This window comes from Schistocerca nitens, chromosome 2 (assembly GCF_023898315.1).
Source record: "Schistocerca nitens isolate TAMUIC-IGC-003100 chromosome 2, iqSchNite1.1, whole genome shotgun sequence".
Classification (NCBI taxonomy): domain Eukaryota; kingdom Metazoa; phylum Arthropoda; class Insecta; order Orthoptera; family Acrididae; genus Schistocerca; species Schistocerca nitens.
The window spans coordinates 1135166727-1135238815 of NC_064615.1; the positions used below are offsets into that span (position 1 = coordinate 1135166727).

Here is a 72089-nt window from a genome sequence, read left to right on the forward strand (position 1 = left end):
CTGGAAGCAGCGTGGGCTTCCTACTAGCAAAAAGCTTGCGAGCAGCCGAGGTGGACACTTTCTCTTCGACCCGAATTTCCTGTATACAACGTTCATCCTTGTAGATAGGACAGTCGCGAGAGGACGCTGCATGGTCACCCTGACAGTTCACGCAGCCAGGAGACGCAGGCGGACAGTCACCCTCAAGGTCGTCCCTGCCACAAGTGACGCATTTAGCCACATTAGAACAAGACTGGCGGGTGTGGTTAAAACGCTGACACTGGTAGCAGCACGTAGGTGTCGGGACATAGGGGCCCACAGAAATAGCCTCATAGCTCGCTTTGATGAGCGCCGGCAGCTGAACACTATGAAAGGTCAAGGAAAGTGTCCGGGTCAGTACAAGGTCATTGCCAACACTTTTCATGGTCCTATGGACGGCCGTCACGCCCTGCTCAGCGAGGAAAGACAATTTCATCCTCAGTCAATACGTCTAGTGATTAGTAAATACCACACCACGCCACGAATTCGGAGTGAAGTGACCCTTCACCTGGACAGGAATGTGGCCCGAAGGAGTTTATGCCCGAAAGGCGCTCTCAGTTTTCAACAACAAGGTACCGTTACACATCCTGGTGAAAGACTTGACAGGTCGGGTTATGGCATCTATGCCCTTCTGAATAACGAAAGGGTTGACAGATTAATCATCCTTTCCGTCCTCAGATCAAGAAACTATGAGGGACTTTTGGGCAGGTGGTAGTACTTTTGTCACTGGTGGCTGGTCAAGTTTCCGCTTTTGGTCAGAAGTCGAGAGAGAAGAAGAAATCCATTGTGGATGAATCCCCCATGATTGCCAGCGTCTCCGATGGCGCGCTCTTTCCTTGTGGGGACCCTCTCAGAGGGCGCTCCCACCTTAGGTGAATGTTTACACCTCAGGTCACACCTCCCGAGAAACGGATGGAGGGACCAATCGGCATGGTCAGAAGGTGTCAGCTCGGGCAATCACCCCTCCCCGGGCCTGGCCTTCACCAGGGCGTACGCACAGGCCCTACTTGTCTACCCAGGGTGGGGAATTACACTTTACCCTGTCACCGGCTACGCTTGCAAACGCGTGGGTCAGCCTTCAGGCACGCACAGGTAGGAAAGCAGAACAGGAAAAGAAAGTGAGAGAGGGAGAGAAAGGACAGACTGTCTCAAAAGCGGAGGCTAGGAAGCAAGGAAAAAAGTAAGGAAGACAGTGAGAGGGAGAAGGACAAAAAGTAAAGGTACGAAGAAACCAGACTAAGCGAAACATCAAAATGTCCACAAATTTAAGTCGTTGAACCGTCCGTCTCCAGAAGCAGGCGCTAACTACCCCCTTGAGGGGGAGGGACTCCTTTTAGTCGCCTCTTACGAACGGCAGGAATACCTCGGGCCTATTCTTACCCCAGACCCGCAGGTGGCCAGGAGGTGCAGGGTGGAAGGAGCAGCCGAACAATAAACTTTACAACCATAGTCCAAGTGAGACAGCACTAAAGCCCGATAAAGCTGCAGAAGAGTGGAACGATCTGCACCCCAAGAGGTGTGGGCAAGGAAGTGAAAGACATCGAGTTTACGGAAACTTCCTATCTTCATAAGTCTGATATGAGGCAGCCATGTGAGTTTGTTGTCGAAAAGAAGACCCATGGAATGAAACTATAGGACCACAGTTAATTATCTTCCATTGAGGTATAGCTCTGGATCGGGTTGGACCATAGTACAGCGACAGAAGTGGACCATCCGCGATTTTGAAGGAGAGAATTGAAACCTGTGTGAGAGGGTCCATGCAGAGGCACGTTGTATAGCACCCTGGAGCTGCCGCTCTGCAGAGGCCATCGAACTAACCCAATAAAGGAATCGTCCACATACAGAGCAGGTGTGAAAGGACCAACGGAGGCCGCAAGTCCATCTATAGCAATGAGGAAGAGATGTACTCAATACAGAACCCTGTGTGATGCTATTCTCCTGGGTCTGTGGAGAATTAAAGAGTACCAACCCAAACCCTGAACAACCGAACGAACAGGAACTGGCGGATAAAAATCGGGATTGGGCCCCATTCATGACGTGTAAGATATGATGGCGCCAAGCTGTATCATACGCCTAGCAAAAGTCCAGAAATACTGCAACCAAATGGCGACGCTGTGAACAAGCCTGCCAAATGGCGGATTCCAGTCGAAATAAATGATGGATCGGAGAATGTCCCTCTCGGAAGCCACACTGGTAAGGGGACAATACATCCAGAGAGGACCCAATTGAGCCGACAGGCTACCATCCATTCCAGTAACCTGCACACAACGTTTGTCAGACTAATTGACCGATAGCTTTCGACGAAGAGGGGGGTCTTACCAGGCTTAACAACAGGAACCACGATGCTATCCCTCCACTGAGAAGGGAAGTCACCCCGGAGCCAGGTACGGTTAAACACCCAGAGAAGATGTGGCCGTTGTGGAGCACTGAGATGTTGAAGCAGTTGGTTATGAATGGAGTCTGGGCCAGGCGCCGTATCATGACAAGAAGAAAGTGCGGTAAGAAATTCCCACTCAGTAAAAGGTTCGTTGTAAGATTCTGACTGACATGGGATAAAACGTAAGGCGGAAGCTGTGGCCCAATGTTTCTGGTGAAGGAAAGCAGCCGCATAGGTTTATGCTGGTGCTGTTGCAAAATGTTCTGCAAGAATCAATGGGTCCGTGCGAAGGCCATCAGGGAGGGCAAGACCCGAGAGGGTAGATTGCCGATGGCAACCTTGGAGATAGCGAAGTGTAGCTTATACCAGTGACATAGGGACAGTAGAACCGAGGGAAGAAACAAAGCTTTCCTAATACACCCGTTTGCTCCGTTTAAGTAACGGGCTTTGGCGAAGGCGTTTAAAGGTAATAAGATTGACAGTAGATGGGTGCCTCTTTAAGTGCTGCGAAGCTCGATGGCGATCACAGATAGCAATGGCAATGGCAGTACTCCACGGAACTTGCCGGCGGCGAAATGGTCCAGATGAGCGTGGGATAGCAAGGCTAGCAGCGCGAGCTATCTCAAACACGTCATGTAAGACGTCGTCAATACAACCCGACAAAGAGGGAGAAAACCGACCTGTGCAGTATATATAGGCCAATCGGCACGTTGGAATGACCAACGAGGTAACTTTTTCATCGAGGAGCGGGAAGCAAAGGTCGTCGTGAGGCGACCAGTGTAAGGGAGGAACGGAGGAGCGGGAGGGAGGGAGGGAGAAAGATCAGTGGCACAGAAGGTACCTTGACTGGCACTGAAATGGGTAGGGGAGCCATCATTAGAAAGGCACAAGTCGTGGTCTGCAAGAAACTTGTCTATGAGAAGATCCAAACTAGATGGAAATGCACTGCCCCACAAGGGATGATTAGCATTAAAGTCCCCGAGGAGGAGGAACGGAGGAGGAAGTTGCTGAAGAAGGGCAGTTATGGGAGCAGGTGTAGGAGTCCTGTCAGGATGTAGATAAAGATTGCAAACTGTGATCGCAGAGTCCAGGTGGGCCCTAACAGACACCACTTCCAGTGTCCGAAAGAACAGGTATGGCACACCGGCCATTTGACCTGTGCTGATGCACAAACAGTGCCCGAACTCCTACAGGAATCGGCAGTAAAGCCGCATGTAATGAGTAAAATGGGCAGAGGCACTACGAATATAGTGCGGGACAACAAGTTGCGAATGTGGGTCTCATGGGAGGCGTGCCGAAGATAGGTCCCTGCAGTCGCACTATCCTCTGTCCTCGGTGGCTCAGATTGATGCTTGCACTGTACCTCAGCGTGTTCGGTCGGAGGGTTAGCTGCCCTCTAATAAAAAAAATTGAGTTAATGGATTAACGACGAACTGAAACAAGTGTTTTGCGACGTCCGCCACGAGCAGAGGCAATGAACGAAAACAAAAGATTTAAAAATGGATGGAGCATCAGATCCCGGGTTAGAGTCTCGGTCGGGGCACATTTTTCAACTGTTCCCGTTGACATATCAACGCCTGTAAAGCAGTTTCTCATGCGGAGAAACCTCACAAAATTCCTGTCACCAAATTTCTTCTCTGAATGCGAAAATATTGGTTGTCGCCGATCTACATATGGAGAAACTATGACCATGATGAGGTAAGGGAAATCAGAGCTAGAGATACAGGTGTTCGTTCTTTCCGCGCGCTGTACAAGATTGGAATTTGAGAGAATTGTGAATGTCGTTCGATGAACCCTCTGCCAGGCACTTAAATGTGATTTGTAGGATATACGTGTAGATGTAGATAGATGTTCCTACTTACATTAGGTATTTCACTTCCTAATTTCAAGTGCATATACTTACAGAAAAATTACGCGAACTATCAACAAATTTGCACTGAATTTGCTGCTGTACTGTATATAGCGTAGAGGGACTAGAGATGTCCCATAAGGTTCGTTCGAGCGAACACGTTCAGCAGTAGACACACGCAACATATACACATTAACAGTAACAGATTTCTAAGCTATGTCTCATGCAGAAGGCTTGTAGGCCTGTGAACCCTTATATCTACAAATAATTTGCAATCACCGTTACTACTTCGTCCTTCATTTTGTAAAATACTTTCACATTGTTTCTATAGAATTGAGTCGTCTTTCCCATTATGTGAAGTTACGACCTAACCAGCACGTGAAAGACTGAACGAGGGTGTACTTTCAGACCAGATACAAAACATCTGCTCCAGAGAATCACTTCTTGAAGGAAAAACAGCTACTTCAGAACTTTCATACTAGTTCGAAGCACTGACAATTCAAGGAACCTCAATAGAGGCCTACTAATGTTAGTGAATTGGGACATTAACAGTGGTATTGTTGGCAATTAAAATACCGGTTCGTGCATGAAGTACGAAAAATCACTCCATGACAAGTTAAGTATCTTCTGTGGCGATAAAGTAATGTCTTATTATGCAATCGTGGCTTATGAAAGATGCTCTACATAGTACTCTTCATGTGATTATAAATCTTAATACAAACTAATGAACATGTTGCTGACTCATTTCCAGCCTAGGCATTTTAATCCATTTTTCCAAGAACTTTTGCTTCATGGAAACTATCAAAAAATCATTCCACCGATCTGTTTTGACCAGTGGCGTTACTGTGTTGTCTGGGGCCCACAAGAAATGCGTGCCCAGCAATGAGCTTGTGACGTCACTAATCGCCCAGCGAGGTCTAGAAGAAAGACGCGTTAACACTTAGCTAGGTTTGTACGTTCGAACGGAAATCGCATCTTCCTTCTACGGGAATCGCACCTTCCATCTACGGGAATCGCACCTTCCATCTACGGGAATCGCACCTTCCATCTACGGGAATCGCACCTTCCATCTACGGGAATCGCACCTTCCATCTACGGGAATCGCACCTTCCATCTACGGGAATCGCACCTTCCATCTACGGGAATCGCACCTTCCATCTACGGGAATCGCACCTTCCATCTACGGGAATCGCACCTTCCATCTACGGGAATCGCACCTTCCATCTACGGGAATCGCACCTTCCATCTACGGGAATCGCACCTTCCATCTACGGGAATCGCACCTTCCATCTACGGGAATCGCACCTTCCATCTACGGGAATCGCATCTTATACGGGAATCGCATCTTATACGGGAATCGCATCTTATACGGGAATCGCATCTTATACGGGAATCGCATCTTATACGGGAATCGCATCTTATACGGGAATCGCATCTTATACGGGAATCGCATCTTATACGGGAATCGCATCTTATACGGGAATCGCATCTTATACGGGAATCGCATCTTATACGGGAATCGCATCTTATACGGGAATCGCATCTTATACGGGAATCGCATCTTATACGGGAATCGCATCTTATACGGGAATCGCATCTTATACGGGAATCGCATCTTATACGGGAATCGCATCTTATACGGGAATCGCATCTTATACGGGAATCGCATCTTATACGGGAATCGCATCTTATACGGGAATCGCATCTTATACGGGAATCGCATCTTCTACGGGAATCGCATCTTCTACGGGAATCGCATCTTCTACGGGAATCGCATCTTCTACGGGAATCGCATCTTCTACGGGAATCCGGTATTATGGAGGCTTACTGTTAGTCCTACAATGATCGGAAGTCAGCAGGCCCACTTACGATTTATTACGTCTGTACTAGGATTATAAAAATTAAAATCATGCCAAAATGATTATCAGTTGCATATTGCACCACTTCCTGTTTGAAACGAGGACTTAAGCAGATGAGACAATGCTATAAACAAGCTGTTATAACATTTATATCGAGTATTTATCTTAAATTTCGTTTTACTTTTATTCAGTAAGACTTCATAATAGGAGATCCCAGTAGAAAATGCAATTCCCGTTAGTACGTACACGTCCAGCTATGAGTTAACTGGTTTAGAAACTTTTCTGCTGAACAGAGCTAGCGAGTTAAGGCCTGCCTTCATGAAGAAAGCGCCGCTGCCTGTTTTTCTCGTGGGCCTCGTGCCTTGCCCACGTAACATTCCAACGCTTGGCTACGCGCGAAGCCCACAGGCAATCGATGCCAGTGGAAAGGTACTTGCTGAAGGTCTTAACTTCGTCGTGTTCTAACGAGCTGTGCATTTTAACGCCGCAGTTAATATTTACTGAAATTACCTGGAACGGACTCGCTCCCCACAGGAGACAGCCGCCAGCACTAACACTTCCCACGTGTTTTGAAGTAGGCCTACACCATAGGGTCCGTTTATCACGTTGGTGCCGGTATAGTTCCATGGTGTCACAAATGTTTACATCTGGTCATGGTTATGGGTGTAGTGTTTCATTTGGTGGCACACTTGTTAGCTGTGTGTGTTTGGAAATTTTTCGTTATCTTTGTGAGTCATTTGATGACGCTACCTCAGTGGGCGAGGTTCGCTTTCATTTTGCATATTGTTGGTTATGAATTTGTTCTTTTGTCTGGTATTATTCGAGGCGTGTATTTCTTGTGGTTTGGAAGTTGCTTTCCTTTTTCTCAGTAATAGATAACTCTGTAAGAAGCTCATGGGCTGATGCAATGGGTGATGATATGGTGCTTACGATCATGATCTTTCCTTCATGGACAAGTCAGACATTTTGCCATTTCAAAATTCACTTTACAATGGCTACATAGCCAAAAGCAATTGTGTGCAATAAACTAACAATTAACATACAAACGGCGGAAATTTACTTCGAAAACTTGGCTTCCGATCATGTCCCTGCAGTTGATTTGGTTGACTGCGGACAACTTGCTTTTCACTGTGCGCGTGCGTCAAATTAGATTTGTTTGTCCGTGACTGGTTGGTATATTCTTTCTTGGTTTGTTTTTAATCCATTAAGTATGGTTTGACTTTAGCATTTTAGTCCGTGTGTTTTTATTTGATTATGTGAAAATTGAGGTATTGGGTTTTTGAGTGGTACGTGGATTCCTTGTTATCGAGGGCCTCGTTTGGGCCATAGGTCAAGTGAAGATTTCGATTCCTATGGCTATCTTTTTAGCGTTTATGAATCTTTTGCATTTTTATGTGACATTGTCGTTATTTTAGATGCGGTATGGTGTTATTGGTATTACGTTTCTGCTTGTCCCCACTCTGAAGCCAGTACTTCCTGCACTTTGTCCATCCGCTTTCATTTTGTAACTGTAGTAGTGTTTATCTTTGTTCGTGGGTCCGTTTCGTGGAGTTGCGATAACTGTACTGCATATGCTGGAAATAGGAGTGTAGGCCATCTTTACGTCATTGGTCGAACCAGATAGGTGGAAACTTAAATTTCGGAATGCTCAGGATTCAGAGAAGTACGTTCTAGATTGCTTCCCATCTGAAGCACATTGCAGGTAATACTTCCAACTGAGCAAGTGTTGCTAACACCAAATATAATACGAAGTTTATTAACACTGCCATAATGAAGAGCAATGTAGAAAAATGAAAGTCTGCTACGCATGTGTGCCTTGCACGTGTCTTAAATCCTGTACATTCTTTAAAATTCTTTGCGCAGTGTGAAGTACAAGGATCGGCTAAAAAGTGAGGTCGTGGTTTCAGAAATAGTCTACACTCAGACAAGGCAGTTTAAAAAAGGACTAATCGAGAAGTTACCTCCATAAAGGACGACAACTGGTCAGTTTTTAAGGCGCTGGATGATAGCCATGAAGGACAGACTTTTTTTTTTTTTTTGTGGTTTTAGGGCGCAAAACTGCTATGGTCATTAGCGCCCGGTCCGTGACTGAGGAAAGAATAAAAACCGAAAATAGAAAACAGCAAAAATGGGAACGAAACTCAAAGAATTGGAGACACTAAAAGCAGAAACAAGGCTTAAAAGTCCACTACAGAGAGGGCTTGATGGACCCCCAGATAAAACTTCAAATGACTGACGTCATTTCACTGTCACTAATAAACTGGAGAACGCGGTCGGCTGAGCGCGTGTCATCTGCTAAAATCAACGATAGATCAGGCGATAGCTGTAGACGGGAGCGTAACGGATTAAAATAGGGGCTTTCAATTAAAAGGTGTCTGACCGTCCACAGCTGAGAGCAGTGGGGACAGAGTGGGGGAGGATCGCCGCTTAAAAGATGTCGATGGCTAAAAAGACAGTGCCCTATCCGGAGTCTAGCTAAAATTACCTCCTCCCGACGACGCGTTCGGGAGGAAGAGGTCCAAGCGCAAGGAAGGGCTTTCACTTCCCGCAATTTATTGCGGCGAAGTGTTGACCAATGCGCATGCCATAAATGAGCAACTTTGCGACATAAACCGCTCCGTAGATCGGTGAAGGGAAGCGACTGAATAGCTGGCCGAGGAAGAGAAACTGCAGCCTTGGCTGCTATATCAGCCTCCTCATTCCCACAGATACCAGCGTGTCCCGGGAGCCACAGGAACGCCACCGAGACGCCCCCCAGGTGGAGCAAGCGCAGACAGTCCTGAATCCGGTGGACCAGAGGGTGCACAGGGTAAAGAGCTTGGAGACTGAGGAGAGAGCTGAGAGAATCGGAGCAGATTACGTACTGTATCTGCTGATGGCGGCGGATGTAGTGGACAGCCTGGAGAACAGCGAAAAGCTCCGCAGTATAAACCGAACACTGGTCGGGAAGCCGAAAGTGATTTGGGGCGTCGCCAACAATATAGGCACTCCCTACACCCAACGATGTTTTCGAGCCGTCGGTGTAAATAAAGGTGGCGTCCGTCATTTGTGCATATAGAGCAGCAAATGCCCGACGGTAAACAAGTGAAGGTGTACCATCCTTGGGAAATTGACAAAGATCACGGAGCAGACAGATCCGGGGACGGAGCCAAGGCGGTGCTGTACCCCAAGTTGTCAAGAAGGTTTTAGGAAAGCGGAAGGAAAGAGAATGGAGCAGTTGACGGAAGCGGACTCCCGGGGGTAGTAGGGAGGAGGAGCGGCCTGCATACCCTACATCAAAGGAGGCGTCGAAAAAAGGGTCATGGGCTGGATTAGCAGGCATGGAAGACAGATGGCTAGCATAACGGCTCAGAAGGACCGCTCGCCGATTGGACAGCGGAGGTTCAGCAGTCTCAGCATAAAGGCTGTCCACAGGGCTAGTGTAAAAAGCTCCAGACGCTAAACGTAATCCACGGTGGTGGATAGAGTCGAGACGCCGAAGAATAGACGGCCGAGCAGAGGAGTAGACTATGCTTCCATAGTCCAATTTCGAGCGCACTAAGGCGCGATAGAGGCGGAGAAGGACCACTCGGTCCGCTCCCCAGGAGGTACCATTCAGGACACGGAGGGTGTTGAGCGTTCGCAGACAGCGAGCCGAAAGATAGGAAACGTGGGAGGACCAGCACAGTTTTCTGTCAAACATAAGACCCAAGAATTTAGTGACGTCTGAAAACGGAAGGTTGACAGGACCTAGATGTAAGGAGGGCGGAAGAAACTCCTTACGTCGCCAAAAATTAATACAAACGGTCTTACTGGGAGAAAAACGGAAGCCGGTTTCGAGGCTCCAAGAGTGGAGGCGATCGAGACATCCTTGAAGACGTCGTTCAAGAAGGCTGGTCCGTTGAGAGCTGTAGTAGATCGCAAAATCGTCCACAAAGAGGGAGCCCGAGACGTCAGGAAGGAGACAATCCATAATTGGATTAATAGCGATGGCAAACAGGACAACACTCAGCACGGAGCCCTGGGGTACCCCGTTTTCTTGAGAGAAAGTACGGGAGAGAGTAGTGTTCACCCGCACCCTACATGTTCGCTCTGCCATAAATTCGCGAAGAAAAAGGGGCAGCCGGCCTCGACAGCCCCAAGAGAACAGTGTTCGGAGGATGCCTGTCCTCCAACAGGTATCGTATGCTCTCTCCAGATCAAAAAATATTGCTACCGTTTGGCGTTTCCGGAGAAAATTGTTCATGATATAAGTGGAGAGAGCAACAAGATGGTCAACTGCAGAGCGATGCTTTCGGAATCCGCATTGGGCAGGTGTTAAAAGATCACGTGATTCCAGCCACCAAGCTAAACGGTAATTCACCATACGCTCGAAAATCTTACAGACACTACTCGTAAGAGAAATGGGGCGATAGCTAGAGGGGAGATGTTTGTCCTTTCCAGGTTTCGGAATGGGAACGACGATAGCTTCCCGCCATCGTCTGGGAAAAGTACTGTCGGTCCAAATTCGATTATAAAGGCGAAGGAGGTAACGCAGACTATGGGTTGATAAATGCATCAACATTTGGACATGGATACCATCCGATCCTGGGGCGGAGGAGCGAGAAGAAGAAAGGGCATGTTGGAGTTCCCGCATGGAGAAAACAGCATTGTAGCTTTCGTGATTTTGAGATGAGAAAGCAAGATGTCGCACTTCCGCTGCACGTTTCTTCGGGAGAAACGCTGGCGGGTAATTTGAAGAGCTCGAGACCTCAGCAAAGTGCTGACCCAATGAGTTGGAAATTGCGACGGGGTCCACTAAGGTATCATGCGCGACAGTGAGCCCAGAGACCGGGGAGAAACTAGGCGCACCTGAGAACCGTCGAAGCCGACTCCAAACTTCCGAGGAGGGAGTGAAGGTGTTAAAGGAGCTAATAAAGAATTGCCAGCTTGCCTTCTTGCTATCGCGGATGACGCGACGGCATCGCGCACGGAGCTGCTTATAGCGGATACAGTTTGCCAAAGTAGGATGGTGACGGAAAATGCGAAGAGCACGTCGCCGCTCACGTATTGCTTCACGGCATGCCTCGTTCCACCAAGGAACTGGGGGGCGCCGGGGCAATTCGGAGGTGCGTGGTATGGAACGTTCCGCAGCTGTAAGAATAACGTCGGTAATATGTGTGACCTCATCGTCGACGCTGGGAAAGCGACGGTCATCGAATGTCGCTAGAGACGAAAAAAGTGTCCAATCGGCTTGGGCAAACTTCCAGCGTCGCGGGCGCAGATATGGCAGTGGAGGCTGCAGCCTAAGGACACATGGAAAGTGGTCACTCGAGTGTGTATCATCAAGGGCGAACCATTCGAAGCGCCGAGCTAGCGGAACAGTACCGATCGCAAGGTCCAAATGAGATAAATTTGTCGTGGAGGCAGACAAAAACGTGGGGACCCCAGTGTTGAGGCAAACTAGATCCGCTTGGTGGAAGACGTCTAGCAATAGGGAGCCACGTGGACAAGGATGTGGAGATCCCCAAAGCGGGTGGTGGGCATTGAAGTCCCCAACCAGCAAATAGGGGGGTGGAAGCTGACCAAGAAGATGAAGGAGATCAGCTCGCGCCATTGGTGTGGACGATGGAATGTAGACAGTACAAAGAGAGAATGTGTATCCAGAAAGGGAAAGACGGACGGCGACAGCTTGGAAGGAACTGTCTATGGGGATTGGATGATAATGGAGAGTATCATGGAGAAGTATCATGAGTCCCCCATGGGCTGGAGTGCCTTCCACAGAGGGGAGGTCATATCGGACGGACTGAAATTGAGGGAGAACAAAGCGGTCATTAGGACGCAGCTTTGTTTCCTGAAGACAGAAGATGACTGGCGAGTAGGATCGTAAGAGGATCGACAATTCATCCCGATTGGCTCGAATGCCGCGGATATTCCAGTGGATAATGGACATAGGGTGAACAGAAAATGGAGGAATGTGACCAAGGGTGCTGTCAACTCAACGACTGCTCAGAGCTTGCGACCGACAGCATGGAATGGCATTCAGCCGAAGGCGGAAGATCCTGATCCATAGGTTGGTCAGGAGCAGCTCCTGCCACCAGCGATCGGCCGGTTGACCGGCCACCAGCAGTGCGCCTCGGCGACACAGAAGACGGCCGAGGGCGATTTCCGCCAGGTGGCGCTGTGGATGGGACACGCCTTGGCGGAGAAGGAGAGGAACTGGGTTTCTTTGTAGCCTTCTTGGAAGTATGAGGTTTAGAGGAAGGAGGAACCGATGGTGGTGAAGTTGCCGTACGTAAAAACTCTTCACGAGTATGCTCTTTCTTCGAAGACTTGGTGTCGGACTTGTGGGCTCGAGATTTAGCAGAACCCGACGAAGGGTGAGCCAAAGAGTGGGCAGGCGAAAGTGGTGAAGTTGAACGGGCGATCTTTGCGCTGGCCGATCGGACGACCGTGGCACTAAAGGTGAGGTCGCAAGTCTGCGTGGCCGCCTCCTTTGTTGGCCGAGGAGAAGCAAGGACAGTGCTGTATTTGCCTGTCTGAGGCACGGTGGGTTGTCGACTGGCGAATAATTTCCGAGCAGCAAAGGTCGACACCTTTTCCTTCACTCTTATTTCCTGGATGAGCTTTTCGTCCTTAAAAACGGGGCAATCTCGAGAGGAAGCAGCGTGGTCACCCATACAGTTGATGCAGCGAGGGGATGGAGGTGGACAAGCACCCTCATGGGCATCCCTGCCACACGTAACACATTTGGCCGGATTAGAACAGGACTGGCTGGTGTGATTGAAGCGCTGGCACCGATAGCAACGCGTAGGGTTTGGGACGTAAGGACGAACGGAAATTATCTCATAGCCTGCTTTGATTTTCGATGGGAGTTGCACTTTGTCAAATGTCAAAAAGACAGTGCGGGTTGGAATGATCTTCGTGTCAACCCTTTTCATAACCCTATGAACAGCCGTTACGCCCTGGTCTGACAGGTAGTGCTGAATTTCTTCGTCAGACAGTCCATCGAGGGAGCGTGTATAAACGACTCCACGCGAAGAATTTAAGGTACGGTGCGGTTCCACCCGGACAGGGAAAGTGTGTAGTAGTGAGGTACGCAGCAATTTTTGTGCCTGGAGGGCACTGTGTGTTTCTAACAACAGGGTGCCATTCCGTAATCTGGAACAAGACTTTACAGGACCTGCAATTGCGTCGACACCTTTCTGAATAATGAAGGGGTTGAGTGTGGAGAAGTCGTGACCTTCGTCAGACCGAGAAACAACAAGGAACTGTGGCAACGATGGAAGAACTGACTGTGGTTGAGACTCAGTGAACTTACGTTTGTGAGCAGACATAGTGGAAGATGAGGAAACCATTGCGGAAGAATCCCCCATGATTACCGGCGTCTCCGATGGCGCGCTCCTCCCTTGTGGGGGCCCTCTCTGAGGGCACTCCCGCCTTAGGTGATTGTTCACACCTCAGGTCACACCTCCCGACAAACGGACGGAGGGACCAATCGGCACTTTCGGAAGGTATCAGCTCGGGTAATCACCCCTCCCTGGGCCTGGCCGTTACCAGGGGGTACGTACGTGTCCTACCTGTCTACCCGGGGCGGGGAATTACGCGTTACCCCGTCACCGGCTACGCATGGAAGTGCGTGGGTCGGCCTTCAGACACGCACAGGGAGGAAGAAAGAAAGGGAAAGGAAAGGAGAGGTCTCAAACGCCGCAGCGGAGAAAAGGGTAGAGAGAAGAGGTAAGGAAAAGAGAAGGACAAAGGAAGGACGAAGACTTACAAGTAAGGAAGGCGAAGAATGTGGTACATTTACAACCGTCCGTCTCCGGACGTAGGCACAAACCATTCCCCCAGAGGGGGAGAAAAGGAAGGAAGGAGCCAGAGGTGAGGGGGGGTGGCGAAGATGGGGGATGGGGAAGGATGCGGAAAGGGAAGGTATGCAGCCCGGAAAGGAAGGAAGGCCACATCAGCTCGGGGTCCCGTGCTCGCTACGCACGTATCCACAAAAGAGTTGTGGATCCCCTGGGGGGAAGGACAGACTTGCAAGCGGAGAAAGCAAAGAATTTGTTACAGTTTCGAGCGTCGGTCTCCGGACATAGGCACAAACCATACTCCCAGAGGGGGAGAAAGGGAAGGAAAGAGCCAGAGGTGGGGGGGGGGGGGGGCGAAGATGGGGAAGGATGCGGAAAGGGAAGGTATGCAGCCCGGAAAGGAAGGAGGGCCACATTAGCTCGGGGTCCCGTGCTCGCTATGCACGTATCCACAAAAGAGTTGTGGACCCCTGGGGGGAGTTCTCAGAGCTGAAGAACTAATAAGTTAACCACACATTAAACAGAGTCAAGGGTATGTGACTACACATGCAGTGCGCTCATTTATCTTTGTCCCAGTACAATAATTGTGAATTATTTACAGTAGCAGGAAATATGAGAACCTATAGACAGGTATTACTTTTAGTTCGAGGCATCACGCACTTAGTTTCCAAGTTTCAACTATGGTCTCCAAAGGGTTGCCAACATTTTTAGTGGTTCAAGTGTCTAATCACGTGGAGTTTTTCATACTATGTTACGTTTTGGTTATATATAACCTTAAGTGGGTCCAACCGAAACCTGTCAGCGCGGATCTGTGACCTAGGCAAGTGTTGCACAGATTGCATGCTATGTAATCTGATAGCCGGTAGCCGTAGTTCGCTAAGTATCGCACTACTCAACCAAACTATCGCTGGAATCAGTTCCCTTTTTGACTCAGCTTCAGATGCAACCATCGTTTACTCCGCACGTGTTCACTGTCGCCAAGTAAACGTCAGCGCAATTCCCGCCGCAGTGACGTGTGCACAGCTCACCACCTGTGCTGCCACACGGCAGAGAACACCAACCTGGTCATTCCACAGCAACGAGCACTAAATTTGCGTACCACTTTCTATAGAATCTGGGGAGTCGTGTTTTCAGAAGAATTCCTTGACTAATCACAAAGCTTCGTGCAGTGTCTGCAAAACCATTAGAGCTGAGTTTTAACCTATTGTGTCATGACTAGCTATAAAACAAGAACCTATTTTCTATCGAAAAATTACATGTCCACACACACAAAAAAGTGAAAATATTAAGTCCGGCTGAACAAAAATTGTTTATAAATCTGAAAGCATAGTACTAGTACAGAGATAGCAGAAAAATTTAGAACTTCTTTATTTAAAAACTAATTGTGTGGGAGCACTTCCGTATTTGCATCAAAGTTGATTTTTTGGTAAAGGTAGTCACGTTATAATCGCCCAGAGCTCCACAGCCAGTATGTTACGAGAGCTTTATGGGTGTAGTACCGCGTCATATTCTAAATTACTTTCGCTCATGAAACCAACGTTTCGGCCACGGTTTTAGTGGCCGCCTCCTGGGTGTACTTATTGCTGCCCATAACTAACATGGGCTCTGATTATCCGCGTGCTGCGCCGCAGTGTTTCTCACAACTAATCAGTTTTGAAAGGTGCGAAGTATGTTCTCCGATAGTTACAACCCCCCAAACATCTGCAGAGCCATGGTAACGAATGAAAGAACCCGAGGCAGGCAGGACAGGGACGAACTGCAGCCAGCAGGGCGCTTACCTCGTGTGGAGAGCGTCACTGGCCGGAATGGTGAACACCTTCGCCTCGTTGGTACGCTGTCAGTCTTCTACAGCACCCTGAAGATGGATGTGCTACGCTCCAGCAAGGATGAGATACATGCTGTGCACACGGGCGGCGTATACCAGTTGTCAGTGTGTTGTTGTTGTTGTGGTCTTCAGTCCTGAGACTGGTTTGATGCAGCTCTCCATGCTAATCAAACAGTAAAGCTGCATGTCCTCGGGAAAAATTACGGCTGTAGTTTCCCCTTGCTTTCAGCCGTTCGCGGTACCAGCACATCAAGGCCGTGTCAGTGTGTAGACATCTGTATTGAATACGCCAGTAGACGCTGGGCATACGGGAGCACGAGCGTTACATCCGCATTGGGCAGTACAACAGACCTAGAGAGCAGGAAACTACAAATACTGCGGCAGTGCAATTAAATGCAGCAACACCTAAGAGGGCGAAATGCAAGATAAGAGAATCCACCAAAATGCTCGACACTATTCGCCGATGATTACCAATTATGAACTGCAGCGTATCACTACTCCCTCCACCAGCCAACCCATTACAAAGAGCTTTGCCACTGATACTAGCAAACAGAACCTATTTATTGCAGTTTGACGTCATAGTCAGCAAAGCCATAATGGCAACGTAAGTGATTCAGTACGAAAAAACAACACCGGTAGACCCATAAGGAGGCCACTGCAACCGTAGCCCGAGAAATGGTTTCATCAGTGATGCTATTTGACTCGCTACCATACCAACGAAACTCCTGTGACTGAAGTTAAAGGCCTTCCACATATTGTCAATTGTCTGACAAAAGTATTCTTAGTTTGAATACAGTTTCACACCGTCCGCAGTTGGCTTCAGCGTGTTGCGCGTTTTAAGGGCACTACCCAACCGAGCTATTGCTGAGTGACCGACAAATTGGACGTATGTTGGCGTTTTGACCGACCGACACTCCTTTTTCGGATGTCGAGCAAGTAGGCCGCACATCACCCAACAAACTATGCCCTGTGTAGCGCTGTCGTGCTAACCTTCCGAGGAAAGCTGGTCTTGTCACTGTCCGCGGGATTCAATACTGTTCTAATACACATGACAGGGTGCGAGGCGGTCGAAACCTTGACACTTTGTGGAGAAATTCAAAACTGCAAATCACCTTGGGACACATCATGCGAATATAGCAATATAGATGCACGAAATGAAACACTATTTTTAACTAGTCCGTAAGGGTTCCGCGTGGCTCAGAGTGAAAGTCCGTCGAATTTGTGTTTTTAGACGCTGTTTCCAATATTTATGGGAAATTTAATATAAAAACTGGAATATCGACGTATAGTGGTCGTTAATTCGTAAGACATCCACGTAAAGGACCGTGTTTTTATCGCCTCCCCCCCTCCTCCCCTGCAAATGCGTGACATTCTTAAGGGTCAGACATCTTGTCGTTCAAGCTGCAAGTTCGATAATGAGACACCAGCTGCTTCGTGTGTGGCAGGAAATGAGCTGCCATTCTGGGATTTATCGTGTAACACATTATGCTCTCATTTAACGCATAGAAATTTGAACTTCTCTCTTTCCAGGAACACTGGAGTTCTGTTGAAGTCTTTTCCTTCTTTTTGAATAGCCCTATACTTCTTTAATAGTTATAAACGTTCAAAGTCCAGCCTATATCCAAACCACTGCTATGAAGAGCAAAGGATAGAAATCTTTTTACAGGTCTTATAGTTGCCAGGTACTTCCTGATGTATCTGTAGTATTTATTAGATTATGTACACCATCACGACGTGTGGTCTTTCGTGTTCGTATTTGAAGTAAGTTTCTTACACTTTGAAGTCTTTTTTGCTAGTACGTAATGTTTATGTAAACCGACTTTTTTGCTTCAGTTTGATTTATTACCTCTCAACTATACATCTGGTTGCGCGTTTCACGAATTATAGTAACTGATAACCGTGGGATACAACAGCACTCCTGACTTCTGCTAGTCGCTAGAAATCGTGAAGTTGTTAACAGCCTGTCATTCTTTTTCGCTGAGAATGGTTTGATGTTCAGCAACTCCGAAATGAATAATTCGCCCCTCATTAGGTAATTATGAAAATTATCGGGGCACAGCTGCTTAAGTAACAGAATGTGGGTGAATTCCTTTGCTCGCATTCGTCACTTAGTCCATAGCTCTCAGCTTTTTGGCCTCATTACCTCTAAGACAGTTTATAAAAACCCCTATTTCTTTCCGTGTGAAACAAGTCTGTATCTCTTAGGACAAACAATGTACTTTAGGTAAGGTCAAGACGTTTTGGCTGCCACGAAATTGATAGGTGGAACGACAAACTGATGCGTATATAGGAGCCCTTAGTGGAACTCAGATCGTATTGCGAAATCAAGGAGTATGTTGGAAATTTTTTTCATAAAAAGCACATCTGTCTTTTACTTTGTTAGACTGATGTACAGGGTGGTTAAGAACAGTCTGTAAAAGCTTTTAAGGGTGTTGCACGGTAAGTTGTCTTGACAATTAACTGTAAGGAAACAATTCGATACGTTACGGAGTTTCCGAGTTAATTAGCACTAACCTTAGCCTATCAGTTCGTTCCGCGCGGAAATTCAAGCGTCGGAAGGAGACGGTGTGGCCAAACGTGTCCTTCGGTTTTTCCTAAAATCAAACAAGAGATTAAAAAATTGGGAGTGTGACTGTAGTAGGGATCGAACCGGAGCCATACACTGAACAGCCTCGTGCGCCATCATCTACGCTACAAGAACTGACAATTGTGTGTTGAGGGCACTTTAATCTGCGCGCGCAACAGCCTGACAACAATATTAATTAACTCTGAAACAATGCAAGGTATGTTATTTTTTCTTGTCTTTTCAGCAACCTACTGTAGCACACCCCCTTACAATTTATTACGATTGTTTCTCACAACCTCTATAGATGAATTGCATGCCTACCCTACAGACCTACATCGCACCTAAAATTTGGTAATATGTTTCACACCAAACGAGGTTATGTTAACGAAAGAAACGAGTTGGTGGCTCCATTTCCTCTCACCACTAGACGTGACCAACTGTCCGTTCACGTTGTACGGCATGTTAGTGAACATGGGAGGTAAGTAATGTCTATCGTAAGACGTATACTAACGCAATTTCCTCCTGTGGCAAAACACCACTTTTTCCGTTACTGGAACGTACTACGCACCAACAGCACCTACTCGTTCGATTTCCGAGTAAATCGAATCTCTAGCATGCGTGCAGTTTTCTGCCTGTTGTCTGAAGCATTTAGGTTGATTAGAATAATTCTTAAGGTATCAGTTTAATAAAATTTCTGAAACTTCAGGGGCTAACCTATCATCAAATTAAGGTTTTATTTTCTACATGCTACAGATTTCCTTGGCGCTTCCGTTAATACACACAATGCGAGAATGAAGGCAAATCATCTCACCTGCGCTACAGTAAATTTTTCGAAGTCGCAATAGTGACGAACTGTACGGTAATGGTAAATACGTAGCTGTGAAAGAATATCACCATTGGAACAGAAAACACGATACCAATGGCTTTGCGCTTAGAGGAAATTCTGATGGTAAGAGCCTGGAAACTGCGATTGTGGAAATGTTGCCGGCACGCAAGTCCGCTTAAGCAACAGATCTTGGACCGTAAAATCACAGCATCTAGCTACGAACGATATTTAAGCTATTTTTTTCAGTGTGAGGTAAAAATTCGCACCGAAATTAAATACCATAGTATTTAAGACTGACTCAGTAACAACTTCGGATTTCGAAAGACATTTCGCTTTTATTTTGATAAGCTAACGCCCAAGCAGTACATGGAAGACTTACATGTCCAGACTGATTTCTTGGTAAGACTACAATCAACGAAATGTTTAAATTTCTTAGAATTTCAAGTAATCTAACAGTGGCACGTAAGGACGACACTTTTCCACAAATCTGTTAGTTTAAAGAAAAATCCAAGCACTCACTGTCAGCAGCTTATGTCACAAACTTCATAAATTCAGCGCTAAGGTCATATTCGGCTCTTCAGTTGCCTTCCATGTCATAGCACCTTCCCTGATTTTACATGAGAAAAGCGAAGTGTGATTTTTGTACTGTTCTAACAGTGGCTAAATGGATCCTTTCTTATGTACTTGTGGCATTTACTACGTAGTGTGTGCCACTGCCATGTTTAGACTGCCGTCGAATTTAGAGTTTATTAAATTTACTTGTCATTTCGTGTTACATAAATCAAATTTTGCATTACCATGAAGTATTTCTGTAGTAAACTATAAATCACGTTGCGTTTTTCACGAATCATTGTCATTAATAATTGTGGGGATACAACAGCACTGAATTTGAGATCCTCTAACTTCTGCCATGGGGCAGAAATCAATGTAGGTAACAGCCTCTCATGACTATCCGTTTTCGTTAAGAATTATTTGATTTCAGCAGGTCCGAAACGCACGATTCATCCATTCTTACGTAATTACGAAAACCATCGGCTCCCAGTTGCGTAAGTAGCGAAACTCGGCTGACTTTCTTTCCTTGCATTAGTCGTTTGGCCCACAGCTTTGTCTGCTTTTTTGGCTTTGTTACATCTAGAACAGCCACGGAAAACCCTTGTTTCTGTGCGAAACCAAGGAGAAACTTTCAGAACAAACTCAATAAAGCTTAGGTTAGCAAATCACAACACACCGGCGCTGTAATCGCCGAGTGCAGTGTGTCGAGACGTGCCTGAAGGCTGCCACGAAATATGGCGGTCGGTTGGCCAATAACCTGATGCGTGTGTAGGGGGGCATTAAACTGTTACAAGTTTAAGTGGCCACCGGACAGTTATTCCTACAGTGTAAGTGTAAACCAGTGGTTCCCGGCCTGGGATAAAATGAAATTTTCTGAGGGATAAAAACTATCATTCAATTCTGTTTCGGTGACGAAACAATTATTTTCAAAAGATTATTACTATCCTCAATTTGTAAGACATTCTGATATAAGCTACCAATAATTACTTTTTCTCAATTGCATTGATGCGATGGACCTTACAGGTTTCTCAATCCACCCACTTCACACGTGTGTTGTTCGTTCAGCACAATACTAATGATAACAGCGACATATGTAACAGACACTAAATATCTCAAACAAATGTCTTCAAGTATTAGATAGTATCTGCAGTAATCCAGAAATTGCCTCATTACTTGCTTCGAAGTAAATGAATTTATTGACAACACAATACAGCAGTAACTACGTAAGAATTACTACAGTGCTGTACACAGCATTCGATTACTATTAAAGTGGTCAGACGAAGTATTAACATCTTGAAGTCATCCAATATCTGGCAGCTCAGACGGGAGTAGTGCTGCAATCAAGTGCTTTACGAACAATAAGTATAGTGCACACAGTAACTGGTTTGGTTTTAAATGGGCTGTTGTGTGCAAGTCAATCAAGTGCCGTAATGGAGAGGTTTAATGGAGGGGAAGAACGTGAAACAAGTGTCTACTCTCTCTGTGGATCATTTACTTTATCTGAGGAAGAGTTGTGAGTAGCACTTGCGATGCACCACGAGCTCCGTCATTCATTGTAACACACACACACACACACACACACACACACACACACACACACACACACACACACACACACAGTAAATATTCACTTTCCAACACTTTAAAAATAAATATGTTCCAAGAAAAATCTCTCATTCTACAATCCATTAGTTACCTGCAATGCGGTACCCCCAATGCGTCCGGCTTAAAACACCCTTGCCAACTGTGATTCATTTCCTAAGTGAGTCTTCGGCGCATGAAAAATTCTACATTTGACTAGAGAGAGCAGCTACTGTGCTGAAGTCCACTCAGCGGTTACTGTCTGGAATCAGGAATTAGCGTTTGTACTGAGAATTTTTTTTCGTTTTTTACTACTAAGAGTATACCGACAACTAACGTTTCAACTTTCTTCCGAATACGTAAGTAAAAATTGTTTCAGGAAGTAATTAAAGTAATCCAAAGCCCGTATACAAAGCATATATCGGCATCACGACTTAGCTTATACGTGGTCTGGGCATAGACCATCAACATTTTCTAACAACTACACTGTGCGGCACATCAGCACATGTTCCGTACTCACCAAGGACTGCAGCGATGAACAGTAAATTGCAGTGAAATGAAGGCTAGGACACACTGCTCGGTTAATACAGGCAACCTCCTCACCACCGTAACATGTGGTTTCCACGATGAGCGAAAGCCGCACAACGGACGCCACACACAACGGCAGTCACCGCTACTGAAGTCAATGGGGTAACAGTGTCCACAGATACTGAGATACCACGTTGTCGACTGTAGCGCCCTCCATACCAGGAATCGACACGGATTACTTCTCGATATCGCACAACGCTCGTAATCTACAAATCAGAAGCGAACTCTCACGACAGACTTCCCTGGAACGATTGTCGTGTCGGATGTGTGTTTTAATACGAAGAGTCTCGGCTTCTCGTACTTAAGGCGTATTAATTTAAGACTGAGGTATTCGGCATGTATTAAATCGTTGGGTCGCGGAAAATTGTTTCAGTTAACCTACGAAGGAAATTTAATCAGCGCGATATTCCACTTAAGTAAGGAAGCGGACAGAGAAGCGTGTACATAGGATCTAAGAAAGCAACAGCGGCCTAGCTCTTCCTGTCTTCATTATGTATTCTTCTTTCTTGACATTCTACTTCCTAGCTATCTCCTCACTACGGGTCTATGAAATAAATAGTATATCGCATGCAATAAACTTTGCAGTAGTTTTAACAGTTTATTTAATTAATGAATAAAACTGTACATGACATATCGACAGAAACAGGAGAAAAAACTCAAACCGCACGTTTAACCAACAATCAGTTGTTACGTGCTAATGTCCATTCTTCTTTCCCATTCGAGGCTTGATGGTGCAGTCACGAAATACACGTTTGTATCGCACAGGTAGACTCTCAGTCTACACTCCTCGACTATGTGCCGGTGCGAAGCTCCACAACCAGCTTGGGCTGGACAGCTTACACCTATTGTGCATGTTCTATGCGCACACTCAGCGTCTTGTTCGGATGCGATTCATATACGTCCACTAATGCTGTGGGAATTCAAAACCCTTCGTTTCTGTAGAGGGTAAGGAATATGCCGCACTTGGGGTGGATCATTCATAGTCCAAGTTTCACGTCATTAGTGTTACTGGTGAAGCTGCTATCAGCAAGTCGTTTCACCAGTCGCAGGGATGGGAATCTGTAACCAACTCGGTTTGTTGTCAACCAATGAATATCTTCATGGTGGGAACTTGAAGACTATTCATCATTTTGGAATATTCTTTCAAAAGTTCAAATGGCTCTGAGCACTATGCGACTTAACTTCTGAGGCATCAGTCGCCTAGAACTTAGAACTAATTAAACCTAACTAACCTAAGGACATCACACACATCCATGCCCGAGGCAGGATTCGAACCTGCGACCGTAGCGGTCGCTCGGCTCCAGACTGTAGCGCCTAGAACCGCACGGCCACTCCGGCCGGCCTTTCAAAAGTGCTTCTTGTCTTCTTACCATAGGAGGGAGTATATGGCTGAGTATTGGAAGCCGGTATAGTGGAGCAGTTATCGTCCACCCAGAGATGATCCTTGTGGTTTTATTGAGCTGAGTGTCTGCCCCATTTACGTGGGGGCTGTCCAAGCACACTGGATCACAACACTCAACTGCGGAAGTTCGAAGACTTTCTACTGACGCTCTCCCGTTAGTACTACAGAGTTTCTCGATAAGTTTCTTGTTTCATCCCCGGCATTCATTTTTTAATGTAAAAATGTCTTGTTGCATCGTGATTTTGGTTCCCATTGACCTGTTGGTCCCCTTAAAGTTAGTTGTGTGGGTAAGTTCAAGGGTCGGAGGCAGACAAGGGCGTACCACATTCTGTAGGACCACGCTCAGCAACGCATAGGGGTATTCAGACCAGCCTCCGGAACCGTGACAGCCTCACCTTGTTAATAACGTAGCTGCCAATGGCATAGCTGACACGTACTGAGTGCCTTTAACACAGAGCCCAGGTCTCCAAGGCGAAGCTCGCTGGCTTGGTTTCTGACATAGTTGGCGAACGCTCTGAAGGTATTTGGTAGATCACGCACATAGCTGTCAAATGTGCGGCTTTACTTACATAATAATGTATTCTTATATGGTGTCTGCTCAGGACTGTCTGTTGCGTAGAAACCTGTCTCTCGTTACATTGGTAGACGCTCGATCGAAAGTTCGTTCTAGTTTCTTATAACGTAGATAACTAAAATGTGGTCATTAGTAAGGAAACTGTAATGTGAAGAAATCTGCTACTAAACGTAAATGATCTCTGATTCAACCCCATACAACCTCTACTGAAATAACAGGTTCTAAACTATTACGTAGAAACAATGACGGTACATACAGGGTGTCCGGAAATTCCCGTTACAAACTTCTATGACTTGTAGAGAGGAGTGTGTGCATAATACTTTGAGCAGGAACCCATGTCTAGAAACGCCATCCAACGACGCTACAGAGCCTCAAAGGTATACTGTACACACATACATTTACAGGCGCCGATACATATGATTCCGTAATGATGTTACAAACTTTCTAGGATGAAAGCAGAAGGATAAATGTAGCCATTTGAGGTAAGGGTCCCTGGTTCGGAAACAGAGGACTCGAAGGTACAAGAGAAAATCGTTCTTGCATCTCTGGTAGCGTAATACATGTACCGTTACTGTTGTTGCTGAAATTGTAGGGTAGGCAACTTTCAGATGTAAAAGTATGCACCCAAAACAAGAAAAAACGTTTAGCAAACGTGGGCTCTAAAATGCATACCTTAAGGGTTTTGAGCACTTGTTCAATAGAGGAGATGTTTCACAGCAGCATAGATAAACAAGTGCTCATAGTGCCTCAGGTATGTATTTTAGAGCCCATGTTTACGGAACGTTTTTTCTTGTTTTGGTCCCTACTAGCACATCCGAAAGTTGCTTGCCCTAAAATCTTAGCAACAGCAGTACCAGTACATGTATTCCACTGTCAGAGGTATCAGAACGCAGAACGGATTTCGCTTCTAACATTCGACCGGTCGTTGCCGTATAAGGACCTTACTACAAACTGATACATTTATCCTTCTCCGTCGTCCTAGAAAGTTGTAACATCACGACGGAATCATCCTGCATACCCATACATTTACAGACACCGACGTATATAACTTTGACGCTCTGTAGCGTCGTTGGGTGACGTTTCCGGAAAGGGCTTTCTAAACAAATTATTATGTATTCACTCCACTCTACAAGTCCTAGAAATCTGTAACGGGAATTTGGGAATACCCTGCATGTTAAGCACTTAATGATAAACTTATAGGGCTAAACATTAATATTGCATCTTGAATAAAATTTTGTAACTCAAGCTTGACTTTTCTTTCTTTGATATTGTGTTCCTTCATCAACTCGTTAGCGCTAGGAATGAAACGCAACGTGTTTTTATTGATATCGAAGGAAATTGACGGAGATCCGAAATGTGAAATAATTTGGGTGAAGGTCACGGTTAAAGCAGGCTCAGACATGGTAATTGGATGTCTCTATAGGCCCCCTGGCTCAGCAGCTGTTGTGGCTGAGCACCTGAAGGATAATTTAGAAAATATTTCGAGTAGCTTTCCCCACCATGTTATAGTTCTGGGTGGAGATTTTAATTTGCCGGATATAGACTGGGAGACTCAAACGTTCATAACGGGTGGCAGGGACAAAGAATCCAGTGAAATTTTTTTTAAGTGCTTTATCTGAAAACTACCTTGAGCAGTTAAACAGAGAACCGACTCGTGGCGATAACATATTAGACCTTCTGGTGACAAACAGAACCGAACTATTTGAAACAGTTAACGCAGAACAGGGAATCAGCGATCATAAAGCGGTTACGGCATCGATGATAGAAATATTAAAAAAGGGAGGAAGATTTTTCTGTTTACCAAAAGTGACAAAAAGCAGATTACAGAGTACCTGACGGCTCAACACAAAAGTTTTGTCTCAAGTACAGATAGTGTTGAGGATCAGTGGACAAAGTTCAAAACCATCGTACAATGTGCGTTAGATGAGTATGTGCTAAGCAAAATCGTAAGAGATGGAAAAGAGCCACCGTGGTACAACAACCGAGTTAGAAAACTGCTGCGGAAGCGAAGGAAACTTCACAGCAATCATAAACATAGCCAAAGCCTTGCAGACAAACAAAAACTACGCGAAGCGAAATGTAGTGTGAGGAGGGCTATGCGAGAGGCGTTCAATGAATTCGAAAGTAAAATTCTACGTACTGACTTGGCAGAAAATCCTAAGAAATTTTGGTCTTATGTCAAAGCGGTAGGTGGAACAAAACAAAATGTCCAGACACTCTGTGACCAAAATGGTACTGAAACAGAGGATGACAGACTAAAGGCCAAAATACTAAATGTCTTTTTCCAAAGCTGTTTCACAGAGGAAGACTGCACTGTTGTTCCTTCTCTAGATTGTCGTACAGATGACAAAATGGTAGATATCGAAATAGATGACAGAGGGATAGAGAAACAATTAAAATCGCTCAAAAGAGGAAAGGCCGCTGGACCTGATGGGATACCAGTTCGATTTTACACAGAGTACGCGAAGGAACGTGCCCCCCTTCTTGCAGTGGTGTACCGTAGGTCTCTAGAAGAGCGTAGCGTTCCAAAGGATTGGAAAAGGGCACAGGTCATCCCCGTTTTCAAGAAGGGACGTCGAACAGATGTGCAGAACTATAGACCTATATCTCTAACGTCGATCAGTTGTAGAATTTTGGAACACGTGTTATGTTCGAATATAATGACTTTTCTGGAGACTAGAAATCTACTCTGTAGGCATCAGCATGGGTTTCGAAAAAGACGGTAGTGTGAAACCCAGCTCGCGCTATTCGTCCACGAGACTCAGAGGGCCATAGACACGGGTTCACAGGTAAATGCCGTGTTTCTTGACTTCCGCAAGGCGTTCGATACAGTTCCCCACAGTCGTTTAATGAACAAAGTAAGAGCATATGGACTATCAGACCAATTGTGTGATTGATCGAAGAGTTCCTAGATAACAGAACGTAGCATGTCATTCTCAATGGAGAGAAGTCATCCGAAGTGAGAGTGATTTCAGGTGTGCCGCAGGGGAGTGTCATAGGACCGTTGCTATTCACAATATACATAAATGACCTTGTGGATGACATCGGCAGTTCACTGAGGCTTTTTGCAGATGATGCTGTGGTGTATCGAGAGGTTGTAACAATGGAAAATTGTACTGAAATGCAGGAGGATCTGCAGCGAATTGACGCATGGTGCAGGGATTGGCAAATCAGTCTCAATGTAGACAAGTGTAATGTGCTGCGAATACATAGAAAGATAGATTCCTTATCATTTAGCTACAAAATAGCAGGTCAGCAACTGGAAGCAGTTAATTCCATAAATTATCTGGGAATACGTATTAGGAGTGATTTAAAATGGAATGATCATATAAAGTTGATCGTCGGTAAAGCAGATGCCAGACTGAGATTCATTGGAAGAATCCTAAGGAAATGCAATCCGAAAATAAAGGAAGTAGGTTACAGTACGCTTGTTCGCCCACTGCTTGAATACTGGTCAGCAGTGTGGGATCCGTACCAGATAAGGTTGATAGAAGAGATAGAGAAGATCCAATGGAGAGCAGCGCGCTTCGTTACAGGATCATTTAGTAATCGCGAAAGCGTTACGGAGATGATAGATAAACTCCAGTGGAAGACTCTGCAGGAGAGACGCTCAGTAGCTCGGTACGGGCTTTTGTTAAAGTTTCGAGAACATACCTTCACCGAAGAGTCAAGCAGTATATTGCTCCCTCCTACGTATATCTCGCGAAGAGACCATGAGGATAAAATCAGAGAGATTAGAGCCCGCACAGAAGCATACCGACAATCCTTCTTTCCACGAACAATACGAGACTGGAATAGAAGGGAGAACCTATAGAGGTACTCAGGGTACCCTCCGCCACACACCGTCAGGTGGCTTGCGGAGTATGGATGTAGATGTAGATCATTACATCACAGTCTCGACCGGTTATTTTTCCACGTTTACATATGCAATTCATGTTGTGCACGCTCTATAGAACGTCATGCAGTTAAGGGACTGGAGGAAAAACGTGTATGGTCGCTATGTATCATTTCTTTCTTCATTTTTTAATTTTTTTTGTTTTCGATCTAATTTCATTCTTCCAGGCTTAAGCGAAAAACCAAGGGATCTTCTGCAAAGCAAGGCAAAAGTAAATAATTTGAAACGATTCTAGTAGTATACACAAATTTTAAAAAAAGGTTGGCGAATAAAATAAGATATTTTTTGCTGTAAACTGTGTCAGTGACAGTTTACTTATTTCTTTGGTTCGTATCGATCGTTTGGATTCTCGAATGAGTTGTTCATCACGTCATCCTTCTAAACAATACCTCTCGTTCCTCTTGTATCTCCCTTCTTTCACCTTGTTTTTGAGTCCGGTACTAGTCCAGGTAGGATATCGCACTTTCTTCCTGTGGTAGAACCTATCGTGTGTTTCTGTGCATCAAATTTTTCCAATGCCGCAGTTGCTTTCTATTCCTTTCCGACTTCTTTCACTCAGTTCTTCCCGGTTAAGTCTGTTTCGTTCCACATCTTTTGAGTCAAATTCTTGTCGTTCACAATCATGATGTGCTCGAAAATCTCAATCTTCACATCCGTAACGCGCTTAAAACAACCTTCTTCTTGATCCATGTATCCAAAATTCACCCTGTTTTTCCGTTCGCCTAATGTCTCTTCAAATTTTCAGACCCTTATTCGCCAGATGTATGCAGACTCCCTTGCCAAACATGGTTGCTTTAGATCCGCACATTTCGGCATATCTGGTTTTTGTTGACATAAAATGCTGTAATTTGGCGCTTCCTCGATAATTTATAGTTTCTGCAACTTGTCTTTTCAGCATATCGTGGTTTTTACAGTATGTAAGCCCAGTCTAATATGATCTTGTTCATCTGTTGGTTACTTGTTATTTGGCTGTATATACTAACTGATAAGGAAATAAAAAACTCTTTCAAGTCCCTGTCTTTCTCTTCTTTAAAACGTCAGATGGCATTTCACGTCCACGAGTCTATCCTGTAGTTACGTTACTTTTTCTATGTTGGATTTTGATGTGTAAATTGAAACCATTTATGACATAAAAGAAAAATTAAAACTATTATCTGTGTCAGTCACCTTTATTTTCTTTATCTTCTAGTAGATCATTGGTCTACATTAGCATTTCTGTTCATGGACGTAGTTGGTTGCCTGTCTTAATAATTCATTTTTAACGAAATGAAGCCTATGTCCCACTTGTTATAATAACATGTCACTGAAGGCATACTTTATAAACGATGACAAATGGTAAGATGATAAATCAAAAGGCATACTATATGTTGTTATGTATACATGTTTGTGCAACTGGTTATTACTAGACAGCGCATCTTTTAGGTCGTAAAAAGTGCATTTTTGGCACCTAAAATATGCTCATTCAGATCTTCATTTAGGCTATATAAAACCTTAAATAGGCCCGAAAAAGTATTATGTAGCAGAAGTAACTATAATGTAAAATAAATATTGTTGGCATATGAGCATATTGTTACTCATTAAAAAAAAGGAAAATATACACTCCTGGAAATTGAAATAAGAACACCGTGAATTCATTGTCCCAGGAAGGGGAAACTTTATTGACACATTCCTGGGGTCAGATACATCACATGATCACACTGACAGAACCACAGGCACATAGACACAGGCAACAGAGCATGCACAATGTCGCCACTAGTACAGTGTATATCCACCTTTCGCAGCAATGCAGGCTGCTATTCTCCCATGGAGACGATCGTAGAGATGCTGGATGTAGTCCTGTGGAACGGCTTGCCATGCCATTTCCACCTGGCGCCTCAGTTGGACCAGCGTTCGTGCTGGACGTGCAGACCGCGTGAGACGACGCTTCATCCAGTCCCAAACATGCTCAATGGGGGACAGATCCGGAGATCTTGCTGGCCAGGGTAGTTGACTTACACCTTCTAGAGCACGTTGGGTGGCACGGGATACATGCGGACGTGCATTGTCCTGTTGGAACAGCAAGTTCCCTTCCCGGTCTAGGAATGGTAGAACGATGGGTTCGATGACGGTTTGGATGTACCGTGCACTATTCAGTGTCCCCTCGACGATCACCAGTGGTGTACGGCCAGTGTAGGAGATCGCTCCCCACACCATGATGCCGGGTGTTGGCCCTGTGTGCCTCGGTCGTATGCAGTCCTGATTGTGGAGCTCACCTGCACGGCGCCAAACACGCATACGACCATCATTGGCACCAAGGCAGAAGCGACTCTCATCGCTGAAGACGACACGTCTCCATTCGTCCCTCCATTCACGCCTGTCGCGACACCACTGGAGGCGGGCTGCACGATGTTGGGGCGTGAGCGGAAGACGGCCTAACGGTGTGCGGGACCGTAGCCCAGCTTCATGGAGACGGTTGCGAATGGTCCTCGCCGATACCCCAGGAGCAACAGTGTCCCTAATTTGCTGGGAAGTGGCAGTGCGGTCCCCTACGGCACTGCGTAGCATCCTACGGTCTTGGCGTGCATCCGTGCGTCGCTGCGGTCCGGTCCCAGGTCGACGGGCACGTGCACCTTCCGCCGACCACTGGCGACAACATCGATGTACTGTGGAGACCTCACGCCCCACGTGTTGAGCAATTCGACGGTACGTCCACCCGGCCTCCCGCATGCCCACTATACGCCCTCGCTCAAAGTCCGTCAACTGCACATACGGTTCACGTCCACGCTGTCGCGGCATGCTACCAGTGTTAAAGACTGCGATGGAGCTCCGTATGCCACGGCAAACTGGCTGACACTGACGGCGGCGGTGCACAAATGCTGCGCAGCTAGCGCCATTCGACGGCCAACACCGCGGTTCCTGGTGTGTCCGCTGTGCCGTGCGTGTGATCATTGCTTGTACAGCCCTCTCGCAGTGTCCGGAGCAAGTATGGTGGGTCTGACACACCGGTATCAATGTGTTCTTTTTTCCATTTCCAGGAGTGTATTTCCAAATATTTGCAATTATAGACTGAAATTGTTTGTTGTTATGTTTTACTTCATTGAACACAAAAAGAAAGAAACACGCACAGCATTTTAGCCACCTGCTGCGTTTTAGAATCTTTCACAAATATGTGGTACTTACCTTATTTGTCTGTAAAAGTGAAAATACTAGTAGTACTCACATAAACAGTTTTAATTCTGATTCAATCTTTTTATTAAGAAAGGCACTGCAACATTGTTTTACTTACTTGTTTTAACGATGATTGACCTAAGATTGTGGAATTTCTTCTGTAAATATTAAAATAAATAAATTATTTCTGAAAATTTATGTTTGACAGTGTGCTATTCATTTTAGAGACCGAATTATCCTTTGGTTACTCTTTAGAGTCTTCCTGAACTTACTGTCAACATGGCGACACTCAAAACACCACCCACATAAGAATAAAACGGTGGTTTCCCACTATGTTTGACCCACATGGTACTACTAGGCGTACAACGAAATCTGGTACTCCTAGTGTTAAGAACATGAATGCTTTTACCTATAGTAATGCCATTTTCACACTGCTTACTTTTCCTTTGCAGAAAAATTGAGCTCAGTTACCAATGTGTTCTGGTGTCTCTTAGCGTGATTTTAAGCAATATTGACAAAATAATGTGCTTCGGGAATGCTCTGATGGTGAAAGATGTGAGGAGAAATTTGCATTTCCGAAATGACAGGAAAAACTAAGAACATAATTTTTCCGTCTGTCACATAATGCGGAAGGTCTAGTAGCCACAATGTTATCGGACTGACTTTGAGTAGTTGGAAAACATGTGTTCTGAGACAATTTTTTAGTGCAGGTTGCAAACATTCAGGGGCAAACTTGTGTGATTTTTGAACCCCTCCCCTTGCCCTTAACACATTGTTCTGTTAATTGATGTATGACCACGTGGTGGTAATACATCCTTCTGAGAAAGCCCCCTCAACCCTCCACCTCGCCCTCCCCATCCGTTCTGGGAAACCCCTCGATGATACAAGTACTCTTTTGATATCAAATTAATTGACTAATTAATTAAATCGATATATAAATTAACCGCTTCCACTTCTGGGAAATCCCCAGCCCTCCCCTCTGACCCATCATCCCACCTACCCTCTCTCACCACCCTGAAAACCTTCAACCCTCGCCCCTCCCCCTCACCAATACAAGCACAGTTTCAGACCTGAATTTTTCGAAAACCCCCTCCCACTCCATTAGTTTGAGTGACTAATTAATTAAATCAATAAATTAATTAACCTTTCCCCTTATGGCAAATCCCCCTGGCCCCTCCCTTCCTACACATGGAAATTGACGAGTCCATGCTTGGGAGGAAGGATCTCATAGCAAGAAATTCAATTACAAAGCAGAGGATATGCTGTTTATTTATAAAATTCAATTTGGAGGGGTTGTATTTCTGTTGCTCATTATTCTATGCCTTATTGCAAGATGCAGGTCTTGTAAAATAAATCTAAAAGACTGAATAGATCGCTTTTTTTTTCAATCACACAAGGGATATCATCAACACAACTCACCATAAGTAATTACACTGTTAAAAGTCTTTCGCACTGACTGCGAGGCATTGTGCGCCTACATGCCAACCGATTCGCTGGACTGCACCATGCACTGATGTCCAAGGGATGGCACTATGGTCGCTCAGGCCCGTTGACCATGTGATCCCAGACACGAATTTTGAGCCTCGTTATAAAACTCTGACTGATGACTTGGCTGTTAGCTTACGTCAAATTCCGAAAGATTGAGCCTGAATAGTGCGCCTTGGTGGCAGTTGTTTCATCCTTATTCCATTAATCTAATGGCCCGCCCAATGATCTGTTGTAGATATTTCCTGACATCTTCGATGTAGTGTGTGTGTATGCTTAAACCCCCACCCTTAAATAGTGCAAGTTGCTGTCTTCTCCAGAGTTGACCTAAGTTGGGCGTCTGTTTGGTATAACCCTCCGTCTGTTAGCCACCTCTTTGAGTTGTTCTGGGTGTCTGTAACGTCTCTCTTGCGATTTCGTTCAATGTGGCCACGTGGCGTTGCCGGCCTTGATTTCTGTGTATTGCATTTTGCGCCACTGGTAGCTCAGTACTTCCGTTTTGACTCTGGTTTCACAGAGGCACTGTCCTATCTTGTTCTGGACCTGTATTCCCTGCCCGTGTGTATTTATTAAAGCTATTTCTGGACGAGTGGTATGGAACCGACCGTTAGCACGTTGCAGTTTGGCAGCGTGAGGCCCATGCCTTGCGGAAGACGACGCCGGTCTGATGAGGTGGAAGGGCGCTCGGTCCTGTGACAACCGACGGACGACAGTTCTGCAAACGGCTCACGGCATCAACAGTTACGTAAAGCAGTTTATTTGCATTTCCGAAGCTGCGTCGAAAGCACATTTTGGGGGTGTGTCTCAAATGGTTGTTCTTTCTCCTGGAATGGTTGATGCCTTAAGAATTTTACGGAAAGAAATTGTAAGATTTTATTATGGTAACGCACAGGGATTTTAACATTTTCAAAGCAAATTACACAAATTTGGGAAGGTGAGTTGAAAGCTCATTTTGGGGTGTATCTTAATTTTTTTTTAATGGTTAACACTTATCTTAAGAATTAGAGGCTTAAAAATCTTCCTAAAGCACTTGAGTATGTCTGTAGTTCGCGCTACGTGTTTCTTTTATTTATTGATGACGTAATTAAGTAGGTCGTCAGCAAGTCGAGTTTTGTTTCTTCTTCAAATGTGTGTGAATTCCTAAGGGACCAAACTGCTGAGGCCATCGGGCCCTAGACTTACACACTACTTAAACTAACTTAGGCTAAGGACAACACACACACCCATGCCCGAGAGAGGACTCGAACCTCCGACCGGCCGCGCAATCCTTGACATGGCGCCTCAAACTGAGCGGCCACTCTGGGTGGCTTTTGTTTCTTGTTGTTAAAGTGCACAGGCTTAACAGTACTTTCTTTCAGTGTTGCTCGTTGCGTCAATTTATATAGGATTCCCGTGTGCATGTAGTATTCTTACAAGGACTTCAGTTCACTATTTCTCCTCTCCCTCCTTTATTGCTCTGCGTTTAACGTGGCTCCCGGATGTTCATCGGCACTGCCTATTTTTGTTATGGAGGAGCTTCCCATTAAAGGGGTCGAAGTCCTTGGTAGTGATAGAGAAATGGGGTATACCTTTTTTCTGCGCCAGACCTTGATTCTATTTGTGCACCGTCCAGTTCCGGACGGACTTTGGAACGTTCCCGATTTTATAAAAAATGGTTGCGTCATCTGTTGTGGAAAACTCCGCAGCATATTTCGCTACGTGCTGATTTTAGCTGTATGTTGCGTCTTGTGGATCAGTTTCCCTGTCCACAATTCTGTCGGAAATTGCAAGATTTAGTTCATTTCTTGAAACTGCAAGACGATTAGATCTGTGAATATCTGACTCGTCAAATTTACTTATTTTACTGCTACTTCTAACTGTAGTCTTGACAGATTTTATTCATCTGATTGACTGCGTGATGGGTTTTTGGCAGTCGATGTTATCCCGACCAGTATTTTGTCGGTGCATAGGGACAGTGCAGCTAAATCAGGGACGATCACATAAAATATGGGACTTGAGGTCACCCTATCCCGGTCAGTCCGACGAAGAATCAGCAACGCTGGTGCCCTGTCCCTGGACTATAGTGTAGACTTCCGGATCCACCCATGTGCAACAGTGGCAGGTTGTGGTACTACACTCTGAGACTGGTAACTATGGCGACGTAGCCGTCTCTCCCAACAACGGCTGCCGTTGCTCAGCAGCGTGCAAGGAATCTACAGCAGACTTGCGCAGGACGTCACTTTACTGTAAACAGGCAATCGAGTGCGAACGTCACGTACGTCATCGACCCGTCTGACAATCTGCCTTACGGGCTGAAATGCTGGGGTACTTATGGAGCGAAGTGGAGGCTAATGTTTACCTGGCGACACTGCTCGCGACCACATAGGTCTTGCTGTTACGAAGGTATCAGCGGATCACACTGTGCCGTGCTAGGTTAAAGAGATTTTTCTAGTATGTGACGTGATCCTGTCCTGTGGCTTTGCTTCACTAAATTTCTGCTGAGGTCCGCTGTCTGGCCATCCAGAAGCGCTGGTGCTGTGTTTTCCCCCGACCCGCTCTCGGTGGTGAAATGTTATTCTTCGCGTCTGCCTCGTGTCGACTCCACCGTAATGCGAGCGAGATAGCTTCCCTCTGGGACTTTAAAAATCCATAGTTTACTGCCTTGTTGCCATATAACAGCAGGTGAGGTTGACCAGCTATCTGACCAGTGCTGTCCAATTCAAATGCGCCGGTACAGCTGTTTGAACGTTTGATTCCTGCCGATGTGCGCGTAACGTACAGAATAAACTTGTTACTATTATGGTACTTGACTGTACTCGAGACATGTTGGCTTCCGCTCCATGTGAAATGAAATCCAGTGAGATTCCAGTAAACGCGGAAGAATATATGGTGTAAAGTTTCCATCAGTTTTATTCTTGTGAATAACACAGTATACCATCTCTGACTGTGGCTCTTGCGGAAGAATGGATTGTCATTTCTTCCGAAATTCAGATACCAGACTGAAAGTGTCCCCAGCACAGTTCAATTCTGTTTAAAGAGGGGTACACACAATACCGTATTAGCGTTCATTAATAACTGTGGAGATATTTGTCATCAGAAAATATATTATTATACTTCCAGCTCATCCAATTTCCTAGGGTAACTGACGCTTAGAGAATGACTAACGCAGATCGTCGCAGGCGGTAGCTGGCATGGCGGCCACGTACACGGACGTGTGGGATTGTGCCGGCGACTTGCTGCTCGTGGCTGGGGGCGGCGCCGATCTGCACCTCTGAGAGAGAGCTGCTGGCCCCAGCCACTCTGGCGCAACTCGAGCTGGTCGCGCGTCATTAGCTGGCCGCGGCAGCGACCTGCTGCTCGTGCTTGGGGGGGCGGCGTCGTGGCCCTCTGCATCTCCCAGCGCGCAGTGTGTTACGTGGCGTGCGGACGTGTTATGCGAGCGCTCCGCTTGTTCGTTTGTGGTGAGAAGAAGTTGTCGGAGTGCAGTGCAAGTTTCCGCGTGAATAGCTAAAGGTGTAATTTGCCATGTTAAGCATTAAAGAGTAGTTCAGAGAATGTAGTTTGGTCCTGAGAGGTCTTCTTTTCGCCACAGTGAATGTATTCTCGCGTGCCGCGTGGCGAGTTTCGTTGGCGGAGCGTCAGGCCATTGTCTTCTCTGTCGGCCGCGGCGCGTTAAGCCGTCGGCACACGGACCGTGCTGTCGAACGTTAACGTTGAGCGTGCCAAGTTCAACGTGCTGCTGAACGCTAAGGAACGATGCGACTTGAGCATACGGTACGTGGGCCGCAACGTGGTATACGCGATCGCAACGCACTCCAGCGGCGGTTGAGGGATGTTTCTAGTTCGTAAATCACACTGTTTACTCAATGGGCGCGCGTAAAATTCCCACGTAAGCTCTATTAAAACGCACATTTCCCCCATCGTCTACGAAAAGGAAAGTACCATGTCCAATCAATAAGGACAGAGACATATAAAAGTTCCATTACAAACAGTAGGGTACAAATTTGGAATACTTCTCCGCATTTTAGTAAAACCCCAAGGTCAGTCTTACTTAATCACTGTTCCTACCCAGTAGCAGAATCTTTGCAACATGCGAATTACGAACCGTAAAAGAAAAAGGAGCAAAATACTGTATTTTTATACAAGTAGCGCAAGCTGTCCTGTAGAGTAAGCCAGTCGAACAAAGTCACCCCTCAAAAAAAGGTGAACTTATATTTACATAATATCAAATATTATAGTATATACTTATATTAAACTAATAATACAGTGTCAGAACTTAATAAAAACGCGAATGTTAGGAAATAAAATTTGGTAGTGTGAAGACGCGAACCTCCGCCCCAACTACCAAACCAATACAAAGCAGTGATGCTATTCATTACGCTTTTTTTTTATCTCATTTTGTTCGTTTTCGTTCGTGTATCTGCTCGGGGCGGACGTCGCAAGACACCCATTTCAGTTCGTCGTTGTTCCATTAACTCGGTTTTTTTATTACAGAGGGCAGCTAACCCTCTGACCGAACGCGCTGAGTTACCATGCCGGCGAACGCTAAAGCAACAACACATATAATGTAAGTAACCAAAGTATGTTACCCATTTCAGAAAACCTTATGGTAGATATGTTACTAATTGAAATTTAATTATAACAAATTGTACAAAGAACAATGCGTTTTAGTGGATCTTCCATGTGTCGCTGCCTTTAAATAGCCTACTCTCATGATACGCAATATACAATAATTCTTTTGCCACGAATATGATGTTTCTCGTTATTTTGTTGGAACGAACCACACAGTTAACAACGGGTTTTCCAGTGAGTCTGAATTTGCTGGTGCTCGGAAACAGCATATATACATATAAGCTTGAAATGAATGCCAATATGGCGCCTCACACCTCTGTACTGAAGGGAGACGGCGTTCGTGTTACGTAGGTGGCGTTGTGCCATCTCATCGGTCAACGCTCAGACGCACGCTCAGAATATCCGACGTGCCAGATATTGCTATGCACATTCGGAAAGACTCCAGAACGTGCTATTCCACGCTATGACGTCAGAAACTCGGCACGCTCTACGCTCAACGTTCGGATGCACGGTCCGTGTGCCGACGGCTTTACGCTTTCTGCCGACGGCGCGGAGTGCAGCGGGCTGCGGTGACGTCGGACGCGGACTGTGCTGACTGCGAGAGCCACAGCTGTCCGTCGCGTCACGTCAGGAGTCCCGGACAGCAGCGGCCGACTCAGCGGACGCCGCCTACGGAAAGCTGGCTGCAGCTTTCTTCAACTGGCCTGTGGCTCCTGTTTCCCGGCGCTACAGAGTAACAGCTCGGCAAACTGCGGAACAAACTACACAGCGTGCTGCGCTTCACGGAACTGGTTGCACTCGGTTGAGAGACGAACAACATGCGCAACGGATTCGTAATTTGGGAATCGACTGCCGTACAGCAAATTTCGTCATGTGCGCGCTCTGTTTGCCTCACTTTTTCGAAGTATTTGGGACGTGTGCATCGGCTTTTGACCAAGTTAAGCTCCACGTCCGCGAGTATACGCGGACACTGGAGCATACAATCTGTAGACAAGAAAAAGATAATAGAAAAAAAATTACAGCTTAAGGACATTAGGTGTGAATAACCCAAGAAGTTCAGACCCCTGCTGCCAGTGCACCATGTCTCATCATATTCAATAACCAGGAATTCCTAGAAGAGCTCTACAAAATAAACCTGAGTGAATACATTACTAAAGACGAGTTCGATAGCGAGGTTAAAATAAAATTTAAAACAGAAGCAAAGGGCAAAAGGACAGTAAACAATATTTTAAAAGTGTCACCAAGAATACGGTTACTGCTGCTTCACAATGAAAGGCTTTTCATTCAGTTTGAATCTTTGTTTATCAGTGACTTTGTTGCTCTACAAAAATGTTTTAACTGTTGGCTGACTGTTCGGTCACCGATCGAAGCATTGCGACAAGGACCCAGTATGTGGAGATGTGCAAAACAGGGACACAAATTGTCAGAATGCGGGCAGGAGAATCCTGTAAGCTGTATAGCTATCAAACCTAGAAATAGAACATGCGATAAGGCAGTGGGCGGGACTGTCCTACATATAAACAGCCCTACGAAAGACAAATAGAGCGCACCGAGTGCGATGTTCTGGACAACGTCCATTAATAAGGAGTGCCACCATAACTGTCAGAAACCCACCCCCCTAACACACGCAGGGACAGACGTAACTACTAACATAAACAGGCAAAGGTACAAATCGCCGTCAGCTAGAATAACAGGTTGGCGGCGAGCCGTTGCCTTGAAGCAAAACGTGGGGATTCTGCAACCCCCAAATGCCAATACTAATAATGATGTAGAACCTTTCTGGGAGAGAATACAATTTAGGTACTTCAGCATTACCGACTACATAGGAGATATGTGCATGCAGGGTGCAATTGAATATGAAGTTGCCAGGCACCTGAAACATCACATGTTTGACTGGGCCTCTTCCAGGCTAGCCTCTTTTGCGAGTTGACGAACTGGAAGTCGAAATACACACGAGATAGTTTTCTTAAAATCGGATGTTAAGTAATTCATAGCTGCCATCACGTCCGCTACACTGCATTGCCAAGAAGACACGTGGCTGTCGCTCTGTGTCGCGCATGCTGCAGCGACAAGATTCAAACACATTTGAATTCTTGAATTCAAACGTCGCCAGTTGCAGCGGGAGACAGGTAGCGACACAGATGTCGCTCACGTACGACACTTCCGTAACTACACCTGCGGTTGTGTTTTGTCACCTGAAGCTGTCACGTGCTGTCGCTCGCCTCTGTCGCTCACGTAGGACAGGGCCTAAGGGCCCTCGTTCCATTCCCGGCTGGGGCGGAGATTTTCTCTGCTCAGGGACGGGGGGCTGTGTTGTCCTAATCATTTCATCCCCATCTACACGCAAGACGCCGAAGTGGCGTCTAATCGAGGGACTTGCACCCGGCGAACGATCTACCCAACGGGAGGCCCTAGTCACACGACATTTATATTTACTTTGAACTGAAGTGGACACAGGGAGTTCTCAGCCACGGAGAGAAGTAGAAAGTGGAACGCTTTTCCAGAGAGTTCATAAAAGCAGACTCTTCACAGTGGGGAGGAAGCCACCATAAGCTAATAACATGACATTAAGCTAGCTTATCTGACTCTCACCTGAGTGGAATGGGAAGAAACAGCATAGCAGGGGTCGCATTTATGAAAAAAAGTTGATCACACAAAATAAAGTTAACAGCAGGGCAGAGACGACTGGACAGAACACACGTAGAAAGACTACCCCTGTTGCCTGGGAGAGCTTCTAGGAAATTACTGCTTTCAAAATCACAATGGGAGGTCTTTGAAAAGCACAGAAAACATTATCACTATGTTTCTTTTTTTCAAAACAGAAAACAGGCCACAGTGGAAAGTACCGCTGTTTTTAACAAATATTCACATATCACATTATAAATGTGGTATCGACAGCTACGATGCCACGGCATAGGTACAAGTTCTTAGGTTGGCACTACGACACAGACACCGACGACAGCGCCCTCTAACTGGCGCTATGCTGCTCTACGAGCGCCCCTCCAGATTCTACCCATTTGATTTCGAGACGACGACCAAGGAACTTAGTTTCTACTTCATGGGGGGCTAGTCATTACAGACTTGGTTTCTTGAGTTACTTCAATGATAGTGTGTCCAACTACTAGTAGCTGTTAGCGTTGATACCTGTACGGCTTCGCACCTACGTGCTCATCTCAGCCAAAGTTAAATAACCATTACGTAATCATAATTTTGACTATAGTAAACTTGTAAAATCTACAAGCAGTACCGAAGTACTTCACCTTTTCCTGCTCCTATTCGCTTCCTACACTCGGCCTACCTTTCAGTTTACAGAAGCAGACCCATTCGCCGCCCATCCAGGTGGGATACAAAATAGGAGCTACGAGTCTTTCTTGCTCGGTACTGCTTTCTTTTCGTGGTTGCCCTGTGTGACTGTATCTGAGTGCCCCCACCTTTCGCACTAAGACTTTCATTTGTGTAACTCACGGCTTCGCCACAGGAACAGGCTTCACTGTCCAATCTTGTACGTTTTAAGGCTCAGCAAATGACGCAGCCGCTTGCTGCCATAAATGGACTGGTCACACTCCAAACTGCAGCTACTTCGGCGCCTCCGATGTCTCCGCCTGTACCACCGCCAACGACGCCTCCGGCGCTGCCATTTCGTGCCTTCAATCCTGACGTTGAAGGCTGGACAGAATACATCACCCAGCTCGAGGCACACTTCGCAGCTCACAACATACTAGGTACAGAGCGGCTTGCCTTTTTCATTGCCAACGCGGGTGTTGTGTTATACCGTGTACTCATCAAGTTGTTTCCCACCACCTGCCCAGAATCTAAAACTTAAGATGAAGTGATTGACGCTTTGAATTCCCACTTCCATGAAGGTGTCAATGTGGTAGCTGCACGCTACAAATTCTTTCGCCTCCGGCGTGGCCCTACTCAGTCCAATAAATCCTGGTTAGCGGACCTTCAGGGACTAACTTCTGATTGTGACTTTAATTGCTCGTGTGGACGCTCATACGCGGATATAATGATTAGAGATGCTATTGCGTAGAATGTGGTGGATAACAGCATCCGCGAGCAAATCCTAAAATTTAAAAACCCGTCTTGCAGGAAGCAGTGGACTTGCTAGACAGACAAGATGCCTCAGCTATGGCTACTTGTGGGTTCGACGTGCCCCCGGCTGTGTGTACTGTTAGCGGTGCACAACACGTGTCCTCCCACCCGGCCCCAGCAGCACCGCTCGCGCACAAGTAAACAAGTTTCAAGCCTGGCACCCACACAGAAGGTGAAATCATGTCCGAACTGTTTTCGTGCCCACCCGCGGGGCAGTTGCCCACCCCGTCAAGCACAGTGTTATTTTTGTAATAAGAAAGGACATGTGCAAGCTGTGTGTAGTAAGAGAAACTCCAATTCCCAACTTGTCTCCCATTCGCATGACTCGCGTGGGTGTCACCGACACGGCAACCGCCGTGATCACGATTCACATCAGCCTATGGACGTTAATGCCATTTATTCGAAGCCTTCTGATTTACGTGCGTCAGAAGCTCGTCGTGTGCATCAAGTTTTGCCAGACACTTCCTCTCGCATTCACCGTGATGCGAGGAAACTTTTTGTGACTTTGAACATTTGTGGAAGTTCTGTTCGCATGCAGCTGGACACTGGTGCATCAGTTTCTTTACTGAACAAATCAACGTACGACTTGCTTGGTTCGCCCCCGCTTCGTCATTCACATTCCACACTGACTGTATTTACTGGACAGTAAATCTCAGTGCTCGGCGTGTATAGCTTGCAGGCCACATATGGTGCAACGACAAGTACAGTGTCTTTCCATGTGCTCCGCTCTAGTAATGCTACGATCATTTTTGGCATGGACGCATTTGAACTTTTTGGCCTCGCAATTGAGGACAATTTACTTTGCAGACAGTGTTGCCGCACTATATGATGATTTTGCTTAACTCTTTTCTGATGACCTTGGTTTGTGCCACAGACTTTGCAGCGTATGTTGTACCTAAAGACAATGCCATGACTATTTTCTAGCGCGCACGCCCGGTACCGCACGCACTACGCGAAACCGTAGCGGCTGAACTTACACATTTGAAAGACAGTGTTGTCATTGAACCTGTTTCTGCTTCGCCATGGGCTTGGCCTACTGTGTGTGTGAAAAAACCAAACGGTCGTCTACGTATTTGTGCTGACTTTAAATCTACAGTAAATCCCCAGACAGTGGTAGCTAAGTTTCCCTTACCGCGTCCTGAAGACATTTTTGATAAGCTTGGTGCAGGAACATTATTTTCCACGATTGACTTGCGGGACACATAGTTTCAAATTCCGTTCGACGAACAGTCGCAGCGCTATTCTGTGATCAACACCCACTTGGATTGTTCAAGTTTCGCCGCCTACCGTTCGGTTGTGCTTCGGCTCCTGCTATTTTTCAGTCATATTTGCAGCAGTTGTGTGCCACTGTCCCTGGTTGTTCCAATTATCTGGACGATAGAGATGTATCTGGTCGCTCCCAGACGAACATTTGTAGAATTATCGTGCCTTATTTATTGTACGTTCGCACGCCGGACTAAAGTGTAACAGAGGCAAGTGCAAATTTTTTCAAACTGAGATTCAGTATTTCGGATAAATTATTAACGGTCAGGGTATCCATCACTTGCCGTCACATCTCAGTGCGATTAGAGACTTGCCAGGACCCAGGAACTTGAAAGAACTTCAGTCTGTGTTGGGCAAAATTACATATTATATTCTGTTTATACCAAATGCAGTGCAGATTACAGCGTCTTTTCATCGCCTTTAGCGTAAGAACGTTCCCTTTGTGTGGTCTTCGGAACGTGCCGGTGCTTTCCACAGGCTCAAATCTGCTTTGTTGAGTGATCGCTGTTCGATTCCTTTTGATCCCTCCGAACCGGTTGTTTTGGCTGTCGATGCATCTTCTCACTGCATCGGAATGGTTTTCTCGCACCGCATTTATTCTCGCCTGATCGCTTTTGGATCTAAGTTGCCCAATTCTGCCCAGCAAAACTGTTCTCAAATCGAGAATGAAGCTTTAGCTATTGTATATGGAGTGATAAAGTTCCCTGATTTTTTTGTACGGTCGCAAGTTCTATTTGGTCACAGACCATAAGCCTTTGACGTCGTTGTTCCACCCGCCAAAGCCAGTTCCGGCCCATTCTGCACAAAAGTTGCAACGTTGGTCCTTATTTTTGTCTAACTACAATACGAAATTTTGTTTCGGCCTACGGCCCAGCATGGCAATGCTGATGCTTTGTCTCGCCTCCCTATTGGTCCCGACGAAGTGTTTGATTCTTCCGAATTGTCCTGCATGTTTATTGCTTCGCAAGCTAAGGAATTAGCGGATTATTTTCCGGTGGATTTTCGTCGCATTGCTTCCGCGACAGCCGCCGATACTTCATTGCAGATTCTTTTGCAGTATATTCATACTAAATGACCTCTATCTGCTATGAAGATTCGTGATCCACTTGTTCGACGTTACTTAGCGCAACGTGACAACTTGTCTGTAAACCACGGTGTTATCTTGTTACAGACTGACAATGATCAGTTTCGTGTGGTTGTACCTCGTTCGTTGCAGTCAGAAATCCTCTGATTAATGCACGCTGGTCATTGGGGTATAGTGCGGGCGAAGCAATTAGCGCGTCGTCACTGCACTTGGTTCGGCATTGATAAACAAATTGAGAATTTGTTTGCTCACTGTCGCTCTTGCGCGGAGCATCAATCTTCTCCCCACCAGCGCGTCTTTGCGTCGCCGACTCCTACTGCGCCTTGGCAGCGCGTTCATATTGATTTTGCAGGTCCATTCTGGGACACCTGCTGGTTGTAGTTATTGATGCTTACAGCAACTTTCCTTTTGTTGTATCTATGTCTTCTACAACATCTGTCAGTACTATTCGGGCTTTGACGTCTATTTTTTGCATTGAGGGGCTTCCTGAAGTTATTGTCTCCGACAGTGGGCCCAATTTGTGTCCTCCGAGATTCAAGTGTTCTGTGCTGCTAATGGCATTCGCCAACTGACCTCAGTCCCGTTTCACCCACAGTCGAACGGTGAGGCTGAACTTTTTGTGCATACATTTAAATCGCAGATGAGCAAGCTGCGCAACACACACTCTCGCGAGCGCGCACTATGGGCTTTCCTTGCTTCATACCGCTCCCAGCTGCACGGCATCCGTTTCGCAGCGGATTTGCTACACGGCCGCGCCCATTGGTCGCTCTTGCAGCTATTGCACCCGCCACTGCGCGCTCCCGCTGCTTCGCATCGTTCTGGCTTGACACCGCAGGATTTGGTGTTCTATCGCGTTTTCTCTGGCAGGAAGCAGTAGGATCAGGGGCGCATTCTTCGCCAGCTTGAGCGCGCCTCATTTGTCATTTCTGGCGTGGTCGTGCGGTAGCGTTCTCGCTTCCCACGCGCGGGTTCCCGGGTTCGATTCCCGGCGGGGTCAGGGATTTTCTCTGCCTCGTGATGGCTGGGTGTTGTGTGCTGTCCTTAGGTTAGTTAGGTTTAAGTAGTTCTAAGTTCTAGGGGACTTATGACCACAGCAGTTGAGTCCCATAGTGCTCAGAGCCATTTGAACCATTTTTTTGTCATTTCTGGTGCCCCCGGCACTGTCAAGCGACACCGGAATCAGATCCGTTTGTGCCGTCCTCGGCAGAATTGGAGGCTTCGCGGCTTCCGCCACCTCAGCTGACGACTCCGCCGCTCCCGCCTGCGTCACGGGCGCTCCTAACGCTGCCGCCGCTGCCGGTCCGGTCTCGTGCACCGGGCGGGCGCTTCTCACCGCCGCCGTCGCCGCCGCCGTGTTTCTCCGCGGTGCTGGAACCGATGGACGCTGAGGCTGCCATCACGCCGCCGCCGCTGTCGCCCGTGGAGGTCGTTGCTCCGCCTCCTCATCCGAGCATACCCAGTGGAGGTGCGCGGCCTGGGCAGGTTTCCGACGGGGCATATTCCTCAATTCGGAGTCGCGGGTGCGCAGCGCGCCCCGGCACTTCCGCTGTCCGCCCCCTCAGCTGCGCCGCCCCCGGGTCCCTCCACCTGCCGTCGGAAATCATACTCGACGACGGTGCGCCGTTTCAGGGGGAGGGATGTGGTATCGATAGCTACTATTTCACAACGTCGGTTCGCTCTACTAGGTTGGCACTACGACAGACACCGACGACAGCGCCCTCTAGCCGGCACGGGAGACCTCTATAAGCTCTGCTCCAGATTCTCCCCATTTGATCGAGATCAGACGGCCGGGACACTTCGCTTCAGCTTTGCTCTACATACAACGGGTCTAAGGCTTCGCACCTCAGTGGAAAGTTATGTATTCAGTTTATATTGTGATATAGTAAACCCATTTCTAAGAGCAGTACAGAGAGATTTTCACCTTTTGCTGCTCCTACTCACTTCCTGGATGCGGCGAACCTTTCAGTTTTCAGGAGCAGACCCACGCGCTGCCTTCCAGGCGGGATACACAAGAGACAGAAGTGATGGCACTTTCTGCAGGACCTTATCATCATTTTACAAGACAATGCTCAAGCATGTACAGTGCAAGCTGTTACTGATTTGTTTGACTGATGGGGCTGCTAAGTGCCTTAATGGAGTCCTTAGGGCTACGTGAAAGGTCCACACGAAGCTGCGGCCGAGGCGTACACCATGGAGGTGTACGTGAATGTACCGCAAGTAGAGGTGGTAAACGGAAGGACTCCAGTTCGGAGAGAAGGGACCGCACGTGAACTGCAATCTTTAGCCCCGACCTGGGCCGCCGATGTGGGAGATGGACTGCCGTGGGCGGGAAAAGGAGACAGTAATTCAGATGCTCAGGGGAACTGCGTAACTGGCGAGCAGTTGCGCACGTCTGATCTGCAATGGAAGAACACCAGCCTCCACCAGTACACTGGTCACCGGACTCGTCCTAAAAGGTCCTGTCGCTAGTCTAACCCATAGTGTTGCACAGGGTCGAGTAAATGCAACACTGAAGGCACTGCCGAACCATAAACCACACTCCCATAGTCAATTCGGATTTGGACAAGGGCTCTGTAGAGCTGCAGCAGCGTACAGCGATCTGCACCCCAATTGGAGTTGCTCAGGCAACGGATGGCATTGAGGTGCTGCCAGCACTTCTGCTTAAGCTGATGATGTGGGAGACAAGTCAATCGAGCGTCGACAAACAGTCCTAGGAATCTGTGTGTTTGCACTACAGTGAGTGGATCGTAATGAAGGTAAAGTGCTGGTTGCGGATGAACGATACGACTCCGACAGAAGTGCATGACACAAGACTTTGCAGCTGAAAACTAGAGCCCATGGCTGCGCATTGTGGATGGCTCCCTGTAGGAGCTGCTCAGCAACAACATTACTGAAGCAGCAGTACGAAATGCAGAAGTCGTCTGCATACAGAGAAGGGAAGATGTAGGGCCCGACAGCTACTGCTAGACCGTTAATGGCTACTAAAAACAAAGAGACACTTAATACACAGCCCTGCGGGACTCCATTCTCCTGGATATGGATGGAACTATGGGAGGCACCAACTTGGACATGGAAAGTACGGCGCGGCAGGAAGTTTTGGATAAAAATCGGGAGCGGGCCCTGGAGACACCACTCATACAATGTGGCAAGAATATGATGTCACCAGGTCGTGTCGTGTCGTGTGCTTTACGTAAGTCAAAAAAGACGCAACCAGGTGTTGCCGTCTGGTAAAGGCTATTCAGATGGCAGACTCGATGGAAACAAGATTATCAGTGGTAGAGCGACCCTGGCGGAAGCCGCCCTGACTTGGAGCCAGCAGGCAACGAGACTCCAGGGCCCAACCCAACTGCCGACATACCACATGTTCCAGCAGCTTACAAAGAAGGTTGGTGGGGCTGATGGTCCGATAGTTATTGAAACGCCTCCTCTTATATTATGTTATATATTTCGCGTGAAGCGCTGTTGCGACACAGGAAAAGATCAATTGTTGAAACTAAGCCACTGAATATTACAAATAATGTTATTGAAGAATACAGCCGACTGACTACATCAAATAAGAGGGCACCTACATTCGCGAATGAGTGATAAAAAAAAGTTAATATTATGTCTGAAGTAAGTCTTGTACACACTCGAATGAATGCGAACATACGAACGGGATAGAGGTACGTACATTTTGAGTGCAATCATCCCCTGTGGCCTGGATAAAAGGAATTACAGTTAAATGCAATTATTCATCTTAGATCGTAAATGCGTGGACTTCCAAATTAAATGAACAGAAAGACTGCAGGTCCTGAATGTCGCGGCAGATATACTGAAACTGACGGTAGCAGGCACGAAAGGAAAAAGATGAACACATTCACGTACCTCTATTGTTGAACAGCGGCGCCGTAAAGATCGTCGTCTCCATCTGAATTCTCTGCATAAAATTAGACTAATAGTAATAATTTTCCAGAATTTCAGCAGCTGGGACCCTTGGTATCAGAAAAGACGAAATCACTCTGCTTCAAAATCACTTTGATTATTTAACCCAATTTTATCAGTAAGAAGTGGCACAACACGTCTTAACACTAGGACAGAATAACAGCGAAGGGTAACTTATTCTAAAACTAATAAACGAAGGGCGTAAAGCAGCTTTTGTTCAGCAGATGCTTTACGCATTAATCTCTGGTAGTTCAACTAGTGTCTATATATTTATTTAAAAAATTATATAATTCCTTTACATTGCCCCCTTTTCCGAAGAAATGTCAAATTTCGGGCAATGAGCCCAACAACTTAACACACAGGTAGTTCCTGACTCCTCTACAAATGTACTTAAATGGCATTGTTCATTTCTTTAATGGAGTTCTCTTCATCACTCAGTTTATATAGTTCTGATGCTGGCACTGGTACTTAGCGAGGAAAACAAAACGTACACACTAGGGCACTCAAAATACTTACTAGAAACAAAAATTACTACATCGTTCTTTACATTAAATATATTGATATTACATTCATCATCTTTTACATCAAATACGTCGATATTACGTTACAGCGTCTTTTAGATCAAACTTATAGTTCAGTTCTGTACGACGATTCACAGTGTCATTGTTCGTGCGTACAAAAAACTTTTTCAATCGCAAGTTCACAATAACATTACATTTCACAAGCCTCTTCTATGATTCTGCAGTTACATTTTTGCTGAAAACAAGAAAGTTTTACAAGAACGTCGTATTTTTAATGTATCGATCCAGGCTGTATGGCTGCAAGGGTATCTGGCGTAGTAAGTGGGGTAAAGTGTTCCTTATAGTTGCTTATGCTCTCCACTTCCTCCCTCTTTTATACCAGGATCTAGTTGATGGTTCAAATGGCTCTGAGCACTATGGGACTTAACTTCTGAGGTCATCAGTCCCCTAGAACTTACAACTACATAAACCTAACTAACCTAAGGACATCACACACATGCATGCCCGAAGCAGGATTCGAATTTGCGACCGTAGCAGTCACGCGGTTCCAGACTGTAGCGCCTAGAACCGCACAGCCGCTCCGTTTTAAGTATGCCTCATATCGTGTTTACACATCGTACCTCAGCAGTGTACTTGCACTCAAACGAGCTTACAAAGTTGAAAAATTATTTTTGTTTCAGTAAGATCACACTAGTTTTTTTTTAAATTCCTAAACTCTTATCTTGGGATGCACTTTAAGCATAAAAAATTCAATATCGTTTTGCTCGATATATTCATAAATAAAGCCTAGTGGTGGTGTCGACACGTCTTGGAAAAAAAAACACTGTGATCAGAAACTATTCAGTCAACCGTCCAAGTATATCCTATGTTAACATTGCTATTCATCAATTGACCTGTATGTCCTAGCTTGCTTGTGTATTGAGTCATAATTACTGACAAATGTAAACAGAAGTAGTGAAATGCTCTGATTGCTCCGATTGAACGTAGCTGCATAAGAAGATACACCTACTTTAACCTCATCGTATTTCTTCTGGAATTCGAGAGTAGGAAAAGGCAGAGAAGGAAACATAATGGGTGAATATGGATTCGGGAAGAGGAATGAAAGAGGAAGCCGTCTGGTAGAATTTTGTACAGAGCATAACTTAATCAAAGCTAACACTTGGTTCAAGAATCATAAAAGGAGGTTATATACATGGAAGAATCCTGGAGATACTAGAAGATATCAGATAGATTATATAATGGTAAGACAGGGGCGATGTACTTGAGGACAATATTATGGAAATGGAAGAGGATGTAGATGAAGATGAAATGGGAGATACGATACTGCGTGAAGAGTTTGCAGAGCACTGAAAGACCTGAGTTGAAACAAGGCCCCGGGAGTAGACAACATTCCATTAGAACTACTGACGGCCTTGGGGGAGCCAGTCCTGACAAAACTCTACCATCTGGTGAGCAAGACGTATGAGACAGGCTAAATACCCTCAGACTTCAAGAAGAATATAATAATTCCAATCCCAAAGAAAGCAGGTGTTGACAGATGTGAAAATTACTTAACTATCAGTTTAATAAGTCACAGCTGCAAAATACTAACGCGAATTCTTTACAGACGAATGGAAAAACTGATAGAAGCCGACCTCGGGGAAGATCAGTTTGGATTCCGTAGAAATGTTGGAACACGTGAGGCAGTACTGACCTTACGACTTACCTTAGAAGCTAGAGTAAGGAAAGGCAAACCTACGTTTCTAGCATTTGTAGACTTAGAGAAAGCTTTTGACAATGTTGACTGGAATACTCTCTTACAAATTCTGAAGGTGACAGCGATAAAATACATGGAGCGAAATGATATTTACAATTTGTACAGAAAGCAGATGGCAGTTATAAGAGTCGAGGGGCATGAAAGGGAAGCAGCGGTTGGGAAGGGAGTGAGACATGGTTGTAGCTGTCCCCGATGTTATTCTATCTGTATATTGAGCAAGCAGTAAAGGAAACAAAAGAAAAATTCGAAGTATGTATTAAAGTCCATGGTGAAGAAATAAAAACTTTGAGGTTCGCCGATGCCATTGCTGTCTCTGACAGAATTACAAAGGACTTGGAAGAGCAGTTGAACGGAATGGACAGTGTCTTGAAAGGAGGATATAAGATAAACAACAAAAGCAAAACGAGGATAATGGAATGTAGTCGAATTAAGTCGGGTGATGCTGAGGGAATTAGATTAGGAAATGAGACACAAAGTAGTAAAGGAGTTTTGCTATTTGGGGTGCAAAATAAGTGATGATGGTCGAAGTAGAGAGAATATAAAATGTAGACTAGCAATAGCAAGGAAAGCGTTTCTGAAGACGTGAAATTTGTTAACATCGAATATAGATTTAAGTGTCAGTAAGTCTTTTCTGAAAGTATTTTTATTGAGTGTGGCCATGTATGGAAGTGAAACATGGACAATAAATAGGTTAGACAAGAAGAGAATAGAAGCTTTCGAAATGTGGTGCTACAGAAGAATGCTGAAGATTAGAAGGGTAGCTCACATAACTAATGATGAGGTATTGAATAGAATTGGGGAGACGAGGAGTTTGTGGCACAGCTTGACCAGAAGAAGGGATCGGTTGGTAGGACATGTTCTGAGGCATCAAGGGATCACAAATTTAGCATTGGAGGGCAGCGTGGAGGGTAAAAATCGTAGGGGGAGACCAAAATATGAATACACTAAGCAGATTCTGAAGGATGTAGGTTGCAGTAAGTACTGGGAGATGAAGCAGCTTGCACAGGATAGAGTAGCATGGAGAGCTGCATCAAACCAGTCTCAGGACTGACGACTACTACTACTACTACTACTACTACTACTACTTAAACATGGTGGAATTTCCTCAAGTCTATGCGTGCATAGAGTCCTGTGATTTTACCATTTTGAGGATACGCAAATAAATTCCATCCGTCATGCGGAATATGTACAATAATATACGGACTAATATATCTTATTTGCCACTTAACGTATTTCTTGGCTGACAGAAGATTTCATATGGGTCTTAAGTAATACTTTTTCTCTAACCACAAAACTGTTAACACCATGTAGCTGTTTGTCAAAATGTTTCTTGGGGCGTTGAGCTTTGTTATGTCCTAGCCAGTAATGCCACCCGAGCCCGCTGCCAAAAGGTTGGCAGCATCAAAGTCCGGACGCCGTCCGCATAAGCAGCGCCAGCGAGACTGGAAATCGCCGCAAGTCTGCGCGCGCCACCGCTGGCTTCTGGCTTCTTAAGAGCTGGAGTCGCGAGCGCTAGGACAGTTCTGTACTCGCCGCTCAGTTGTATACTCGGCACCGAGTGGTGTACTTGCTAGTCAGTTGTGTGTTCATCGCAGCAGAGTTGTTATTTGTCGTCAGCCGACGCTGACCTAGCCGCTCCGACTCGAACTAGACAGATCTCTGTAGACACGGAGTTCACTACTGTGTTCCTGTATCTTCGTTAATAAAGATAAGTACCGACGTTTATTTAATCAGAGTGTTTGGGTTTTCATCTTTCTGTTCACTGTTCCAGCGGACCGGTCGGCCCGCTATTAAAAGTGTGGCGGTGAGCGGTAAGCCGTTTCTACAGCGAATTGTTTGTCGCTACGAACGCCGCCACAAAACTGGCGACGAGGGCTTCCGAACTCGTGTGCAGGGCTGGTTCAACTTGTTTCTGGTTATACTAATTATAGCGATAAAATTTTGGGGGCTGGTTTAATTTGTGTTCACTATGTCTGCCGAATTACAACAGTTGATCTTGTTACAGAGTCAGCAAATACAAAGTCTGGTGGAAGCTATCGCCAAACAAGCGGCTAATCCTCCTACACAAAAGGAACAAGCACAGGCAGCACCGCCTTTCCGTGCTTTTGATGCATCAAGAGAAGAATGGCGAGAATATTTCGCGCAGTTGCAGGCGCACATGACAGTCTACAAAATCACGGGTACTGAGCGGCAGCTTTATTTAATTTCCACTGCAGGCGTGGAAGTCTATAGACTACTTTGTAAGTTATTCCCGGAAGCCAATCCAGAAGCTTTAGACTATGACGTTGTTGTTAACAAGCTTGCTGAGTATTTCGAGTCGCGAGTTCATGTGGCAGCAGCTAGATTCAAGTTCTTCAGATTAAAGAAACTGCCACATCACTCTAATAAACTGTGGTTAACAGATTTACGGGGCCTTACCCGTCAGTGCCGATTTACTTGTGTGTGTGGAGCTTCCTACAGTGATGTCATGTTACGGGACGCTATTACTCAAAACATTGCAGATTCTCGTATTCGTGCTGCTATCTTAACGTTGCCTGACCCGTCAATAGAGACTGTGATGAACATCATTGAAGCCCAAGATACTTTTAACTATGCTGAGTGTGAGTTAGATCAGCCATGTATTTCTCAAATTGCCTGTGCTAAGCAAGTTATGTCACGCCCGCGGCCCCACCGGCAGAGTCAGACTGTAAACACTAGCCGGCCGCGTCATGTTAAACACATTCGTCAGCCGCGTGTGCAAAATGATAGAGTTAAGTCTTGCCCTAAGTGTGTTCTTGCTCATCCTCGTGAACGTTGCCCGTTAAGAAACGCGGTTTGTCACTTTTGTCAAAGGAAAGGACACATCCAGACTGTTTGTTTGCGTAAACGCAAGAACAATTCTAGTGCTGCCCAGCCCATGGATATTCATGTTCTTCAAAGCCAGCCCGCCCAGAAGGTCGCGTTTAAAGACTCTTCCACGGTTCGTGTGGGTAATAAACTTGTTCGCAATAAGCCACCCACCCAGCCCTCTGCTATGCGACCCAGGCGTAATTCAAACGCTGTAAAAAGTAATGTACAGACTGCAAGTGAAGCGGGAGTTGTTGTTCCACCCGCCCAACCCACGAGTTGTCGTAAGCAGCGAACACGCGCTAAAGGCGCTGATTTTGTGTCTTCCGCCTCCGCTGCACCGATCCAGAGACAGTGTAATAAACTATTTGTGAAGCTACGCATCCAGGATAAGACCTTCAATTTTCAATTAGACACTGGTGCGTCTGTGACTCTCATAAATAGTGCTACGTATGCGGCTATCGGCCGCCCTAAACTTTCAGCGGCAAAACATTCTTTGGCTACTTATAGTGGAGAACAAATTCCTGTGTTAGGTGTATGTAGCGTGCCAGCCACATTCCGTGGCAATACAAAAACAGTTTCATTCACAGTGCTCAGCGCTACAGACAGTGTAAACATTGTCGGATTAGACTGTTTTGACTTGTTTGGCCTGTCTATCCAAGACAATGTGCTGCAAATTAATTCTGTTGTTGTTCCTCAAGACAGCATAACCGATTTGTGTAAACAATACAGTGACATATTTAAAGACGAACTAGGTTGTGCTGCGAACTTTGCCGCTCATATTACGTTAAAAGATAATGCTCAGCCTCGATTTTTTCGTGCTCGTCCAGTGCCTCACGCCCTCCGGGCACCTGTAGCAGATGAACTTCGTCGTTGGCAAAACAACGGTGTTATTCAACCCGTTTCAGCGAGCCAGTGGGCTTCTCCCTTAGTTATTATAAAGAAACCGTCTGGCAAGTTACGTTTGTGTGCTGATTTTAAGTCGACAGTTAATCCTCAGACTGTCATTGATTCTTTTCCTTTGCCTAGACCGGACGAGCTGATGGATAAGTTAGGGAAAGCTCGTTTCTTTTCCAAAATTGATCTCCGTGAAGCATATTTGCAATTTCCCCTCGAAGAGCAATCACAACAGTGTTTTGTCATAAACACGTCGTTGGGGTTGTTCCGTTTTCTGCGTTTGCCTTTTGGTTGTGCGTCAGCTCCAGCTGTTTTTCAGCGTTTTTTGTCACAACTTCTGGCTAATGTGCCATCGTGTTGCAACTATTTAGACGATATTGTTGTGTCCGGTCGGACGCCTGCTGAACATTTCCGTAATTTGGAGTGTTGGTTTACAGTGTTGTCTCAGGCAGGCCTACGTTGCAACATCGATAAATGTTCATTTTTCCTTACGGAGATGGAGTATCTGGGACATGTTATTAATGCTCAAGGCATTCATCCCTCCCAGTCACATTTAGCAGCTATTCGTGATTTGCCCGCCCCTCGCAATCTGCATGAATTGCAAGCAGTTCTTGGCAAATTGACATATTATATTAGGTTTATACCTAATGCATCACAGATTGCTGCACCGTTGCATCGTCTCCGCCGTAAGAATGTTCCGTTTGTGTGGTCAGCTGATTGCCAATCAGCCTTTCAGCAGCTCAAAGAGGCTTTATTGAATGATCGTTGTCTGGTCCATTACGACCCTAACAAGCCTCTGGTGTTAGCTTGTGATGCCTCTTCTTTCGGCCTCGGTGCTGTGTTGTCTCACCGAGTCGGTAACACCGAACGTCCTATTGCGTTCGCCTCTAAATTGCTAAACAAAGCTCAGTGTAATTATAGCCAATTGGACAAGGAAGCGTTGGCTATTGTGTTCGGTGTCACAAAATTCCATCACTACCTCTATGGTAGACCATTCTATTTAGTAACAGATCACAAGCCCCTGACGTCACTGTTTCATCCGTCTAAACCAGTTCCTCAGCGGACAGCTCAGAGACTACAACGTTGGGCTCTTTTGTTATCGCAATACCAGTATGAGATACTGTATCGCCCTACAGCTCAGCATGCAAACGCTGACGCGCTTTCTAGATTGCCGATTGCTGCGGATGATGTCTTCGATTCCTCTGACGACTCTTGCCATCAGATTGACGCCGATGAGCATCAATCCCTCCGGGATTTTCCGATTGATTATCGTCAGGTGGCACGTGAGACAGCTACGGATCCTCATCTGAGTTTACTATTACGTTTTGTTCAACGTGGTTGGCCGTCCAAGGCAAAGGACATATCGGATCCTGTGGTTCGTCGCTATTATCCGCAACGTCATCTGTTGTCTGTTTCGCACGGAGTTTTGCTGTTACGCACCGAGAATGACCAGCTTCGTGTAGTGGTTCCCCAAGTGCTCCAATCCAAGGTCCTCGACTTGTTGCACCAAGATCATTGGGGAGTGGTCCGCACCAAGCAACTTGCCCGCCGTCATTGTACATGGATCGGCATTGATAAGCAGATTACGCAGATGTCTACAGATTGTTCGACGTGTGCCGAACACCAAGCTGCTCCGCCTCAACGCTATTTTGAGTGGGCACGCCCTGCCGGTCCCTGGCAGCGAGTACATATTGATTTCGCTGGTCCATATTGGAATTCTCGTTGGCTCATCGTGATAGATGCATTTAGTAATTTTCCGTTTGTTGTGCCCATGCAGTCTACAACGTCTGCACAAACTATACAGGCGTTGACTTCAATTTTTGTATTGAGGGTCTTCCAGAAGTTTTAGTGTCTGACAATGGTCCACAATTTACCTCTGCTGAATTTGAAAGTTTTTGTTCTGCCAATGGCATTCGCCATGTTCTTACTCCGCCGTTCCACCCTCAATCGAATGGTGCAGCGGAACGTTTTGTACGCACATTCAAGGACCATATGAACCGCCTTCGTGCTACGCACTCTCGTCAGCAGGCCCTCATCACGTTCCTGTCGTCGTACCGGACCACGCCACGCGACGGCCCTTCGCCTGCGGAGCTTCTTCACGGCCGTCGTCATCGCACCCTACTACGGTTGTTGCACCCCCCGGATCGACCCGCCGCTTCTGAGCATCGCACGCGTTTTCAGCGCAACGACGCAGTTTTTTTTCAGAGTTTATCACGGTCGCCGTCGTTGGGAACGTGGTACCGTGATAAGTGTCCAGGGTCGCGGTTTTTATACTGTTCAAGGTGCTACTGGGGTGCACAGGAGGCATCAGAACCAGTTGCGCCGCGCTGGCCGCCCGGATTCTGCCGCTCGTTCTTTGTCCGCAGATTTGGTCCGCGGCGGGTTCCAGCCGCGCCTTCCGACTTCGCTGCCGCCCCCAGTGCAGCAGCAGCAGCCGTCGCCGCTACCACGCCGACAGCCCGTCCCGTTGATGCCCCCCGCGCAGCTTCATCCGGGAGCGCCCCAGGTGGTCGCTCCGGCGCCTGCGGTCCCTCTTCAGTCGCCACCGCCTTCGGAGCTGATGGACGTCGACCCCTCAGCCGGGCCGCCTTCCCAAGCGGTGGCTGTGCAGCCTGTCCTGCAGCCGCTTTCCTTGGGCACCCCCAAGGAGTCTGACACCGCAGCGCCTTGTCCGGCGCCCACTCGGCAGCCGTCGACGCAGCGTCAGGAGACGCTGCCTCTCTTCGTGGGTCCCGACGCCCCGTCGCGTCCAGTACCAGAAGCTGCGCCCGTGGTCACAGGCGTGCATCCTGACCTCGGTTTTCGGTCGGTGTTTCCCGAGGCCCCGCGCAGCCAATGCTGGGGTGTGGACCGGGGACTGCCACCGACAACAGTCTCCGCCCTGGTCTCTTCTGCTACGCCTGCGGCCAGACGCCTCCCCCGCCGTCGACGCTCGCCACGTCATTATTCAACGACGGTGCGGCGATTTGGGGGGGGAGGAGTGTTATATCCCAGCCAGTAATGCCACCCGAGCCCGCTGCCAAAAGGTTGGCAGCGTCAAAGTCCGGACGCCGTCCGCATAAGCAGCGCCAGCGAGACAGGAAATCGCCGCAAGTCTGCGCGCGCCACCGCTGGCTTCTGGCTTCTTAAGCGCTGGAGTCGCGAGCGCTAGGACAGTTCTGTACTCGCCGCTCAGTTGTATACTCGGCACCGAATGGTGTACTTGCTAGTCAGTTGTGTGTTCATCGCAGCAGAGTTGTTGTTTGTCGTCAGCCAACGCTGACCTAGCCGCTCCGACTTGAACTAGACAGATCTCTGTAGACACGGAGTTCACTACTGTGTTTCTGTATCTTCATTAATAAAGATAAGTACCGACTTTTATTTAATCAGAGTGTTTGGGTTTTCATCTTTCTGTTCACTGTTCCAGCGGACCGGTCGGCCCGCTATTAAAAGTGTGGCGGTGACTTCGTAAGCCGTTTCTACAGCGAATTGTTTGTCGCTACGAACGCCGCCACAAAAAGCTTGTTCTGTAATAGAGATCAATACCTGTCTTACCATTTCGTTTGAATCTCCAGGTTGTCTTGGAACAGATGGGATGGGGTTAACCCATTTATTGTTTTCTTTCCTATTGTATATTAATTCCGACGGTGTATCTGTTTCATAAATCGGAAGGTAATTTACTATCTGTTCAAAAACGTTTAAGTATTCAATCAATTTAGACTGTTTGTTGGTCTACATACATCCTCAAACATATTCAATTCACGTAGAACTATTCTATCGGGTTGGATTGCGGGCTAAATTTGGATAGCAAAATTTGTTTCACTTGCTGCTCTTTTAGAAATTGTTTCCATGCGTGGCATGTAAAATTGGTTGCATTAATAGATAAGATCACCTGCAGTTTCCCAACAGACAGAAAGTAGTCATTTAGCATACGTCTCATAATAGGCTTAGCTGCGATTGCTTTTGTGGCATACAGTTTCACATATTTCGAAAATACATCATATACACCAATTATATTTTTCACCCCTCCTCTTGCAAAGGGTAAATGAGCCATAGCATCTATGCATACCTGCTCTAGAGGGTTTTTTGGTAAAACAGGATGTAACTCTGCCTCGCAGTTCAGATTGACAGGCTTAGCCTTTTGACAAACAATACCAGTTTTCAAAATTTGTTGTGTGCGTCGAAGCATATTTGGAAAGTAGCAGTTACACAACTTGTAATGCTGTCGTACAGGTGTGGGTGGGTTACTGTTTAATTGAAATCTTTCTTCCACCGCTCATCTTCTTCCTGCAATATCGCCATGTTGTTACAAATATCCAAAAAATATTATCTAAATTTAGTGTCCTTTATGAGCATAACCTTAAATTCAGTGTTTTGTTCTATCAACTCTTCGAACTCGGGTAATCCTTGGGGTAACCGTGACAGTGCATCGGCGATTACGTTGTCTGTGCCCTTCGCATATATAATTTCAAAATCATAGGACAGCAAAAACAAAGTCCACCGCGCAAGGCGATTATGTAATAACTTCCATGTGTGTGAAAAGCTTAACGCCTGGTGGTCACTGTAGACTCGTATGTTTGCCAAATAGATAATTAAATTCCTTGAATGCCCACACAATAGAAAGGGCTTCTATGTGGTGGAATATCTGTGTTCACATTGTGATAGTATGCGGCCAGCAAAACCAATAACGTTAACATTGTCTGTGCCCCACCTTCATCCAGCTGAAACAGACAGGCTCCTAATCCCGAAAATGAAGCATCTGCTGCTATACAAAAATCTTTGCTCATGTCAGGTTGCCCTAAAATATTTGAGTTTACCAAAGCATGTTTTATACTACCAAAATCAGCTTGGCACTGTTGCGTCCAAGTTCCACTGTTTGTCCTCCTTTACGTCTAATAATGCAGAGTCACTGAGCAATTTGTTCTGAACAACTGGCGGAAAAATGAACACAAGCCTACGAGTGCCTTTAGCTGTCCCTTTGTGCAAGGGGCTGGAAACTTTTTTATCGCTAATAGTTTCTAAGGGTCAGGCTTTATCCCAGCGGGCGAAATTATGTGACCGAGAAATTTGATGTCTTTTCTTACAAATTTCGATTTCTTAAGGTTCGCTGTAACACCAGCTGCTGAAAACCTCTGAACATCCTGTCTAAAAGTTCTATATGTTCATCCGAAGTAGGAGTTGCTATTAAGATGTCTATACAGGGTAGTCCATTGATCGTGACCGGACCAAACATCTCACGAAATAAGCGTCAAACGAAATAACTAAAAATAACGAAACCTGTCTAGCTTGAAGGGGGAAACCAGATGGCGCTATGGTTGGCCCGCTAGATGGCGCTGCCATAGGTCGAACGAATATCAACTGCATTTTTAAAAATAGGAATCACATTTTTTATTGCATATTCGTGTAGTACGTAAAGAAATATGTTTTAATTGGACCACTTTTTTCGCTTTGTGATAGATGGCACTGTAATAGTCACAAAGATATGGCTTACAATTTTAGACGAACAGTTGGTAACAGGTAGGTTTTTTTTAAATTAAAATACAAAACGTAGGTACGTTTGAACATTTTATTTCGGTTGTTCCAATGTGATACATGTACCTTTGTGAACGCATGCTGTTACAGCGCGATTATCTGTAAGTACCACATTAATACAATAAATGCTCAAAATGATGCCCATCAACCTCAGTGCATTTGGAAATAGGTGTAAGGACATTCCTCTCAACAGCGAGCAGTTCGCCGTCCGTAATGTTTGCACATGCATTGACAATGCGCTGACGCATGTTGTCAGGCGTTGTCGGTGGATCACGATAGCAAACATCTTTCAGCTTTCCCCACAGAAAGAAATCTGGGGACGTCAAATCCGGTGAACGTGCTTCGACGACCAGTCCACCTGTCATGAAATATGCTATTCAATACCGCTTCAACCGCACGCGAGCTATGTGCCGGACATCCATCATGTTGGAAGTACATCGCCATTCTGTCACGCAGTGAAACATCTTGTAGTAACATCGGTAGAACATTACGTAGGAAATAAGCATACATTGCACCATTTAGATTGCCATCGATAAAATGAGGGCCAATTATCCTTCCTCCCATAATGCTGCACCATACATTAACCCGCCAAGGTCGCTGATGTTCCACTTGTTGCAGCCATTGTGGGTTTTTCGTTGCCCAATAGTGCATATTATGCCGGTTTAGGTTACCGCTGTTGGTGAATGACGCTTCGTCGCTAAATAGAACGTGTACGAAATCTGTCATCGTCCCGTAATTTCTCTCGTGTCCAGTGGCAGAAATGTACACGTCGTTCAAAGTCGTTGACATGCAATTCCTGGTGCATAGAAATATGGTACGGGTGCAATCGATGTTTATTCTCACCGACGTTTTTGAGATTCCCGATTCCCGCGCAATTTGTCTGCTGCTGATGTGCGGATTAGCCGTAACAGCAGATAAAACACCTACTTGGGCATCATCATTTGTTGCAGGACGTGGTTGACGTTTAACATGTGGTTGAACACTTCCTGATCCCTTAAGTAACGTAACTATCCGGCGAACGGTCCGGACACTTGGATGTCGTCGTCCAGGATACCGAGCAGCCTACATAGCACACGCCCGTTGGGCATTTTGATCACTAAATCCATACATCAACACGATAGCGACCTTTCCCACAGTTGGTAAACGCTCCATTTTAACACGGGTAATGTATCACGAAGCAAATACCGTCCGCACTGGCGGAATGTTACGTGATACCACGTACTCATATGTTTGTGACTATTACAGCGCCATCTATCACAAAGCGAAAGAAGTGGTCCAACGAAAACAATATTTCTTTACGTAATACACGAATATGTAATAAAAATGGGTGTTCCTATATAATAAAAAAAACGCAGTTGATATCCGTTTGACCTATGGCAACGCCGTCTAGTGGGCCAACCATAGCGCCATCTGGTTTCCCCTTCAAGCTGGACGAGTTTCGTTCTTTGTAGTTTTTTAATTTGATGCTTGTTTCGTGAGATATCTGGCCCGGTCACTATCAATGGACCACCCTGTGAGTTTTTCTAAGAGGTCAGGCCCTAACACGGTTTCGAGTGCAGTGATGAGAACACCAGCACCCACATTTAACCCAAAGGGCAAAATGCAATACTGGTAGGACCTGATTTCAAATGTGAATGCTGTGTATTTCCTACTTTCAGGCTGTAGCGTCTCCTGGCTAATCGTCATAAAAAGTGACAGAATTTTTTTCCGTGTTTGTAAGACCAGTTAACATGTATCGATATAACGCCACGCACACGGCGAAAGAGAAATAATTTAAACACGAATAAACATGACCAAGTGAAGCAATAAAGAAATACTTCGTAAACATTTCACGAATATATTATGTGTGTATGTAGAACATTCTTAATTATTTGACGTTTTATGCATTTTTTAACTTTCAATCCATGACATTATTACCTTAGACAATCGTACTCTTGTTAAATTAATTAGTGATTATGATCTGTGCCTCAGATAAAAAGGACAATTCAGTACGTGTATAAACAGTAAAAACATTGTAATAATTTCTCTGTTCTCTTTGGGTTTCGTTAGGAGTAACACTTGCGTGTTAAGCAAATGTATATGCTGGCCGTGAGTCTTTTGTTGATGAAGCTTGAGATCCGCCATTAGGCGAGTTTTTGTAAAAAGGTGTGTAAAATTATATATTCAAACAAAAATGCATTAGAGTTTTTAAAATAATTTGTAAAGTTGCCAGCCATTCGTTCCGTAGATAATCTAGACATTTTCAGCATTTAATGTAGCGGAAGCCGCTGTAGCAATCAGAGGGCAACGGCCGCAGACGCGGTACATCTAAAAAAATATATATATTTCAGTCATCGCAGTCGTCTCGCCGGTAAATTCCAAAGTGAAATATTTACTCAACATTGCTCAAAGTTACTTTCTTTTATGAAGAAAGAATTACCAAGTAAAGACAGTGTAATAACATTGAATCAAAACCATAGCAACTTGTTACAAATAATTTTGTGTACTGCCATCAGCTCTCAGTTTCAGTTTTATATCAGTTTGAACATTGCAAAACCAAACTTTAATATCGTAAAGCAAAGTTACTAGTTAACATGTACAACTTACTTGCTGCTACACATATATAAGCATATCTAAATAAATAAAACCACAAGCCGAATAAAATTAATTCCAGTAGTAAAAAAGTGAGAGTTAGGGAGACGGATTACGGTGATGGGGAATTTGCCAGTACGAACTACAGAGGTCGACACTAGTTCGAAATTGTACTCCGTGGAACCGCTGCAATTGTTGTTCTACGTTTTCAGGTCGGGTAGTTACTGGAACAATAATCTTATTGATTTCCCTGGCATCGACAACAAGTCTCAATTATTTATCCGCTTTACTGCAAGCAGTGGACTGAAATATGGCGATAAGAAGGTCTCTATAATATTCCACGCAAGCATCCTTGTCTCCTGGGCCATTGCCTCTCTTTGTGACCACAGTATGGAAGAAGTCTTTTACAGAACGTGTCGTGCGGGCGGACATCCACGCGATATTGGTACGTTCTAATAACTCCAGGTTTCTTGTTAAACACGCGTACATAACGTAACAACACACTTCTTATGTCATCCTTTTGTTTCTGAAAGATTCCTGTGCATACTGATATTTTATCCTCAAATTCTTGCTGCTCTACTTGTTGACACCACATTTCGTTCGAGTCATGGCGTCGAAAGGTGTTGACTTTTAAAATTTGGATGTGTATAGCTTGACAAGGCTTGGCGTTGCTACTTTTGACGTTTATCAACTCTACAGTACGTTTCTTCCCATTTATAAACAGTTAACACTTCCCAGGTTTTAGGGCACTTGTTGCACATTTTTCCCTTAAGAAATCCATGCCAAAATACACCGTTCCGTCAGTCCTTCCACTACTACAAAAATTGCCTGAAAAACAGTATCTTCAATTTGTATTTTGACCATGGTTTCTACCTTAATTAACTTAGATTTTCCACCTATGGCTCCTAATATTCTGCAGTTCTGGATAGGTCGGTAAAGCTTTGTGACTGTCAATCTCTTTAAACAAAGCCTTCGACATAACACTAATTTTTGCGCCAGTAGCCAAAAGGATATGAGTAGGTATTTTTCCTACTATAACTTGTATGCTAGCTTACACTATACCATCCTCTTCATACAACTGTGGTTCTTCCACATTGGTTAACAAATCACGATTGTCATTTTCATCTTGATATGTTGGCGAGTTATTACCAAGGTAGCATGGATCGCTCCAACGACTATTCATGACCAACATTGGGGAGTATAATGAAGCCACGTATAGTTTAACGCCCATTATTACTGTTTGTAGGTGTTTCGTTCGTCACTTCTATAATATTCACCCTCAACGTGTTGTTACTCCAATGCACAATGCGATCATGATTTTGCCCTGAGTTTACAGGCGTAATGTTACTTTGAGCTTGGAACTGATAGTGTTCATTGCTAATCGGGTACTGCCACTGGACATTTCGTGGGTTAGCAGCGGTGTTGCTAAATTGAGGCTGAAAATTACTGAGACCGTTACTCCACTGAATTTCCGTTATCGTTCCTATTCCAGTTTCGCTTCCGGTTACCCATTTTTTCTTTTTCTTTTAAATTCTGCCTCCCGAATTCGGGCCTGGCATATGCGCTGCTGCGGCGGAATCAACAAAAGCCGGTCGTGACAGCCGCGCGTGCTACATTGTTGACACCGTACTGCGGTTGGCGCTTCGGAGGCTGGTTACCACCGCTGCTACGGAAATTATTTTGATTGGTGTGGCTTTGTCTTGCGTCTTCATTAATTAAGTCAATAGAGTCCAAGGCAGACAGAAAATACTCCAAATTGCTTTCGGGTACTTTTACTACCTTTTTCCTGAATATGTCTCTGTGGTTCAGCTTACAGACTGCGTAGGACGTCCTTGTGTGTCACTGGTTCATCCCAGAATCTTGTTTTATTTAAGTATTTCCCAAAGTACTTTCGGAGTGATCCAAATTTGGGAATATATTGTTCACGGTTGAATAAGGCTTTTCTTGATCTCTCTTGCACGCCACGTGACCAATGCTTTGAAAGAAACGCGTTTTCTAACTGTTCTAATGTCTGACAAGTTTCTGACATTTCCATCGCCCATAACGCTCCATCGCCGTGGATATAACCCGTAACATATTGCATCTTTCGCTGTTCCGACCACGTTTTAGGCAATACATTTTTAATGACTTTATAAAAATTACCGGACGCGTGGATTTTTTTTCCGGGATAAACACTTGAAATTGACGGTGTGTTATTGGCCTCTCTTCTAACCAAACTGATGACAAAGTGGGTTCAGCTATCTGCTGTTCCCTTCTTTCGTCACGGTGTCGTTCGTTACCGTACACCTCATAGTTTGGTGAATACACATGTACATTCGGGGTAGGATATTGACTGACCGCACTATTGTTCTTACCTGTGGGTATGTTGTCAAGTTGTTCTGCTGCGTGTTGGTTTCGTTCTTTCATTGTACCAAGTTTCCTGTTTAGTTGCTCGACTATTTGATTCTGCCAAACTGGTAAGTCCTGTGTCAAAGTTTTCTGTATCTGGCCGATGTCAGTTTGCAGTTTAACTACAGATGTGTTGTTTTAGTGTATACTTGTTAATTATTGCTTTCTGTAGCTCTCTTTCTAGAGTACGGTTTATGTGAGTGTCTCTTCTAAAAAGTCTTCGAATTGCTGTTTCTGCTGTTTTGTCAAGTCCTCAACTTGATTTACAGCTTCCTGCATTTTAGTATTGAGCTCGGTTTGCTGTACATTCATGGCATTGAAATTTTCAGTTAACTTACCTGATTTGGCACATCATTACTGTGGTTTTCAAATTATCAATATCCCGATTCATACAGTACAGATCTTCACGCACCACTTCTATTACCTGATCCGCTACTTCCCTTTTTAGTTGTGTCGCCACGTTATTGTGTATTTCAGTAAGGGTTTTTACATCACTGTCTAGCTTGTTCAGTAGGTCTGTTACATTCCGTATCTGTGCTGTGACATTTTCTACCTGCGTTATGACATTTTCGGCCTGTGCATTCATTTGGGCTGTTACATTCCCGACCTGTGCTGTAACATTTTCTATCTGTGTATTCATTTGGACTGTTACATTCCCTATCTGTGTTATTATTCTTAACATATGCATAATGCCTGGCTCTGCTGGATCTGGTACATCTGCGGAATCCGGAACAGTTTTTAGAGTTGACATATTTTCGTTTGTCGCTTGCAACTGAGTACCACTAACGCTGCGACTGCGGTATCTGTATCTGCAATGTCTTCTATCTCTGTGTCAGGTATAGGTTGAGCAACTGATCCCTCATCTGACGAATTATACATCGTTTTCGTTTGTGATCTTAATTTCACCATAGCTGTATGTAATCGTAAACCAGCGTGCAGCCGAACTTCACTACTATTGTGGCTCGTACTACACGTACACAAATCACATATGACGTCGCGCTCTTTCGCGTAATTCAGTGTAGTGAAATATGTCTCTGGTAAAACAGTAGACTGATAAATCACTTATACGTGCGCAATCAATGAAAATGATCCGTCATCTTGGGACGCATTCACGTATATTTTACTAACAGCAATCTACAAATCATCTAAAAAAATTGAAATTTTGAAAAATGCCTGCTACGCTGTGGGTGTCGGAAAAATGCTATTCGGCCCCACATTCACGCTCAGCTAAAAGCGTAGTAGTGCTGTTGCTCTTACCTTACGTATTTTCTTTTGCCGGTCGTTTCCTTACTAGTCGGTTAAAAATCTGAAAAAAGGAGGAACTTCAGGAACATCAAACTTTTTATTTTATGGACAGATGTGAATTTTATGGGCCGATTTGATTAGTAAATTGGGTGATCTTATACGCAGTTAGCGTAACATGTAAGAGAAACAACTAGTTATAGTCGCAATAATGGTTGGAAAAAATTGCTTAAATACTTCCACTTAAAATTTGTACTACATTTTTCTGAAAATTAATAAACGTCATTGCGCTCGGTCGCCATTTGTAACGCGTCCTCTTATAATGTTTTGCTATTGTTGTTATTAGAAAAATCTTTATTCAGTCGGTCGTCGAAATTTTGAAATAAAAGTTATTGTGGATGTCGCGTAATAAATATTTCGCGTGAAGCGCTGTTGCGACACAGGAAAAGATCAATTGTGGAAACTAAGCCACTAAATATTACAAATAATGTTATTGAAGAATACAGCCGACTGACTACATCAAATAAGAGGGCACGTACATTCGCGAATGAGTGTTAAAAAACGTTAATACTATGTAGGAAATAAGTCTTAAATACAGTTACGCTTGTACACACTCGAATGTATGCGAATACACGAAAGGGACAGAGGCACGTACATTTTGAGTGCAATCATCCCCTGTGGCCTGGATGAAAGGAATTACAGTTAAATGCAATTATTCATCTTAGAACGTAAATGCGTGGACTTCCAAATTATATGAACAGAAAGACCATAGGTCCTGAATGTCGCGGCAGATATACTGAAACTGACGGTAGCAGCCACGAAAGGAAACAGATGAACACATTCACGTACCTCTATTGTTGAACAGCGGCGCCGTAAAGATCGTCTTATCCATCTGAATTCTCTGCATAAAATTAGACTAATAGTAATAATTTTCCAGAATTTCAGCAGCTGGGACCCTTGGTATCAGAAAAGACGAAATCACTCTGCTTCAAAATCACTGATTATTTAACCCAATTTTATCAGTAAGAAGAGGCACAACACGTCTTAACACTAGGACAGAATAACAGCGAAGGGTAACTTATTCTAAAACTAATAAACGAAGGGCGTAAAGCTTCTTTTGCTCAGCAAATGCTTTACGCATTAATCTCTGGTAGTTGAACTAGTGTCTATATATGCACAAAAAAATTTTATATAGTTACTTTACATTATCCACATCTGATATGGCACCACGATCTTCACGGGAACGCTGTTCAACAATAGAGGTGCGTGAATGTGTTCATCTCTTTCCTTTCGTGGCTGCTACCGTCAGTTTCAGTATATCTGCCGCGACATTCAGGACCTGCAGTCTTTCTGTTCATTTGAGTTCGAAGTCTACGCATTTACGATCTAAGATGAATAATTGCATTTAACTGTAATTCCTTTTATCCAGGCCACAGGGGATGATTGCACTCAAAATGTACGTACCTCTATCCCGTTCGTATGTTCGCATACATTCGAGTGTGTACAAGCGTAACTATATTCAAGACTTATTTCTTATACAGTATTAACGTTTTTTTTACCACTCATTCGCGAATGTAGGTGCCCTCTTATTTGATGTAGTCAGTCGGCAGTATTCTTCAATAAAATTATTTCTAATATTCAGTGGCTTAGTTTCCACAATTGATCTTTTCCTGTTTCGCGGAGGCGACTCGCCGCTGTGCTAGCTTTGCGGTGGCGATTAATTGGAGTCGCCGTACTTGTTCTTCCGGCCTGTCTGATGTGGAGGTCCGGTGGGGTCCTGTGATACTCTGGCCCGGAGACAACAAGTTGCTGAAATTTGGAGTTGTCTGCCAGGTTGGGGTGTGGGTTGGGTTGCCCTTTCAGATTTTTCCCTGGAAGCTCCAGCAGCGCTTTCTGAACTTATCTGATGTGGGACGGTATTGTTGGAACTTTTTGCTGTGTGTGTGTGTGTGTGTGTGTGTGTGTGTGTGTGTGTGTGTGTGTGTGTGGCTAGTTACGATATTTCTTGGTACAAATTTATTTTCTCAACTGGAGTCCTACCTTTAGATGCGTTCTTATATGGTACATCTGGCAGTCGATGTGTTAGGTGAAGTCAGCCTAAGAAGGGCGGTTTTGTGCAGTATATACATAGTGAATTACTGCTGCTTGGTATATGTGGTCTTCTGGGACCTGAACAACACGATTTGGTTGTGTAACAGCATTTAGTGATATGTTCTGTATTTTTTTTTTACTGTGTTATTATTAACTTGGTGGAATAGTCGCGTTTGGTTTCGTTAAGGCACTTCTAGGACTGTGGTTTGACTGTTCATGAGGGCTTGGCTTTTATTGTTTCGTTTTAGGAAGCGAGAATTGTTTGAGATTTGTGTGTGTTGGCTTCCGGCACTTATTAAGACCGCCCGAGTTAACGGCGCTGTGGTTATCATGTGCTGTCGGGATGTTATTCTGTATTTTTGAATTTTATCTTGGTGAGTAAGTGATGGGCAGGTGTGGGAGGAATGTCGGCGAGCTCTCAGTGGTTTATTTCGGGGAAGGCTCCGAAGTGTTGAGAGCTCGTTCGTCTGTGATTGTGCTGGGAGTTGCCCTCGCCCTTTGGTTGTATCAAATTATTATTTTGTTATGATATTTATTGGTTTTATGTTCCGTTTATTTCATTTTATGGTGCCAAGCGCCATTATCTTTCTCAAAGTTTTTTTATATAAATCATTTTTAATTGTAATGCCAAGTAAACTTATTATTAGATTTTGTCTTTTAGATAAACTCTGAAAGCACTATTGTAAAAGGTTCTTGATTTTATGGTGGCAAGCCGCCATTATTGTTTTTAAAGCTCACTCTTTGACCATTTGTTGTTATTTAAAAGTGTTTGTCTACACAGTCTGCTGTTTCGATATTATTGGGTGGAACTCATTGGATAGTCGTCCTATAAGAAAACACTTTTCAACATCAAGCAGGTTTTTACCAGGTTTGACCACCGGAATGATGGTGCTCTCCCGCCATTGCGCACCAGATGTGGTTGAAGATGACGAGAAGATGTCGCTTGTAGTCAGATGAGAGATGTCTAATCATCTGGCTGTGGATCCGATCAGGCCCAGGAGCTGTGTCGGGGCAATGTGCAAGAGCACTGAGGAACTCCCATCTGTAAATGAGGAGTTATAGGATTCACTGCGTCATGTAGTGAATGAGAGGACGTTCACATCCAAACTCCATTTGAGTGTGCGAAAGACTGCGGGCTGATTCTCCGACGCAGAGCGCCGGCCAGAGTGCTCGGCAATCGCGTTTGCGTTGGTACAAACTCGCCATTCATGGTAATGCTGGGGTCACATGTTGGTGCCCGGTACCCGAAAAGACATTTGATCGTTGCCCAGGCTGTGTGAAGGTGACGTATGTCCTCCAATGGTGAGATGTATCTCTCCCAACACTCCTGCTTCCGTTGTTTGATAAGGTAACGAACACAGGCACAGAGCTGTTTAAAGGCTACGAGGTGCTCCCAAGGAAAGGTGCCGCTTATGCCGCAGTAGAGCTCGCTGACGCCCCTTAATTGCTTCAGCGACTTCTGGTGACCACCAAAGGACTGCCATACGCCTCGGGCACCCTAAAGAGTGGGGGATCGCGTTTTCTGCCATAGAAACAACTGTATACAGTCAGCTGCTGAACCATCACATCGATGTTATCGTGTGGGGGAGATTCAGCGGTGACAGCAGAGGTGGAAGTTTCCCAGTCCTCCTTGTTCAAAGCCCATCTGGGCAGGCGTCCGTGGGCCTGACGCTTGTGTAGTGACAGGAATATGGGGAGGTGGTCAGTACCACCTAGGTCGTCATGTGCACTCCAGTGGATAGATGGGAGAAGTCCTGAGCTGCAAACTGATAAATCAATGGCCGAGTAACTACCATGAGCCGCACTGAAATGTGTGGTGGCCCCAGTATTTAAGAGGCAGAGGTCGAACTGAGACAGTCAAGTTTTGACATCCCTGCCTCGGTCAGTAACCGTGGCACCACCCCACAAGGCGTTATGGGCATTTAAATCTCCCAGAAGTAGAAAATGTTAAGGGAGTTGCAGCTAATACATTCAGGGGTACTGCGCCATCTGTAGGAAGATACACATTGCATTCAATTATTTCCTATGTCGTCCTTATTTTGACATGCACAGCTTCAAGACAGGTTTGAAGCACATGTTGACTACAGACCGAGTTTAGGACATAAACGCAAACTCTACCCAACACTCGATTAAGTCTCTATGGTTCCTGTAATATCCCTTATAGCCACAGAAGGCAGGGGTCCGCATTGCTGGGAACGAGGTTTCCTGGACGGCAATGCCATAGCTCAACCAGGCAGTGGAAAAAACTGCCGCAATTCCACTGGAGAATGACGTCATCATGAGTCTGGGAAGGAATGGTACACTGAATGAGGTAATTTACTCCTCAGGCTCACCTGCTGCCACCGACATTTTGTCTGAGCAGTCTAATCGATTATGTCTGAGGGTCTGGCGAGAACTATGACCTCAGCGCACATCATAATCTCCACCTCATCCTCAGGTACAGAGCTTGTAGGTAGTGGTGGTACGGTTGCCACCAAAATTTCCTTGGTCTGAGGGGTTTCCTTTTTTGGATTTCTCTGGCTGCTCCTTGTGTTTCCCTGACTGGGAGGACTTCACTGGCTCAGTCTCTGGGACTGAGGATGAGCGTGAAGCCCTAAAACCAGCTGCTTTTGGGCTCTTCAGCCACTGGCGGTTGTTGTCTTTCCCACTAGCAGAAATCTGGGAAGGGAGTGACCCAAAGGACCCCTTCCTCGCGAGAGAAGCTGAGGAAGACCTACCCGTCTCCAGCTTAGAAAAGGGGACCCAATGGTTGGGGGGTAGTGCGCCCGAAGTAGGTGGTGCAGGAGCAACAGGGAGGGAAATGCCCCCCACCACCAAGGGAGCTGGTGTAGTCTTTCGGCTCTGAGAGATGACTTCGGTTGGCAGAGCTGATGGTGCCATAACTCTTGTAGCGGTGGCGTAAGATGATGTCAAACGCACAGACTGCTGGCATTCAAATTTTCTCTTAGCCTCAGTGTACGTCAGTCATTCCAGGCTCTTGTACTCCACGATTTTCCTTCCTTTCTGGAGGATCCTGCAGTCTGGCGAGCAAAGCGAATAGTGCTCTCCACAACTGACACAGATGGGAGGCGTGGCACATGGTGTACTGGGATGTGATGGGCGTCCGCAATCTCGGCATGTGATGCTGGAAGTACAGCGGGAAGACTGTGGCCCAACGTCCAGCTCTTAAAGCACCGCATCAGGGGAAGGATATAGGGCTTTACATCACATCCATAGACCAACGTGTTGACCTTCTCAGGCAATGTTATCACCCTCAGAGGCCTAGATGATGGCACCGATTGCAACCTGATTATCCCTTGGCCCTGGTGGACACGCCGAATGAAATGTACACCTCACCGCTCTAAATTGGCGCACAGCTCATTGCCGGCCTACAAAAGAAGGTCCTTGTGAAATACGATACCCTGGACATATTTAAGCTCTTATGTGGCATGATGGTTACAGAAACAACCCCCAGCTTGTCACAAGCGAGTAACTCCCATGCCTGGGCAGAGAATGCTGTTTTGATCAAGACTGACCCAGATCTCATTTTGTACAAGCCCTCCACTTCTCCAAACTTGTCCTCAACAAATAACTGAGGCTCGATTATCATGAAAGATGCCCCATCCGCTCTCGAACATACAAGGTATCAGGGCGGATAATATCCACTGCCATCCTTAGCCTGACGGTCCTCCCATGGCGTGGCCAAGGAGGGGAACGATTTGGGGTCTTACTTCTGTGCACTGAATTGAGCTTGTGATTGCGTAAAGACTGCTGGTGTTTCACGACCAGGAAGAGATGATGGACTACACTTCATCGCGTGTCATCCACCCTGATGTCACCGACCAGGGGCCCTCGCCACAGTTGCCACCCAGCCGCAGCAGAGGACACCTGGCAGGATGGCCATTGTCGGGAGCCCTGATGCCCTAGGGGGATGGGCATCTACCCCATGGCATACATGGGGAGTTAATGGCGCAGGTATCAGCAGAGCTATCCCTGTGTGGTCAGGGGGCTACAACTGACAGGTTACATGGAGACCCCACCACAACAGACTGGCTATCATGCTTGATATCAGGTGCAAAAAAAGTCCATGGTCATCGTTGATGCAGAACGTGACACTGCATAGTACATGGTGGAAAACGCACCCAGAGAGGTGTCCTCACCCAAGAGATGGAGAATGGACAGGACTGCAATGTGGCAACGAGAAAGTCGGCTAAAGGTCTCAATGTACGATGGACACAATGCACCATATAAGGCGCCCTTCCCCAACTGGCTCGCTCTTCGAGAAAATTTTGGAGAATGGAGATCAAACTCTACATGGGACCATCACGTAAAGGTCGAAACTTGTGAAACTCCTTTTAGTCGCATCTTACGACAGGCAGGAATACCTCAGGCCTATTCTAACCCCCGGACCTACAGGGGGAACGATCTAGTAAGCACGATTCTATATGCAAACCTTTGCATTCCATCTACAACATACTCTGCGAGCCACCTAATGGTTTGTGGCGTAGTGTACTCTTGGTACCACTATCTGATCCCTCCAACCCTGCTCCACTCGTGAAGAGTGCGTGGGAAGAATAATTGTCGGTAAGCCTCTGTATTGGCTCTGCTTTCTCGAATTTTCTCCCTGTCGCCAATACACGAAATGTATGTGGGGAGAAGTAATATGTTGTCTCATTTCTCCTGAAAAGTACTGTCCCGAAATTTCAGTAGTAAATCTCTCCGTGATGACTGTACAAGAGCACGTTTGGTCGCCACGAGACCCCTCGCTAAGTTAGCTGACTCTCTCACGCGCGCGCATTGTAACCAGACACGTGCCCCGCAGACGTCCGACCGCTTATGTCACACACCCTTGATCGCCCCCTCCATACACGCAACGGACGTAGTCTTCTGTAAATATGCTAACACCCACATCGCGCATCCAACCTATTAATTACCTAAGTACTTAATTCAATTTCAATTTTAATCATATTAAGTAATTCAATTTACAATTTCATATGGGTAGTCAAAGGTGTTCAACTACCCACTTTCAACTACTTTTGTAGGACCAGACCGCCACCTCTTCCTACGAACCCTCGCCGAGTTT

The 72089-nt window shown here is 45.7% G+C and overlaps 1 protein-coding gene across 1 annotated transcript; it reads left to right on the plus strand.

The window, feature by feature from the left end:
- Nucleotides 1-18731: 18731 nt before the first annotated feature.
- Nucleotides 18732-56225, plus strand: LOC126235596 (uncharacterized). The gene is made up of 3 exons (XM_049944310.1): nt 18732-18738; nt 44511-44768; nt 55591-56225. Exons 1-3 carry the CDS (start codon nt 18732-18734, stop codon nt 56223-56225), a joined length of 900 nt encoding a protein of 299 aa, XP_049800267.1.
- The last annotated feature ends 15864 nt before the right edge of the window (nt 56226-72089 follow it).

Excerpts from the sequence above, each read along its gene's own strand:
- LOC126235596 (XM_049944310.1), top strand. Across the intron at positions 44,769-55,590 it reads TCCGAGCATACCCAGTGGAG|ATTTGGTCCGCGGCGGGTTC; the intron begins GTGCGCGGCCTG and ends CTTTGTCCGCAG.